The 70,059-nt window shown below is 51.0% G+C and overlaps 3 protein-coding genes across 3 annotated transcripts; 2 read left to right on the top strand and 1 right to left on the bottom strand.

Annotated features, from left to right (window-relative positions):
- Positions 1 to 12,212: 12,212 nt before the first annotated feature.
- On the top strand, positions 12,213 to 14,008 carry CLDN4 (claudin 4). The gene has a single exon (XM_049904803.1). It carries the CDS (start codon positions 12,435 to 12,437, stop codon positions 13,062 to 13,064), a length of 630 nt encoding a protein of 209 aa, XP_049760760.1. The 5' UTR covers positions 12,213 to 12,434; the 3' UTR covers positions 13,065 to 14,008.
- Positions 14,009 to 14,197: 189 nt separating this feature from the next.
- On the bottom strand, positions 14,198 to 18,921 carry METTL27 (methyltransferase like 27). Its single transcript, XM_049904801.1, is given in 6 exon segments — positions 14,198 to 15,187; positions 15,189 to 15,309; positions 17,005 to 17,097; positions 17,452 to 17,587; positions 17,853 to 17,981; positions 18,501 to 18,921. Coding segments are annotated over 6 exon segments (729 nt in total). The 5' UTR covers positions 18,624 to 18,921; the 3' UTR covers positions 14,198 to 15,060.
- Positions 18,922 to 32,941: 14,020 nt separating this feature from the next.
- Positions 32,942 to 42,145, top strand: TMEM270 (transmembrane protein 270; the record flags this gene model as incomplete). The annotated part of the gene is made up of 3 exons (XM_049905074.1): positions 32,942 to 33,379; positions 41,126 to 41,536; positions 41,685 to 42,145. Coding segments are annotated over 3 exons (1,140 nt in total), but the record flags the coding sequence as incomplete, so codon positions are not given.
- Between the last annotated feature and the right edge of the window lie 27,914 nt (positions 42,146 to 70,059).

The following is a 70,059-nucleotide window of genomic DNA, read 5'->3' as shown; positions in this document are numbered from 1 at the left end:
AATTCTGAGTTTCTCCCCAGCATGAGTGAGCTTGGGGCTCAGTTCTGTCCTGGAAACAAACTTGCATAGACCTGATGCTTATTATTGTAGTTAGACACATTGGCTTTGGTTTAGAGATACTCTCGGTTCAAATCCTGGCTCAATTAGCTGTGTGACCCGGGCTAAGTCACTTAAATGTTCTGAGCCTCAGTTTCTCTGTTTGTAGAATGGGGGTAATGTTATAGACCATGGTATCCCTGAGGATTAACAGAGGCATTCAAGAAGTCCTGGTCGTTATTATTATGTTGCTGGCCTTGTTCTCCAAGACACAGAGGACTGAGCTCCACAGTCCACTCAGAGTACAGAGAAGGGAGAAAGTTGGGAGGGTCTTTTTACACCAGACTCGGCCCAAAGTAAAGCCTAAGCCTCAAGTAAGGTGGGACAGGGGAAACGTTTCCCTATAGGGCCGGGGCGGCCAGGTGCTGGGGAGAGACCAGGAAGCCAAGGCTTCGGTGGTTTCGGGACTGGAGATGCGGGATCCGGGAGAGGAGCCCTTGTGTGTGTGTTTGTAGAGAAAGGTGGCCAGTTTTGTGCACCCCAGTCCTGGATGGCTCTGGGGCCTGGCCAGGGACAGGATGGCCTGCAGGGTGGTGGGATGGGCTGGGTGAGGAAGCCATAGCCGAGGAGCTTCTGCCCTGCTTCGATGATTACCCGCTTGTCCGTCACTGTCCCCAGCTGGCTCAGCAGCACTTCAGCTCTCCTCAGCATCTCACCCCAACCTGCCAGGCTAGGGGATTCTTGTCTCACCGTCCCCACGCTTCCCTGGTGTCTCCCTGCCCAAGCTCCTCCAGGCCCCATGGCCTTTGCAAGTTGGTTTCCCCCACTGAGAAGGCAGGTTCTTCCTGCCCCATCACCTGGCTGGTCCTTTCTTGATTTCTCTCCCAACTTTTTATTTTAAAAATCTTTGAACTTACGCTCATGTACCCGTCCCCTAGATTCACCAAATGTTAACATTTTGCCACATTTGCACTTTCTCTCCTCTCCCTATACACACACACGTACACATGTACACACACACATACATACACACATACACACACATACACGTCTGTTTTTTTTCCCCTGAATCATTCAGTTAGATGAGGACATCATGGCAGTTGACTGCTTGATACGTCAGCACGCATCTTCTCAAACAAGGACATTTTCCACCGGAGGTGCTGGAAGGAGCAGGGCTGAGTTCGGAGTCCTGGCTGCCGGCCCCTCAGTGCTCTAGCGCCCCCCCTCTTCAAGGCCTAAGACAGTGGGCAGCAGAAACTGGGCAGGCTCTCTGGAGGAGCTGGGACTTAGGCTCAACTTTCTTTCTTTCCTTCTTTTTTTAATGGACTTTATTTTTTAGAACAGTTTTAGATTTACAGAAAAACTGAGTCGATAGTACAGAGAGTTCCCACATACTGGCACCCAGCTTTCCCTGTGAGTAACAGCTTACGTTAGTACGGCACATTATTATAGTTACTGAACCAACAGTGAAAGTCCATACTTCATTTGTATTCCCACAGTTTTTAGCTAATGTCATTTTCTCTGTTCCAGAATCCCACATTACATCTGTCATCAAGTCTCCTCCAGCCTGTATTGGCTGTGGCACTTTCTCGTGGTTAGACTGGGGTTCTGGGTTGTTGGGAGGACGATCACAGAAGTGAAGTCTGTTTTCATCACATCTTCTCAAGCGTTCACAGTATCCACGTGACTCATTGTGGATGGCGACCGTGGCCACTTGGCTGATGTGTGTCGGATCTCTCCACTGCAAAGTCACTCTTTCTTTGCCCCCTTCCCATCCTTTGGCAGGAAGTCCCTGTGCACAGCTCATACTTAAAGGGTGAGGGGCTGTGAGCCCCCTCTTTGAGAGCAGAGTATCTACATAAATTATCTTGCATGGTGATTTGTCTCTTTGTCTCCATTTACTTATTTATTCAATCATTTATTTATATCGGCACCAGCTTTCTTCTTACTCTTGTTCAGTAATGATAATAATTCAGGAAACCAAGTTCAGTAGCTGGTTGTTGATGCAGACTCTGTGAGCCACGCAGGCTATTCACAGGGCAGTCAGAGAAAAATCGCTGTTGGTGCGCCTTTGAGGTGGAGTCCCTGGGGGGTGCAAACAGTTAATCGGTTCACTCAATCGGCTGCTAACTGAAAGGTTGGTAGTTCAAGTTCACCCAGAGGCACCTCAGAAGAAAGGCCTGGCACTCTACCCCTGAAAAATGAACATTTGAAAATCCTGTGAGTTTCTACTCTGACACGCCTGGGGGCTGTCATGAGTCTGAGTTGACCCGATGGTGACTAGATTAGTTGTTTTTCTGTTTTTGCCCTTGAGGAAGTCCCAGCCTAGTTGGGGCGCTGATCACACCCCTACTCACACACAGTGCTCTGGGAAGGGTGACCACAGCATTTGGGAGAGCCCAGAGGCAGTTCCCCACAGCCTTGGAGCTGGGCTGTGAAGGATGGGTGTGTCATGTGGCAAGATGAGGCACGGGCATGCCGGGCAGAGGCCTCAGCAGGTGTAAAGACTGTAGAGGCCTTGAGAGAGCCCAGCGTGTGCTCGGAGGTTGGTGATAAGGGGCCGGAGACAGGAGGACGCAGAGTCCAGACAGGACTTCCAGGTGTGAGGCAGGACAGGAAAGCAGAGCCAGACTCCAGGTCCTGACATCCATGCCTGGAGGTCAGGCTTCCCCTTGCACATTTGGGGAGCCTGTGAAGTCTCTTTCTGTGGGTGAGTGGTGAGGCAAGTGCTGTGTTAGAAGGTTACTGTGGCTTCAGACTGGCAGGTGTGAGGCTGTGGTGGGCGGCCGGCCAGGAGGCAGTGACGGGAGAGTCACTGCAAAGCCAGTTCGTGTTGTTCTCTCTCACTTCTCCCCCATTCGAGCAGGTAGTGGCCAGGCTTTGGGTTGGGATGGGGTGGAAAGAGAGGCAGGACTGAGGAAAAAACTCCCTCAGCTTTGTTTCTGTCGTTCTTAGCTGCCATAGCGTCAGCCCTGACTCACAGGGGTCCCACGCACTGTCACCCTCCGCAGGGTTTCCACTGGCTGGTTTTCAGTCGTAGATCTCCAGGCCTTTTTTCCTACTCCGTCTTAGTCTGGAAGCTCTGCTGAAACCTGTTCAGCATCATAGCAACATGCAAGCCTCCGAGGACGGATGGATGATGGCTGCATTTGAGATACAGTGGCTGGGAACTGAACCCTGGTTTCCCACAGGGAAGCAAGAGTTCTACCACTGAACTAGCACTGTCCTCTCCCTAGAGATGAAAGGCCAGATGGGGCTGGGTGTTCCAGAGCGAGGAGAGAGAGAGGCTGGGGGAGGAGGCTCCTTCAGCAGGGGCAGATGACTGCGGGTTGCTTGAGAGCTTGAGCTTTCAGGGAAAGCTCCTCCTGTAAGCTTGTCTACGTGCCAGGCACCGTTCACATTAACAAAACAAAGATTCCTGCCCTCGTGAGCTTACCTTCTGTCAGAGCAAGACAGTGGACAACTAACTACTAAATAGATGAATTACATAGTGTGTTAGGAGGTGGTATCTCTTAGTCATGACTGCATGGCTCCTAGCCCGGGTTGGGGCCCTACCAGTGAGTTCCCCGCCAATGAGGCTGGGAGGCCCTAGAGGCCATGCAGACCCCAGCCTGGAAGTTTCCACGGTAACCTGGGCATGGCAGTGGCTGATGGGACAAGGGAGGGGCTTCTCAGCATCTCATCAGAGAGCTAACAGCGGGAAGGACTGGGGTGGATTCCCTGACAGCCTGCTGAGAGGGCACAGAATTACAGTTAGATTGAGAAAAAGTAAAGATTGAGACGAAGTAAAGGAGCAGGGGACCGTTCTGGCTCATCCAGGTGTGTGGCGGGGGCATCAGACAGACCATGGGGCCTATGGGATGGAGAGGTGGGAAGTGGTGCTGAGGGATAGTGAGGCCAGCCCTGTGGCAGCAGCCAAGCCCTCTGGGTCCCCACAGGCCCAGCTGGAAGGAGCATGTGAAGGGAGAAGGGGTGAGTACCCAGCACGCTTGAGAAGTTCACTCCACGTAAATCAAATCCTAATATAAAAACAGCTTTGGAAAATGCAAGTGTTCAAACCTGACCACAGCGTGGCTGTTCCCGCCCCGCCCTGGCCCCTGCTCCCTGGTGGATGGGGAGGGCGGGTACAATGCGCTCTCCCCTGGGGCTCAGCTGACAGCCCAGGGAGCCAGCAGGGGAGGAGGGCGGGGGGGGGGGCGGGGTGCTGGGCGGGTCAGTAGGTGCACATGGGCCCTGAGAAGGTAGGCAGTCAGGATTGAGGTTTGCCTGTGGAGGGAGCGGATGGGTGGTGTCCACGCATCCACACTGCGAGGCTGGGAGAGGTAGAGAGGGTGGGGGTGGGAGCCTGGAGCAGGACAGAGGCTGGAGGGGCTGAGGAAGGCCAGGCCCGGGGGGCCTCTGAACTGGAGGGAGGTGTAGTTCCATCTCTGAGTCACCTGGGGCGGGGGTGAGATGGCGATTATGACAACTGGAGTCCTGGGTTCTGCTCTGGCCCTGTCACGGCTGAGTCACTGGCTGCCTGCCTGGGAGTCCCCTGGTTGGCCTCTTGGTTTCTCTCTTTCTCTCGGTGTGTGTGTCACAGAAGCAGAAGCAACTTCTCTGTGAACCTTCATCACCGGGTGTGTGCCCTGCCCAGGCTTTCTGGAAGGAAAGATGCTGCATCCCAGGATCCTCACGGCCTCCTCCCATGGGGTCTGTGATACCCCCCCCATTGAATTCCTGCCTCCCCCATCCTGAGGCTCCACCCTCCATCCTGGAGCGGGGCTGCCCCTCCTGCTTCTCTCCCATCAATTAACCCACCATGCTGGTCCAGTTACCCTCCCCCCCCCCAAAAAAAACACCCTTTGCCTTCGAGTTGATTCTGACTCATAGCGACCCTATAGGACAGAGTAAAACTGCTCCATACAGTTTCCAAGGAGCGCCTGGTGGATTCGAACTGCCAACCTTTTGGTTAGCAGCCCTAGCCCTTAACCACTGCACTGCCAGGGTTTCCCTGGTCCAGTTACTTCCCCACAAATCATAGCTAGCCAGGGATGCCCCTGCTCAAAATCCATCTATGGCTCCCCTGTGCCCTCAGGTGGAAGCTGATCTCCCGGGCTGGGCAGCTCAGGCCCTTCATGATGTGCCCAACTTGCCTTCCAGCCCCAGCTCCATTATCCTCCTGGCTCGAGACTCCTCAAGCCCGCTTGTTCTCCCTCCACCTGCCCCTGGTCTCTGCACCTCACAGGTCTCTGAGCACCTAATCACCTTTCAGGTCTGCGCCTCACCTGCCACCTCGGCTGGAAGCCCACCCTGTGGCCCAGGTGGGGTGACTGTTTCTCCCCAAGTTCACGCTGAGCTGCTTTCTCCTGTGCAGGGGACTGCCTGTTTAGACTGTGGGCCTTGAGCACAGGCTCCACCGTTCCCTCGGGTTCTCTGCAGTGCTCCATGCCAACTGGGGTCTGGCCCAGGCAGGTGCTCATTGCATCCTTCATGAAAGAATAAAAGGATAAACAAACACATAAGTAATAGAGGACAGCGGGTGTCGAGGATAAGACCTGGAACCAGACAGGGCTGGGGGTGAACCCTGGCCTCTTCATCACCCCTGGGATGTCAGTGCCCAGCTTGTCCGGCATCGAGAAGAGTCTCAGTGGGCGAGCAGACCCAGCGCCTGGGGCGTCCGCCCCTTTCCCAGCTGAGAAAGTCAGTTTAGAGTTTACTCCGACTGCCCAGTGTCACAGAGCTGGTAGTGACAAAGCGTGGACTCAACCCCAGGTAGGCTGGGTCATTTCAGATGCGAGCCACTTCTGAGCCGCCAGATTCTGAAAGTCTCTGGCCTGGGGCTCAGCCTTCCAGCCTGCACTGGCTCCACCCTGGGCAAATCCCCAGCACAGGCCTTGGAGCTTTGCAGGACAATGGAGAGAGACCTGGAGGCGCAGCCTTTATACCCCCGGAGGAGGCACCTTGCAGGCTTCCTGTGCTCTCCCTGCAGAGCCTTAACAGGTAAAAAAAAAAAAGTACCTCTGGTTAAAAAAGCAACAGGATTTTAACTCCTGTCTGGTGGCTGAGTGTTTGTGCACCGGGAGGCTAGCGCACTTCTGCAAAAGTGAATAGTTTTGAACCAACTTCCAGCTAGACTAGTTTCTGAGCTGGGAATGAAGCTACTTCCTCTTTTTTTTTGGTCAGAAAAGTGACTTGATTTTACAGGGACCAGACATTGTGTTTGGAGGGGAGGGATAGTTTTAAGCAGACACGGCCTTGCCTGGCCTCCGCCTTCCTGTTCCCCTGCAGCAAGGTGGCTGGGGGGGCGGGGCTGGCGCACAGGGCAAGCAGCCCGTGTGTCTGCGTGAGGACCTGGCTGAGCCCCTGTGGCTCTGGAACGGGCTCTGAGGAGGCCCCCTCCTGTCTGGTGTGAGTGGGGCCAGAGCTGGGCGGTGAGCAGTTGGTGCCAGTGAGTGGGACCAGAGCTGGGCAGTGAGCAGTTGGTGCCAGGAACTTTGCTCCCTTCTCCGCTTGGGCTGACAGGTGCTTCTGAGGCGACTCTGACTCGTGGGGACCCCATGTGTGTCAGAGTAGAACTGTGCTCTAGAGGGTTAACGTGCTGGCTGCTAACTGAAAGGTTGGAAGTTTGAGTCTATCCAGAGGCACCTTGGAAGAAAGGCTTGTGATCTACTTCTGAAAAGGCACCCACCGAAAACCCTTTGGGGCACAGTTCTACTCGACATATGGGGTCTACTCAAGGGCAGCTGGTTCCTCACAGGTACTAGACTTTCCAGTTCAGGGGTGTTGCCACACTTCCATTTCCTGTCACACCTCTTTTGGAAAGGGAGGGGTGCTAACGTTCCCTTTTTACAAAGAAGGAAGTTGAGGCTCAGAGACTGTCTGCCTGAGGCCACAGGCCCGTAAGGTGGTTTATGGGGGTGTGCAGGGACGGATGAACTGATCTGGGGTTGGGGAGGGGAGCCGTCGTCAATAAAAATCACCAGGCATGATATAATTCTGTTGGCATAAAATTATACAGCGTATGCTGGGAAAAAGAAAAAGGAAATAAATACCAATCATGCGCAACAACAAGGGTGGTGCATGGCAGACACACGGTGAGGCGGCAGAGGGAAAGCTTGGCTAAGCTTTTGGGAGAAGGCCAGGCTCAGGGCTGGAGGTGACTTTCCTTGTCTTCCTCCCATCTTAGGGCTTAGAGAGCCAGACTGGGGGGCGGGGCAGAAAAAGTATCTTGGCTTTTCGGGTGTTTTTTTTGCGGCAGTGGGTGGGGATGAGCCTGGTGTGAAATCCAGCATCGAATGTCTGCTCATGTGCCAAGCTGCTCTATGCTCCTTCAGGACACCTGCCCTTCTTCACACCTGGGTCCCCCCAGCCCCACCTGAGCTCCCTGTTGGCCTCCCCTGCCTGCCTGGTCCTCTTCCCTCCCCTCCCTCCAGCCCTCAGCCCCTACCCTCTGCTCCTGATACTCTCAGCTGGGTGGGGTAGGGCCTGCAGGAAGGCAAGATTCTTAGTCATTCTGTTGGGCCACAGGTGGAAAATTCTAGGGCTTGCTGTGTTCCCCCCTCCCAGTTGACTGTGTCCCAGGAGAACAAAGGTTGGAAGTGGGGGTGGGCTCTGGCCAAATGACTTCTGTGCCCAGGAAGCTTGGGGCGGGGACTACAGGTGGGTAAGGGGCTCTGATGCTGGAGTGCCTGCCCAGTCCTGGGCTAGTCCTTGGCCCTCTTGGGGCCTCAGTTTACTCGTCTGAGTAAAAGTATTGAGAGTCCCCTGCCCCGTTGCTGACGGGGAGGCCACAGTGAGGTCATCTGCAGGAAAGCGCTTGTCAATCATGGAGGGAAGTTAGTTATCTCTGTTGTTGTTCAGCCCACAGGCCTGTGTGTGCCTGTTCCTCAGAGCCTTGTAAGGAAAGCCCCAGGGAGGTGTGGTCCCGGCAGAAACCATCCGTTTGTGCTAGGGTGTGTGTGTATGGGGGTGGAGGAGAGGACGGCTGGGAACTGGGAACCGGAGCTCTCTGGAATGCCTTCCGTGGTTCCATTAATCAGCATGTGTCACTGTGCTGGGCTCTGAGGTTGAAGAAGGTAAGGGGCCCCCAGCCTAGGAGAGGAGACAGATGTGTTTATAGTTAGCTACAATATAAAGCCTTAATTTCCCCATTTGTAAGATGGATGTTGTTGTCAGGTGCTGTTGAGTCAGTTCCGACTCATAGTAAGCTTAGTACAACAGAATGTTAACAGTGCCCAGTCCTGTGCCACCTTCACAATTGTTGCTATGTTTGAGCCCATTGTTGCAGCCACTGTGTCAATCCATCTCGTCAAAGGTCTTCCTCTTTTTCGCCGACCCTCTAATTTATCAAGCATGATGTCCTTCTTCAGAGACTGGTCCCTCTGGATAATATGTCCAAAGTATGTAAGAAGTCTTGCCGTCTTTGCTTCTAAGGAACATTCTGGCTGTACTTCTCTCAAGACAGATTTGTTCGTTCTTCTGGCAGTCCGTGGTATAGTCAACATTCTTTGTCAACGCCGTAATTCAAATGTATCAGTTCTTCAGTCTTCTTTATTCATTGTCCAGCTTTTGCATACATATGAGGTGATTGAAAATACTGACTTGGGTCAGGTGAACCTTAGTCCTCGAGGTGACATCTTTGCTTTTTAACACTTTAAAGAGGTCTTTAGCAGCAGATTTGCCCAATGCAATACGTCATTTGATTTCTTGACTGCTGTTTCCATAGGCGTTGATTATGGATCCAAGTAAAATGAAATCCTTGACAACTTCAATATTTTCTCTGTTTATGGTGATGTTGCTCATTGGTCCAGTTGTGAGGATTTTTGTTTTCTTTATGTTGAGGTGCAATCCACACTGCAGGCTGTGGTCTTTGATCTTCATCAGTAAGTGCTTCAAGTCCTCTTCACTTTCAGCAAGCAAGGCTGTGTCATCTGCATAACGCAGGTTATTAATGAGTCTTCCTCCAATCCTGATGCCATATTTTTCTTCATATGCAGGCAGTCCCTGGATTACGAACAAGTTCCCTTCTTAAGCTTGTCTTTAAGTTGAATTTGTACATAAATATGGAGAGTTAGGTGTGGTTTGTATCTAAAGTCAGTTAGTCAAATGTTTATCTTGATTATAGTGTACTTCTCTATGCATAAAAAAATTAAAGAAACACGTCCAGATACACTGAAACATCTTTAACGTAAAGTACAGTAATAATAATGTTTTTGTTGCAGAGTAGCACCCATTTGTTATTATGAACCATTGTATGTACCTTGAATTTCCAATATAATAGGCTTTACAAAAAAAAAAAAAATTTTTTTTTTTTTTTTCCACAGGGGGGATGGGTAGTGTGATGTGATGAATCACTTTTGTGTGGCCTTTCTTTCTAGCCATGGTCTTGTAACTCATCCAAGTTTATTGGGTGGGTCTGTGCAGATATGGTAATTGTAGCCCACCAAAGGGATTGGTCAGTTTTGCTATCCCGCTGGGCTTGAAATGAGCCACCCCAGAGGTGGGAAAGAGAGGATCCCACCATCACCAAGGAAGAACAGCCAGGAGCCAGCATGTGCTTTGGACCCAGAATCCCTGTGCTGAGGAGCTCCTGGAAGCAGAAAATCAAGAGAGAGAGAGACAGAGACAGAGAGAGACAGAGGGAGACAAGAAGATACAGAGACAAAGAGAGCTGTAACCTTGAAGATGGCGACAAGCAGTGGCAGGAGAGACCTGGCAGCATGACCTGACAGCAGGGGACAGTGTGGTGGGTTTCTCAGCCATGGAGAGAGAAAGCTGAGTGCCTCTGAGCAGAGCCTGAGGGCCAGGGAGAGGCGTGCCTGTGAGCACGGCTGGGGAGAGGCTGTCCTGATGGAAGAACTGTATCCTGAGTGTTCCTGAGCCTGAACTGTAACCTGCTACTTCCCTAATAAACCCCATAACTGAGAGTGTGGTCTGCGAGTTGTGTGTGGCCGTTGCAATGAATTATCGAACCCAGCAGAGAAGTAGAGAGTGCTGTGGGAGGGATGGTTGGAGTCAGAGTTGCTAAAGATGGCGGAGAGAGGGGGCGTGTTTGACTTCCTCCTCTTAGGAATCAGCCTTGGGCTGTTGGTCTTTTTTTGTTGTTGTTGATTTTTTTTTTTATTAACTTTTATTGAGCATCAAGTGAACGTTTACAAATCAAGTCAGACTGTCACATATCAGTTTATATACACCTTACTCCGTACTCCCACTTGCTCTCCCCCTAATGAGTCAGCCCTTCCAGTCTCTCCTTTTGTGACAATTTTGCCAGCTTCCAACTCTCTCTATCCTCCCATCCCCCCTGGGCTGTTGGTCTTGATTCTCCGTCCCCCTTGTGAGGTTAGAGGAGGTCAGTCATTGCGCCCACACCGTTTTCACAGTTAGTAACCACCGGTTGTACATAAATTGGACGTTAGTAACCTGGGGACTACTTGTAGTCCAGCTTCTTGGATTCTGTGCTCAGCATACAGATTGAATAGATATGGTGAAAGGATACAACCCTGAGGCACACCTTTCCTGACTTTAAACCAGGCAGTATCCGCTCGTTCTGCTGAAAATCTGCCTCTTGGTCTATGTATAGTTTCCAGCATGCTCAGGGCTCACAGACAGCTTCACCCCAAATCACAGCACCCTTAATGATTCTCCCTCAGGAAGCTCAGAGATAGCATATCTGGGCCAGAACTGGACACACAGCCACCCAAAGGTAACAGGTGCTGTGGTGGACAATGCTGGGAACACAAGGACATATCAGAGCCTTGGCCCCTGAGGTGCCTCCCCAACCTGGTGGGGAAGAGACAAAAAAATGGCCATGTAGGGGTGAGAGACCCCTCGATCTGGCTCTGATGAGCACAGTCGTACTCTCTTACCCACAAGGACCCTCAGACCCCCGCCCTGGACCAGGCCCTTCCTGATCTGGGATCCCCGCCCTTTCTTCACTTCTATCCTGTTTCTAGAGACACCTCCTTGAAAGGCGTGTGGACACCTCTCAGCCTGGACCCAGGGCCCTTGCCCATCTGCATGGCCTGGGGACAGCCGGGGCAGGACCAGGCACAGTTGGCTTGGTGACGTTGGGGCCTGAGTGAATCTTGGAGCAGAGGCTTCTGACCTTTCCCCTCCTGCCTCTAGCCCACATGCACCAGTCTCTGGTCAGGCTGGATTCCTCACTGTTTCCAGCACTGCCTGCGGTTCCCACCGTGCTCCCTGCCTCTCTGAATGCCTTTTCTCAACCAAGGGAGACTTCTGTCTTATTTGCTGCCCTCTGCAACATGGTCTCAGAATACAAGGTGCTCAGCAGCCCCTAGAGCTGTGCCTTGCAGGACCCCTCTGTTGTCAAGCCTCCCCACCCCCATCCCTGTCTGAGTCCTCCCTCCCCTTTGAAGTCTCAGGGGACTTTGTACCTGTCCTGGCTTTATCAGATGGCTATGTGTGTCCTTACAGAGTAAACATCTGTTTGCTGGGCTGATGTCCCCAGGGTCTGGCCCCTGGTTTGCTCTTTATGACATCCCCCCCCCCCCGCCACGGTTCTGGCTAAGCCTGCTTGGCCCAGGAAGGGGCAGAGCCCAGTGGTGGCCCAGGAAGGGGCAGAGCCCAGTGGCCTAAACTTCCGTGGAGGAGGCAGGCTTCCTGCTCTTTGCCCTCCTCTTCATTCCCCAGAACCAGACCTTATCTGGCCAATGCCAAGAAGACTGCCAGTGTACTGACAATAATCACTACCATCATCATTGTAATTGTAATAGTAGAGACACCACCCATGGTGGAGACAATAAAGGACAGGACAACAGTAATCAAGGTTGGCCTGTCTTTGACATTCCCTGAGGGTCTCCACCTCAGTCCACCCACCCAAGCCTCAAATGAGGGTACAGCGGGCTGGGGACCCTGGTCTTTAGGTCCCAAACCTGGCTGGGCCTGTGGCCCCTGCCCTGCTCTGTGGAGGTCCTGGTGCCCATGGGCTGTGACTCAGTGTCTGTCTCCCAGCTGACCTCAGCATGGGCCTGGGGGTAGGGGAGGGGGCAGTTTCCTCTGAAACTGGCTCTCCAGGATAGTGACTCAGGGGCCCAGGATTGGGGCCTTAAAGTGCTTTGTTGGCTTCAGCTCAGGAATCCGGGGAAACTGGTCAGGGGGAGGCCCCAGTGACCGAAACCCCTCCCTCTGTCCCCACCTGCTCTGCCGGAGCCATATAACTACTCCGACCTGCAGCTCAAGAGCGCAGTAGCGGCTGTTGGCAGGCAGGAACTGGTCTGGTCACCCTCTGGCTGGCTTGTGCACCTGACTCGGGAGATCCTCAGCCACAGGGCGACTGCTCTGACTGGCTTTGTCTGGGGACTCCCAGTGAGAGGCTTCCTGCCCCTTCAAACACCGAGTGGCCTTCCTCAGCGCTCAGAGCCTTCTTGGTCCTAGACTCCAGCAGACGCCAAGCCATGGCCTCCATGGGGCTGCAGGTGATGGGCATCGCGCTGGCCGTGCTGGGCTGGCTGGGCGCCATCGTGTGCTGTGCTCTGCCCATGTGGCGCGTGACGGCCTTCATCGGCAGCAATATCCTCACGGCGCAGACCATCTGGGAGGGCCTGTGGATGAACTGCGTGGTGCAGAGCACCGGCCAGCTGCAGTGCAAGGTGTACGACTCGCTGCTGGCGCTGCCGCAGGACCTGCAGGCGGCCCGCGCGCTCATCGTCATCTGCATCGTCGTGGCTGCGCTGGGCGTGCTGCTGTCGGTGGTGGGCGGCAAGTGTACCAACTGCGTGGAGGATGAGAGCGCCAAGGCCAAGACCATGATTGTGGCGGGCGTGGTGTTCTTGCTGGCCGGCCTGCTGGTGATGGTGCCTGTGTCCTGGACAGCCAACAACGTCATCCGCGACTTCTACAACCCGCTGGTGGCCTCCTCGCAGAAGCGGGAGATGGGTGCCGCGCTCTACATCGGCTGGGCCGCCTCGGGCTTGCTGCTGCTCGGTGGTGGCCTGCTCTGCTGCAACTGCCCGCCTCGCACTGAGAAGCCCTACTCGGCCAAGTATTCCACCGCCCGCTCCGTGCCGGCCAGCAACTACGTGTAAGCTGCCACCGCTCAGCTCCGTCCCTTCCAGCTTTGTTCTTCCTGGATCCAGCCTGTGACCCCAGGATGGCCCTGCCACGGGCTGCTGACTTCTGGGGGCTGGGCACACCGGGACTGAGTCAGACCACAGGCCAGCAGCCCTCAGTTGTCAGGCCCTCTTGGACACCCTCCTGAGGTCTCCTCTACGTTAGCGAGCATGGAAGGAAAGACCCCCCTGCCACCCTGTGACTGGTCCTCGGATACAGGGAAGGGGGCAGAAGCAGCAGGGTGTGGCGGCGGTGGGGTGAGCTGGTTCCTGCTGGCCAGGATAGCTTAGCCTTGACCCTGGGCCCTGTCTCTGAGCACACATGCTGATGCCCTGTCCATGCCTGCGTTGGGAACTGTGACCTGCTTTGATCTTCCCCATGCCCCCTGCCCGCATCTCTGTGGCTCCCTCCAATGGCTCTTCTTGCCGTCAGCTCCCGGTCCAGCAGTACCCCTGGCCTTGCCCCTGCTTCGGTGTGCTGGCGGGCAGCTGAGTGGGTCTGGGAGTGAGTGGGCTGTACCTGGCCATTGAAACCTGAGGCCTCGCCCACTTACCTGCTGAGGAGCACGGAGTGGGACAGGAGGGATGAAGCTGCTACAACTGGTTTGGGTGGTGGTGGGGGAGAGGGCCATGGCGCAGCTGTGGGCCCAGGCTGCTCCTGCTCTTCAGACTTAGGATTCTCTCTGCCTTCCTGGACCCCTTGAACCCCGCCACTTCCGAACCCTCTGACCTTGTCAAGGACACTGGCCAGCCTGGGGAGGGCCCAGGAGCGGCCTTTCTCTGGCTGCAACCCAGGAAGCCCTGGGGCTCCCTGCCTCCTATGCGTTTTCTGTATGTTTTTGTGTAGTAATTTAAGGAGATCCATTCACTACTGTAATTATTATTATTTTCTACAATAAATGGGACCTGTGCATGGAGGACTCGGGTATTTGTTGTCTCTGATTTCAGTGGTGGAGGTGGGTGGGAGGAGGGCTAGAGCCTGGGGAAGGGCAGGGGCCAGTGAGAGGCACAACCATTGTCTTGTGGCCACGACTTGAACACTTAAAAAATTGGTTTTTATGGCATTAGGAAAAATCGGAACTGGTCCCGATTTCTGCAGTCACCTTGTTCAAGCGCTTTATTATTTGTAGGGTAAACTCCGTGTGCAGGAAACCCAAGTGTTTGCCCAGGACTTGGTGAGGCGCCAGATGACCCCAGGGGAGGACAGATGGAGACACACAGGCTGTGGCCCTCTCTTCCTCCTCACCCATCTTTGTCTGGGCAGCCAGGCTGGTTCGCCCTCCCTTTCTGGGTCACCCTACAGGTCCCACCCAGGCTGTCCTTGCCCTGGGCCTGCAATGTCTTTTTTCTTTCTCTAGCCTTCTGACTCCTGCTTGTCCTGAAGGCCCAGCTTCACGCCTCTCCCCATGACGCCGTCCCACAGCTCCCAGATGCAGGACTCCTCCTTAGTCCTGTCCTGTCCCGTCCCCTCTCCTGATGGTCACCAAGCCCTTTCACCTGCTCCCACGCAGTCCAGCCTCACTTTCCAGATGATGAAGCCGAGTCTGGGACGTGTGGAAATGTTTGACCAACGCCTGACCTACAGCTGGGCCCTGGGGTTGTCTGGGACAGGACCTGGGTCTCAGTAGTCACCCGGCCCTGGACTTGACCCTCCTCTGCCCGTGTTAGTGTGTGCATGTCCCCACGCTGCCCAGGCTCAGTGTCCTCATCTGTGAGTTAGAGGTAATGTGCCCACCACCCTGGGAGGAGTTTTAAAGTCACATCTGTGAGTGTGCCCGGCTTGCCACTCCTTCCTGGGACAAGAGTAACAGAGTCATCAGTCTTTTCCTCCCTCCTGGGGGCTCATTTAATAGCCAGAGCATTCATGAGGAGCAGGAAGAGCTGGCAACATTTTACAGGTGAAGCAGGGCAGGCCCCGAAGACAGGCCTGACACCAAGGGTCAGAGGTCCAGGAGGGGCTGGGGGCTGGGCCTCACCCCCTTGGCCTGGGCCACCTTCTGCTTTCGGTATAGGTAGACGATGCCGGAGATGAAGCCGTCATTGGCAGAGGTGCTGGGCACCACCTCGAGCTCAGAGGTGGCCAGCTCCCACCGGTCCACAGGCCAGGCCACTAGGCATTCCCATGCCCCAGCCTGCTCCAGCTGGTCCAGGGTGGCCTCCAGTGCCTCCTTAAACCGAAGGTTGGAAGGGTTGGTCCTGGTGGTCAGACACACCAGCCCACCTGGGGAGGGGGAGAGTAGGTGAGCTGGGTGAGGGGCAGGAGCTGCAGCCCCAGGCCTGTCCGTGCCTGGGAAGGTTGTTCCCTTCCTGCTTATGTCTTCAAGACCATTTAAGTTCTTCCAGCTTCATCCCCAGGCCAGCCTTTTCCCACCTTCATAACTGTGGTGCTCACTGTCCCCTTTCCCAGAAGTGCAGCCTCCTATGCACCTCCCCCCCCACCCGGCAAAGCCCAGGTGTTTTTTTCACTGGTGGTTCTTGGCTGAGGTTCCTTTCTCCCTGATCCCCCTGCCCCTCGGCTCCAGCTTGTCTGCATGAGAAGGGGGAAGGAGGCACTTGGGCTTTGATCTGGGGCAGTCCCTTCACTGCTCTGAGCCTATTCCCAGTTTGCAGAGGTTGACTGCCCTGTTTCACAGGAAGTCTGCTGTGTATGGAATGCCTGGCACATTCTGAAAGTGCCGGACTGAGTGGATGGCCTCATCACTCAGGTCTTATGCAGGCACACCGTTTACCCAGTGAAGTCTCAGATACTCTGAAGGAGGGCGGGGAACACCAGTGACTGGTGTCTGGGAAGGCTTCCTGGAGGAAGGGGTGAGAAAAAGGGCACTCCTGGAGAAGTGGACACAGTGAGGACAGGCTCCCCAGCAGGGCGTCTGTGGCAGGGTTGGTGGGGCGGACAGGGCTCTGGCTGTGTGTGTGGTGTGTGGGGGGGGGGGGCGGTGGCAAGCACGGCTGGGCAGAGGAGGCCCAGATGTTGCTGGTTCATGTTTTTGGGCCCAACCTCTAACGCTCCTGCTGACCCCGCCAATGTCCTTCTTTGTACTCCAAGCCTGCCCGGAACTTGCCCAGGCTTAGCCACAACTCCTGCCGGGCTGGGGGCTGGAGGGGCTGGGGAGAAAGCGATCTACTGAGGCAGCGATAAGGACAACCCTCTGACTTCCTGTTTGCTGTGGCCAGCCAGTGTTTCTTGGTCCTCATGCCCTGCCGTTCTCCTTTGTGCCTGTGGCTTGGCTAAGCCGGATGGGCTGTCCTCACTCCTCATCCCAGCTCTGGAAGGCTGCTCTCCTCTGAATTCTCAGAGCGATGAGCACTCACAGCCCTGCTGGCCCTGGGTCCTCCAGCCCCTTCCTGGACCCCAGGGGGCTGGTGAGGGAGGCCCAGAGAGCAGAGCTGTATCTTCTCCCCAGGGCACCGGGCAAAGTGCACAGTAGGAGCACAGTAAACACAGTCTGTGCCTACACATCAGCCCAAATGTAGTTTATAAACTGTGCTCACCTGAGCAGCCCACTTCACAGATGAGGAAACCGAGACCGTGAAGTGAAAGAGACCCGCTTAAGGGCAGCCCAGAGTTAGTGAGGAAGCTGGAAGGTGAAGGAGCTGAACTGAGCGTCTGCTCTGTACCAGGACTGAAGCACAGCCCTATGGGAAGGGTTAGGACTGCCCTGTTCATACTAAGGGAACAGGCTGGTGAGCAGACTGGAGCTGCTCCTGGATGCTCAAAGGATAAGAGGTGAGCTGGGTGCCTGACTGCTTGGCTCTGCCCACGGTGGCTGCTGAACCAAGCCCTCGGCTGGTGGCTGATGGCTGGGATGCCAGGTTCCACTGTGACTCTGGGCAGAGCCTTGGCCCTGGCTTGGCCTGAGGGGTTCTGAAGCCTGTGTGGAGGGAGAAGGTGTGTGTGTAGGGGACCGTGCCTCACCTGGCTTGGTGACACGTAGGAGCTCAGGTACTGCACTGTAGGGCACCTGGCCGTCGCTGAGGGCACCCACCATTAGCACTGCATCAAAAGTCCCTGCAGTGGGGTGTGAGGATGTGGTGGGGTGGTTTGTCTGCAGAGGGAGAAAGCCTGCCACCAGTGTCTGCAGGACCTGGATCCTATGGGGGAAATGGCAGGTATGGGCCAGGCCGGGGCTGAGGTCAGATCAGGAGGTGGAGGGCTCAATGGGGGCTCCTGGGAGCTCCGAGAGGATCTCAATGAGGAGGCGGGGAGCTCAGGAAGGTGAATGGGGGTTCAGTGTTGGGGGGCTCATGGAGGATCAGCAAGGCGGATGAGACTTAGAGAGGTGAAGGGGAGCTTAGTGAGGGCAAGCAGCATGAGAAGGGGGCTTGGTGCAGATGGGCCTTTGGATGTCGGGTGGGGAAGTACCTTCAGGGCTGGGCAGGGGCTCCTGGCCCAGGGTGCAGAGACTGAGGCGCTGGTAGAGGCCGCGAGCCCGAGCCTGTTCCAGCATCTCTGGGCTCCCGTCCACCCCATGCAGCTGGAGAAAGCCCCGAGCCTGCAGCTGGGTAGTGGTGGTGGGGGTCCCAGTCACTGTTCACACCCTGCCACTTCCCAGCTGGATCCCCATACCTGAGGAGGAGAAAGGGCCCCGCAGCACACCCTGCCACTTCCCAGCTGGATCCCCATACCTGAGGAGGGGAAAGGGCCCCCCAGTGGATATGGCTCATGTGTTTGGGACCGGTGAGTCTGAGCAGGGACGTAGTCTGCTGGGGCCAGGCTGAGAAGTGGGGGCCTAGCAGGGGGCAGGGAGTCTGGGGAGGTCTCACCTCAGCAGCCACTAGACCGGTGCCACAAGCCACATCCAGGATCAGGGCGGTGTGGGGCAGGCCTGGAGATGCTTGGGTGAGGCAGTCCACTGCGAGGCGTGGGGCGCGGTACTGCAGAGCAGCCACATCCTGGGGACAGAGCACTGAGCCTAAGACCACACCATGTCCTAGGGTCTGGGGGACTTCCCCCATGGGTGGTCTGAGAGTGGGCCAGGCCAAGCTGTGTGTGCATGTGTTGGAGACCCAGACCCCGCTGGGGCTACAGTGAGGGGAGACCTGGAGGGAGAGGTAAGCCCTCAGCCCTCAGCTCTCGGGGGCCTTCTCTGCTGACCAAGGCAGCTCTCTCTACTAAGTTCAGAGTGACCCTCAATGGCACCTCCTCCAGGGTGCCCTCTGGCTGGGCTGCTGCCCCAGGGTGGGGAGGTCTTGGTTCCTGCTCTCTGGGGGTGGGGCTGGTCAGAAGGCAGGGCTGCTGTGTGTGAACAGGGGAGGGGTCGGTTCCTTAGGAGGCAGGACTGCAGGGTCCTCACCCAGGTCTCCCTTCGTTCTCATAGACGTCCTTGGACCCAAGGCTAACTCATTATTTCCACTTTACAGACAGGAAAACGGGCTGGGTGAGCGAGGGAGGCGAGGACCCTGGTGGGGTACCTGGTCGTAGTCTGGAGCCCAGCAGTCGTAGAAGTGGAGCTTGCGGGCCAGGTCGGTGATGCAGTGCAAGGCCCCGACCCGCGCCCGCACCTCGGGCAGGCTCCTGTCCTCCCCCTGCGCCATCCTGTGCGACCACGGCCCCTTCCCCGGCCCCGGCCCCTCGATGTCCCGCCTGCCCCGGGCCCAGCAGACCAGGCTGTCAGGGCCTCCTCGCCAGGCTACCGGCGCCAGCCCCCATGTCACAGGCAGGGTCCCCGAGCACAGGGAGGGCGGGACACCCCGGGACGGCTGCCCTTGGAGAGGGGCGCTCCTGCGGCCGAGGGGCTCCGAGAGGGGCGGGGTCAGGACCCTCCGCCGAGCTGGCCCTCCGGGGGCGGCGGGAGCTCGGGCGGGGCCTGCGCGCCGACCCCGGCCCCGCCCCTCCACCGCCCTCGGTGATTGGCTTTCAGCGGAGAGAAAATACCCAATCAAAGCAAAGCAAGCTGCCCCCGCCGCGGCCCCGCCCCGCCGTCACGTGTCAGCTCTCCGCCCGCCTCCCGCCAGCGGCCCCGCCCCCGCTGTCACGTGTCATTGGCCCCGCCCCACCATCACGTGTCAGCGGCCCCCCCCCACCGTCACGTGTCAGCTCTCCGTTCGCCTCCCGCCAGCGGCCCCGTCCCCGCCGTCACGTGTCGGCCCCGCCCCACCGTCACTTGTCAGCGGCCCCGCCCCCATCGTCACGTGTCATCCGCCCCGCCCCATCACGTGTCAGCTCTCCGCCCGCCTCCCTCCAGAGGCCCCGCCCCCGCCGTCACGTGTCGGCCCCGCCCTGCCATCACATGTCAGCTGAGGCCCCGCCCCTCCATCGTCACGTGTCATTGCCCCCGCCCCACCGTCACGTGTCAGCTCTCCGCCCGCCTCCCGCAGGCCCACGTGCCTCAGGTGTCTTAAGAGCCAGCTTCCTGGCAGCCGGGGCCTCCGCGCTCTTCGGGCGAGGGGGCTCCTCGAGGTCTGCGGTGGTCGCCACCGCCTCGTGTGGCTGCTGAGCGCCTGGCTGCGGAGCCGAAATGTAAATTTATTTCCTTTTAGTAATTCAGTAAGAGCTGGGCGCTAACCAAAAGGCGGGCAGTTCTAATCCGCCAGCGGCTCCTTGGAAATCTCTGGGGCGGTTCTGCTCTGCCCTGCAGGGTCGCTGGGAGCCGGGATCCACTGGGCAGCCCGGTCTGCGTTTGCGCCGTGTACCGTTCACCGTGGTCTGCATCCGCTCGGGTTGCTCCCGGGATATCCCTGGGGGAGCTTATAGAAATACAGATTGATTCGGGTTTCACCCTGGATCTGCTGGACCAGAATCAGTCCTGTGGCCCAGAAATCCCTGTTTTAACCAGCTCTCCATGCGATTTCTGGCTGCCAAGTTTGAGCCCCCCGCGCCTCTGTCAGTTTGTTGTACTGTGGTGGCTTGTGTGTAGCTGTGATGCTGGAAGCTGTGCTATCTATATTTCAAATACCAGCAGGGTCCCTCTTGGTGGACAGGTTTCAGCAGAGCTTCCAGACTAAGACTAGGAAGAAAGGCCTGACGACCTACTTCTGATAATTAGCCAATAAGAACTCTATGGATCACAAGAGAACATTGTCTAACTTGTTTGGATGTGTCGTTAGGAAAGATGTGTTGCTAGGGGAGAGCTCGTGTTTGGTGAAGCAGAGGGCCAGTGAAGAGATGGATTGGCACAATAGCCACAGTGATGACCTAAACATGCCGGTGATTGTGAGAAGGACGCAGGACTGGGCAACGTTTCACTCTTTTGTACGTTGAGTCATCATGAGCTGGAGTCAACTTGAGGGCAACTAACAACAACAACAAAGTCTGAGAAGCTTTGGCTTCCAGGACCGGAGTTGGGGATTAAGGTTTGGGCCGGCAGAGGGCTTGGGAGGCTGTTGCAGCTGTCCAGGAGGGACATGAACTTGGAGAGAGGTCATGGCCATAGAGAGGATGGGGTAGATTTTGAAGATACACAAGAGGTAGAAGCAATAGGGCTTTGATTACTGACAGAACGTGTGGGGTGGGAAAGCAAGGTGTCAGAATGATGCCCAGGTTTCTGGCTTGAGCCTTTGTGTGGATGGTGGTGCCATTCACAGCAGGGGAGGTCCAGGAGGAGGGCAGGTTTGGGGGAGAAGAGGATGTTAACAATTTTGGGCACGTTGAGCTTGAGGTGCCTCTGATATGTCTAGGTGAAAATGTCAACTTACCTGGCTGTTTGATGCCAGAGTCTTGAGCTCAGGAGAGAAGTGGGGTCTGGAGATGCATTCAGGGGCACGAGTGTGATTGGTGGTGGCTGAGGCAGCTGGTAAGAGTGAGAGTGTGCAGGGCGAGAAGAGGGGAAGAAATGAGAGGGCTCAGCACCCAGTTTGAGGATGCCAACACTTCAGGGCAGTAGAGGAGAATGAGTGGCCAGGGGTGTAGGAGAAAACCCAGAAAAAGGAAGTAAGGAAGGAAGCCAAAAACGGAGAATATTTAAAAAAGATGGGATGGCCAACAGTGACCAATGTTGCTGAGAAGCGAGGCAGGCCTAAGAAGTGAGCACTGCTTACAGGGGCAAAGAGGTCTTTGGTGGTGGAGATAGACGCTGCTGGTGCGCACCATTTGCCAAATTTGCCCCTTCTTCTTGAGCTAGATACGTGTTCCAGCTTCCTTTGCATGTACTGTGACCGTGTGTCTGACTTCTGGCCAGTAGAATGTGGATGAAAGTGAAGTGCTCCCTTTCCGACCTGGACCATAAAGACCTCCTCTGTGATCCTCTCTGCAGAGGGCTCCAAGGACGCAGACGAGAGTGGGGCTACAAGACGAAGGAGCCGGAGGCCCTAAATGACTGCATGGAGCAGAGCCCTTTCCACCAGCCTGCCTTGGACGTTAACATGAACCAGAAATAAACTTTCATTGTGTTAAGCCACTGAGACTTGCCTGTTACAACTCTCATCATTTATCTTAATGCGGTGGCCTCGACAAAAGCAGTTCTGGGGGAGCGGCGGCAGTGGGGGAAGCCCAGGTTTCAGGGGTCACAGCTGACTGTGAAGGTCGTAGGGCGCCTCTGCCCTCTCGGGTGCGGCTGCAGATAACAACCCCTGCGTGCTGGTGTTGCGTTAGTTGCTGTCGAGGTGGCTCCGACTCATGGTGACTGTTACAGATTGAATTCTGTCCCCCCCCAAAATGCGTACCAGCTTGACTAGGCCATGATTCCAGTATTGTGTGACTGTCCACCATTTTGTCACCTGACTTGATTTTTCCGTGTGTTGTAAATTCTATCTCTATGATGTTAACAAGGCAGGATTAGAGGTAGTCACGTAAAAGAGACAGGACTCTAAAGGATTGGGTTGTATTTTGAGTCAATCTCTTTTGAGATATAAAAGAGAGAAGTCAGTGGAGAGACAGGGGGACCTCCTACCACCGAGAATGAGGAACCAGGAGGGGAAGGGATCCTTTGCAGCTGGGATCCCTGTGCTGAGAAGCTCCTAAACCAGGGAAGGTTGGATACGAGGACCTTTCCCAGAGCTGACAGAGAAAAAGCCCTCCCCTAGAGCTGCCCTCCTGAATTTGGACTTGTAGCCTGCTGAACTGTGAGAGAATAAACTTCTGTTTGTTAAAGCCCCCCACTCGTGATGTTTCTGTTATAGCAGCACTAGATGACCAGACAGCGACCTCATGTATAACAGAACAAAACGTTGCCTGGTCCTGCGCCATCTTCATGATCATTGGTATGTTTGTGTCCATTGCCGAGGCTACTGTGTCAATCCGTCTGTCCTATGGAGGGTTTTCCTCATTTTCACTGACCCTCTACTTTACCACACATGATGTCCTTTTCTAGCGATTGTTCTTTTCTGATGTCCGAGATAAGTGAGTGGAATCCAAAACCCTGTGGATCACAACGGAAACCCCATGGAACCCTATAGCTGTGGCTTAAAAAGAGAGATTCACATTTCTACCATAAGCTTTGTGTGAGGCCCCAACCCATGGCTTCTGCTTTGTCCTCTTGGCCGGACTGGCTCCCATGGCAGCTGCTGACTTGTCACTGGGTAGGGAATAGGGGCGAGGTGGAGGCTGGCGATGGGGCTCAGGCCAGCCAACCTTTAGTGTTGCCTCTATCTGATGCCTCGGACTGGGTTTAGGTCAATACGTATTTACTGTGCACCTCAGCTACTGCTTGCCAGGCACTGGTCAGGACACTGGAGTCACAGCCATGAGTCAGAAACAGCCGCCACCCCTGTCCATTTCTAGTTGGGGAGCTGGAGGTGGGTGGGGGTGTCTTCCTCTGTCCAGGCTCTGCTCACTATCGCCTGAATATAGACGTGCAGGCTTTTCCCTCTAACCACCCCCCCACCCCCGCAGGGTGTCCAGGACCACTCCTTTGTCTTGAGGGTGGGATGGGCATGATGTTGAGGGATGTTGGGAGGATACTTACTTATAGGCCAGTGTGCCCACGGCGGTTCTGGGGCCAGACGGGGGGTGGGGGGCAGTCTGCTAGAGCATCCGAGGGAGGCTTGTGCTGCTCCAGGGAAGACCCTCCACGGGGCCCACATAGCCACCTGTCCAAGTAGCAGTGGGGTCACTAGGGTTGGTATCACCCCCATGGACCTTCTCCCGTACCAGACCATACAGAATTCGTTAGCTATGTTTATTACCAATTTTAATCATAGAATAATATGTGATAAATATAGTTGTAACTTGATTAAACATAATATTTCTTAGATTATATGAACACTAACAAAAATTGCTTTGTACAATCTTTCTTAGTTTCAACATTATTAGTAACTAAGTGGAAACCTTTTCTGATTTTTCTCTTCCTTTGCTTACTACTTCATTCTCAAAAAAGTTACTAATTACCACAATATTGTAGCTAAAACACCAGAAAATTTGACAGAATCAGTGGGTATAAGAACACCCAGTGGGGGTACTTGTATCCAGTGCAGATGAAAGTATGTCATTGGAGCGTCATTGTAACAGGTTTTTTTTGTTTAGGTCTAGTGATACTCGTAAGCTGGGCTTCTGAAAAGTATTTTTGTTGTTATTACTAACTACAGGGATATTTTATGAAAAATTATAAATTTCTGCTAAAACACTACACAAAAATTTTATAGACACTCATTTTGGTGTCCCCCGCCCCGGCATTGTTCCCCCGTGGGGTCTGCACCCCCCCGCACCCGTGTAGTGATGCCACTGCCAGGCAGCCCTCAGTGCCTCTCCTCAGTGGGGTGCTGACTGACTGAATGGGGGCTGCAAGGTTTGTGGCACCAACCTGACTCCTACAGGAGCAGTTCCTGGGTACTGGTGGAGGAAGCAACCTGCTGAGGGGACACTGGTGGATGGAGGCTGGTGGGCTCCAGGCCTGCCCTGCTCCTTTCAGATGTGGGCGCCAGGCCCCACAGATTTCTCTCTCCACAGTCTGCTCCATTTCTCCCCCACCCCACCCCCAGCCAGGAACCTTGGGGCCAGGAGATTTTTCTCTGAGTCATCCAGTTTGTTTTTCCTAATCCTGCTGTCCCCTCAAGCCCTAAGGTTTTGGAACTCAAAAGGCTTTTCGGTGTCTTTTGGTGGAAATGACCCTCCCCCAGGACAATGGACACCATCTGGCCCAGCCACTCCCAAAATGGGGGGAGGGTGAAGGATTGGGTAACAGGAAATAGCTTGGGGGTGGGGAAGAGCAGAAAAGCCTCAGCTCTTGTTTCAGGACTGTCATCTGGCTCTGCAGGTGTTCCAGCCAAGGGCTGCAGGAAGCCCTGGGAGAAGAGGCAGGTGTCGCCGAATGGCCCAAGCAGAGCGAGTGGACCAGGGGGCCCGACGACAGCATGATGAGGCATGCAAATGCCAAAGGGCTTGAGTTGGGAGGGTGGAAGGCAGGCCTTTCAGCGGGTCAGAAATGGGAGGGTGGGGGTGTCCCTGAGGATGTGCGGGTCAGTGGAATGCCCTGAATGCAGGTGTCCAAACCCAGCCCAGAGTGGTTTAAACAGTAGGGCTTTGCTCTCCCTCTTACGACACACTGCCTTCACCAAGGACCAAAGCTTCTGCCGCTCTCCTAATTCACCAGCCTGTGTGTGTGCCATTGTCTCCTCTGGGTACAGGATGGTGGGATGGCTCAGGCACTCTTGGGTCCTCACATACAATGGCCCAAGGTGGGGGGGGGGATGGGTGGAGCGTCTCCTTGGGTTGCTCCGTTTGTGTCTAAAACCAAAAACCAAACCACTTGCCATGGATTTGATTCCCAGTCATGCCAATTCAAACTGCTCCATAGGGTTTCATGGCTGCGACCCTTCAGAAGCAGATTGCCAGGCCTTTTTTCTGAGACAGCTCTGGGTGGTTCGGGTCACCAACCTTTTGGCTAGTAGTTGAGTGCCTAGCTGTTTGCCCCATCCGTATTTCCCAGAAGCCCCCAGCAGACTCCGCCTGAGCTCCTTTTGTCCAGGACTGGCTCCACCGCCCAAGCCCGAGCTGCAAAGGGTCTGGCTCTTTCTGGTTTTGTGTGGGAAGTGAGCACTGCCTCCAGGGAAAAGGGAGAGGAGATGGCTGTTGGTGAGGTCTCCAGTGCCTGGTCCTCTGTGTGTGTGCACATGTGTGTTTATATGCGTGTCTGCGGCCACAGACATAGCTGTTGGCAAGTGGAGGCCCAGGCCACGGGGAGCATGCACGTATGTCTAGTTCTGGATGAACTACGGGGCGTTCTGGTGTCAGCTTTGTGTTTTGCAAAAATGGCTCCAGAAGGCAGTGTGGAGAGTGGACTGGGTGGACTGCCAGTTCTGAGACTGTTGAAGGATGTGGGGGAGAGCTGGCATCCCGAGCCGAGGCAGGGGCTGCCGGCAATCACTTTAGTAGCCAGTCAGAGCTGGTGCTGATAGGTGGTCGTGGATGAGAGTGCAATTTCCCATTCTTCTGATTTTTCTGTCCCAGAAGCTGCTCCTTCTCAGTCTCCCCTGTACTGCTCCCGTTGCCCTCAAGTCCATCCTGACCCACAGTGACCCTATAGGACAGAGCAGAACTGCCCCACAGGGTTTCCAAGGCTGTTATATTCATGGAAGCAGACCGCCACATCTTTTTCGAGGGGGGCAGCTGGTAGGTTTGAACTGCCAACCTTTTGGCTCGCACCCGAGTGCTTAAACCACGGTGCCACCAGGGCTTCTTCCTTTCCTCTACCCACCTCTAAACATAGGAGTGCCTCCAGACTCAGTCCTGGGACCTCTTTCCTTCTTTCACTACACCCACTGTCTAAGTGATCTCATCTGGTCCTGTGGCTTTAAACACTGTTTGTATGCTGATGACTTCTAGCCCTGACTGTCCCCTGAACTCTGGACTTGTCTGTCCAACTGTGCAGTGACATCTCCCCTGGAGGCCACAGGCCTCTCGCTGGCCCCATGCCCACACCCGCCTCTTGTTCTCCCTGCTCCCAAGCCTGCTTCTCTGATGTCCACCTCACCAAATGCCCCCACACCCCATGCACCCAGGGCTCAGTTCAAGTCATTGTTCTCCCATCCCAGCTTCTGTCCATCAGCAAATCCTGTGGACTCAGCCACCCTCCTCTCTTGCCCAGACCCCTGCAGCCGCCCCCGCCCCGTTGGCCCCCACACAGTAGCCAGTGGTAGCATTGATAATTATTTTTCAACCGTTAATGAAAAATTTCAAACCTACACAAAAGAAGAGATTAGCTAACAAAACATGCCCAATCAGAATGACGTTTTTATAGCATAAATCTGAGTTTACTCCCCTGCTAAAATCCAAACTCCTCCCCAACCTCATCCTAAGCTCTCTGCCCCTGGAACATACCAAGGTTACCTCAGGGCCTTTGCACGGCTATTCCTTGGCCTGGATCACTCTTCCTTTAGATTTTTGCTCGACTGGTTCTTTCTCAACCTTCGGGCATCACCACCCAGAGTGAACAAATGCTAACATTTTGTCATTATGCCTTCAGAACGTTTGAGTACAGAAAAAGAAGAGAACATTCTAGATGAAGCTCACATTCCCCTTGAGTTCCTTTCTGCCTCATCTGCTTCCCCAGAAACATGGTTCTCCAGGGACGGTGAATGGGTGGCGACCCTCTAGGTCTTGTTTTTATATTTTTGCTACATGTGTTGTATGCCCGGAACAGCATATACGATTGCTTTACTAGTTAGGAAAAATTATGTAAATACTATTATGCTCTAGCTATCATTCTGTAGTTTTTGTTTTTCATGTAACATCATGTTTTTGAGACCTTTCCACACTGATGCGTATAGATCTCATTCATTTTAACCACTGCCTAGCCGTCCCTCACGTGGGTACAGCTGGCTTATGTATCCATTTCCCTACTGATGGCAAAAAATGCTGCCATGAATAAAAGTGGCTGTTTCTCGAAGGAAATGCTTTTCAGATTGGAGTTTGCATCTATTGGAGGATAGTGAAGACAATTGTCGGCTGTGAAATAGAATAGAAAACAAAAGAATACAGTGCACTTAGTAAGGTTTATTATTATTTTGTTAAGCTCGTATTTCAGTTTCAGGCACGTGTAATGGGCGGCTTTGTGAATTATATTTCTTACTGTGGGTGGGGCAATCCAAGTTTGAAACCCAGCATGGAACTGCTGCATCAGGGTGTGGGCGGTCTGGGTGCTCTGTTGTCAGATTTTTGTTTTTGCAAATGAGTGTGAGATGGTATCTCATTGTAGTTTTAATTTGCATTTCCCCATCACTAATGAGGCTGAATATCTTTCCATAAGTTTATCTGCTGCTTGGGTTTCCTCTTCTACAAATGAACTGCTTTTGCCCATTTGTTCTGTATTAGGTCATTTCATTTTTCTTACTGATCTGTGTTATTGTTCCATGCTGTTGAGTTGATTCCAACTCACAGTGACCCTATGTAAAAAAGAACGAAACACTGCTCAGTCCTGCATTGTCCTCACAATCATTGTTATGCTTGAGCTCATTGTTTCAGCCACTGTGTCAATCCATCTCATTGAGGGTCTTCCTCTTTTTTGCTGACCCTCTACTTTACCAAGCATGACGTCCTTCTCCAGGGCCTGGTCCCTCCTGAAACATGTCCAAAATACGTGAGACGAAGTCTCACCATCCTTACTTCCAAGGAGCATTCTGACTGTACTTTTTCCAGGACAGATTTGTTTGTTCTTCTGGCAATCTATGGTATATTCAATATTCTTCACCAACACCACAATTTAAATCTGTCAATTCTTTTCCTGTCTTCCTTTTTCATAGTTCAGCTTTCACATGCATATGAAGTGATTGAAAATACCATGGCTTGGGTTTTTTTTGTTTTTTTTGGGGGGTTAGGCGCACCTTAGTCTTCAAGGTGACATCTTTGGTTTTTAACATTTTAAAGAGGTCTTTTGCAGCAGGATGCAATGTGTCATTTGATTTCTTGACTGCTGCTTTCATGGGCATTGATGTGAATTCAAGTAAAATGAAGTCCTTGATAACTTCGATTTTTTCTCTGTTTATCATGATGTTGCTTATTGGTACAATTGTGAGGATTTTTGATTTCTTTATGTTGAGGTATAATCTATACGAAGGCTGTGGTCTTTGATCTTCATCAGTAAGGGCTTCAAGTCCTCTTCACTTTCAGCAAGTAAGGTTGTGTTATCTGCATAATGAGTCTTCCTCCAATCCTGGTGCCCCATTCTTCTTCATATGGTCCAGTTTCTTGGATTATTTGCTCAGTATACAGATTGAATAGGTATGGTGAAAGATACAACCCTGACACACACCTTTCCTGACTTTAAACCACTCAGTCTCCCCTTGTTCTGTCTGAACGACTGCTGCTTGGTCTATGTACAGGTTCTGCACGAGCACAATTAAGTGTTCTGGAATTCCCATTCTTTGCAGTGTTACCTGTAATTTGTTATGATCCACACAGTCGAATGCCTTTGCATAGTCAATAAAACACAGGTAAACATCCTTCTGGAATTCTCTGCTTTCAGCCGTGATCCCCCTGACATCAGCAATGATATCCCTGGTTCCATGTCTTCTCTTAAATCTGGCCGGAATTTCTGGCGGTTCCCTGTCTATGTACTGCTGCAATTGCTTTTGAACGATTTTCAGCAAAATTTTACTTGAATGTGACACTAATGATATTGTTCAACAATTTCTGCAATCCTGTTGGATCACCTTTCTTTAGAATGGGCATAAATGCGGATCTCTTCCAATCAGTTGGCCAGGAAGCTGTCCTCCAGCACTGTATCCGTTTGTTGAAACGTCTCAGTTGGTACCCTGTCAACTCCTGGAGCCTCGTGTTTCACCAATGTCTTCAGTGCAGCTTAGACTCTTCCTTCAGTACCATCAGTTCATATGCTACCTCCTGAAGTGATTGAACGTAAATCAATGCTTTTTGGTACGGTGACTCTGCGTATTCCATCCATCTTTTTTTGGTGTTTCCTGTGTAGAATCCTTCAATATTGCAACTTCAGGTTTGAATATTTTCTTCAGTTCTTTCAGCTAGAGAAATGCCAAGTGTATTCTACACTTTTGGTTTTCCAGCTCCGGGTCTTTGCACATTTCATTATAATACTTTGCTTTGTCTTCTTGAGCCGCCCTTGGAAGAAAATTATTTCTTCCTTTTACTGTAGTTATATAGTTACTTTACATTCAAGAACAAGTTTTAGAGTCTCTTCTGACATCCATTTTGGTCTTTTCCTTCTTTCATGTCTTTTTAATGATCTCTTGCTTTCTCCATGATGTCATTCCACAACTCGTCTGGTCTTCAGTAACTAGTATTCAATGCTTCACATCTATTCTTGAGGTGGTCTCTAAATTCAGGTGGGATATACTCAAGGTTGTATTTTGACTCATTTGTGTTTCAACTCTAATTTTCTTCAGCTTTAACTTGAATTTGCGTATGAATAATTGATGATCTCTTCCGCAGTTGGCCCCTGGCCTTGTTCTGACTGATGATATTGAGCTTCTCCATAGTCTCTTTCCACAGATGTAGTTGATTTGATTCCTGTTTGTCCCATCTTTTGAGATCCACGTTTATAGTTGCCATTTATGTTGTTGAAAAAAGGTATTTGCAATGAAGAAGTCGTTGGTCTTGCAAAATTCTATCATGCGATCTCTAGCCTCGTTTGTATCACCAAGACCATATTTTCCAACTACTGAGCCTTCTTCTATAGGAGTTCCATATATATATACAACCAAACCCACTGCTGTAGAGTCGATTCTGACTTATAGTGACCCTATAGGACAGAGTAGAACTGTCCCATAGAGTTTCCAAGGAGTGTCTGGTGGATTCGAACTGCCGACCTTCTGTTGAGCAGCTGTCGCACTTAACCACTACGCCACCAGGGTTTCCAAATAAATATATATATACGATAATTTCCTTATATATTATATAACCAATATTCCTTATGTATTGATCCTTGGGCTGTTTCATAGGTGGCTAACATCTTGTCCCAGACTGTCACTTTTGGCTTAGCTCATGGTATCTCTACACCAGGTTCAGAAACAAGGAGGTTATCGTTGGCTTGGGCTAGGGCCAAATGGCAGTGGAGAGGTGGGGTGAAAGTTAGATGGCCCCAATGACTGGTGGAGACGAGAAGGTGACTGGTTTAAATGGTGAGGTGGGGGAACTAAGGAACATTTTCTCTAGGACAAAGGCGGTCTAGTGGAGAAAAGAGTAAACATGGAGGGGGGCGTTGAGGGTGGGGTATGGGTGGGAGAACATTCCACAGAGGTCCAGGTGATTTGGCAGAACAAAGGTGAGTGAAAAACATTGGTCCTGAACAAAGTGATCAATAAATGAGTTGGTGAAAATTACAAATGTTTCCCGTTGCTGTGTTCTTAGGTATTGATAATTTTTGTACCATACAGATGCGCTTTTGTAAACTGTTACTTGCATTTATGCACTTTTGTCCATTTATCAGAACGTTTCTTTTGTGAGTGAATAATGTTTTTGAACAATGGGGTGGTTTGGCAACTCTATATCTTTAGAAAAAATTAAAAAGCTTTTCCATTCATTTTTATGCTAAAAAACATTTTAAAATTACCTTTAAGGCAGCAATGACCCTTCTTTATTCTTGGCAGTGTTTGGAATTTCAAAATCTAGTCTTGAGCTCCAAGTGAATGGCCTGAAAACAGATTGGTTAAAAACAAATATTTCTACAGATTGGTTCATGAGTTAATAAAATTCGTGCACCCTGAGGTGATTTCTTTTTATAAATTTGCGCATATTTTAAAGCAATTTTGCCCAATTACTAACTTATTTTGTTTAAAAAAATTTTTTTTGAATTTCTTTTCATCCACAGATGCCAACTTCACCCACCGACCAGGTGACCCCTCCTCCCCCAGCAAGATCATTTAAAAAAAAAAACACAAAAAAACCCCGTTGCTATCAAGTTGGTTCCAACTCATAGCGACCCTACAGGACAGAGTAGAATTGTCCCATAGAGTTCCCAAGGAGTGCCTGGTGGAGTTGAACTGCTGGCCTTTTGGTTAGCAGCTGTAACAATTAACCACTATGCCACCAGGGTTCCCCACCACCAAGGTTTCGGGGACCCTTTTTTTTTTTTTAAATAATATTTTGTTTTTTCAGTGAAAGTTTACACAGCAAATGAAGTTCCCATTTGCCAATTTCTACACAAATTTTTCAATGACAGTAGTTATACTTTTTACAATGCATCAAGATTCTCTTTAATTGCATCTGGTTGTTCTAGTTTCCCTGATCCCTTATCTTCTTATCTTTGCTTCAGAGTAATTGTTGACCTTTTGGTCTCATATACATATTTTAAATTTCTCATTCAAAAACTTATGCACATATTGTTTTATGACATTGGTTGCAGTCCTCACAGTGCTACAGCACACTCCGCCTTTCCACCCCAGGTTCCCTATGTCCATTTGTCCAGTTCCTGTCCCTTCCTGGCTTCTCATGCCACTGTGGGACAGGAGCTGCCCATTTGAAGCATGTTCCTGATGTATGTTATCTTTTGTAGGTCTGTCTAATCTTTGTCTGAAAAGTGGGCTTCGGGAATGCTTTCAGTTCTGGGGTAACAGAGCATCTGGGGGCCATAGTTTCGGGGGTTCCTCCAGTCTTTGTCAGACCATTAAGTCTGGTCTTTTTACATGACTTTGAATTCATTCTGCAATTTTCTCCCACTCTGTCAAGGACTCTGCTGTGTTCCCTGTCAGGGCAGCCACTGGTGGTAGCCGGACACCATCTACTTCTTCTGGTCTCAGGCTTGCTGTGTTGCAGGTTAAGATTTCCCAGTTCAAAACTAAGTTCTGCCTAGGTTCCTGCCTTTTCTTGACGAATAATGACCAGGACAGGCTCAGAAGTTCCACGAGAAAAAAGGTTTATTTTTATTAGTAGCAGAGAGACAAGGCAGAGGCTCAGGAGGGAGAGATGGAGAGGGGCTCCCTTCCTTTCCCCGAACAAAGGAACTCCCAGTGTTTATAAAGTTTATTTTTTTCGGAGGGGGGGGCGTTATCTTTATTCATGAAATGGGTGGAGACTTCGGAGAGAATGGGGGGGGATTATGAATATCAGATGCCCTTGCAGCTGGATCTCAAGATGGACCCTCCCCCCCACCAAGGGCTGTGGAAACAAAGTTGGAGTTCGTCGCGAGGCCTGCTGGAGTGTTAAACAGGACCCACTCTCAGCGGGGAACCTGAAAAACAACTTTGAGGAAGTTGCCATTTACCTGCTGCAGACAAAATGTAAGAAAAGGTTATTTACTCAGAAGGGAATACATTCTAATAACCCATGGGGGGGGGGGCAGTGAAGCTTGTGCGTAGGCTTCGATTAGGAGCATTGTGCCAGTCCCATGCCCTGTCTGTCTCAGTGGAGTCTGGTTCATTTGGTCCTTTAGTCCTTTGAGCTGGCATATTCCTTGTCTTTGGTTTTCTTCATTCTCCTTTGATCCTAGTGGGATGGGACCAATTGGTGTATCTTAGATGGCCGCTCGCGTGCTTTTAAGACCCCAGATGCTACTCACCAAAGTGGGATGTAGGACATTTTCTTTATGAACTATGTTATGACAATTGAGCTAGATGTGCGTTGGGGACCCTATTTCACTGACTCCTCCCCACTATGGCATCTGACAGCTCCTACTGAAGGTATCCGTTTTACGGATAAGAAAACTTGGGCCAGGAGCTTGTCCAAGGTCATAGACTTTTAAAAGGTCGTTTCAAACCCAAGTCAGTCTGATTCCAAACCTTTTCCCTAAACCAGGTTACGACCCTCATGTTTTCATCAGTTTTTACTCATTATTTTTGCACTTAAGTGGCTTCGACAAAGCCATCTTTAGAACGAAAAAATACAAGTTCCAACAAGTATTTATTTGTGTACAGTACTTCAGTGAGTGCGAGTTTGAGATGAAATAACGTGAAGCTTTAACATTGGAACGTGAAGGAAAGAGGAGAGAATATCGGCCGATTATTTCCCAGTGGTTTCGCCTCCAGCAATCCGGGCATGACTGGACCTGCCCTGGGGGAGCTGCTCAGGTTGACGCAACGTTGTCCTTACAGGGGAACCAGCCTCGCAGGCTGAGAAGGCCCAAAACAAAGACCTGGAAACTTTCCACGGTCTACGCCCAGCGCCCAGGTGCGCGCCCCGCCGCTGCCGGCGTCTGCTGCCCCCTCGCGGCCGCGCCGGACTCGGGCGCCAGGCTGGAGGGAACGTTGGAGGCCGCCTTCCTGTCCCTCCTCGGCCCGGGCGCCAGGCTGGAGGGAACGTTGGAGGCCGCCTTCCTGTCGCTCCTCGGCCCGGGCGCCAGGCTGGAGGGAACGTTGGAGGCCGCCTTCCTGTCCCTCCTCGGCCCGGGCGCCAGGCTGGAGGGAACGTTGGAGGCCGCCTTCCTGTCCCTCCTCGGCCCTGGGAGGCTCCGCCGAGCTGGCAGGGGCGGAGAAATGGCGCCCCCTGGCGTGGCGCGAGGCAGCGGCCACCGGTAACGGGGTTCTCCCACCTGCTTCTCCCCATCTCTCTGCTTGTGAGAACAGGGCCACCAGCGGAGGTGTTGCCCAAAGCAGCACTTAGGTGGCCTTGAACCGTGTTGACTAGACGGAGGGAGGCCCCCCGCAGGGTGGTGGGCTCCCAGTGGACGATCTGAGTTGAGGGTTCCTTCTGCACACAGCTTCCGCTGCCCTCATGGCCAGCCCGCAGGTAGGGATTTCTAAGGCCATTATCATCCCTTCATTGATTAATTCGACCAGTATTTATGGAGCTCCTACTGTGGACCAGGCACTGTGCTGGGTATGGGACACAGTAGTGAACGAGACTCGTGGTCCTTGCCTTCAGAGACGGCTTGGGATGACTCTGGGGCTTCTGGCTTGTGGGACTGGGTGGGTGGCTGGAGGTGGTGTCCCCTGAAGTAGGCTGGGGAGAGGTCATGAGTTAGCTTTGCCCTTCAGGGGAGGTCCCTGATGTTTGTCACTGGATCTCCAGGCTCCATGGACCTCTTAGGCCCCTTCCCTCCTGTAAACTGGGCAGCCACAGAACACTTGCTGAAATCTAGCTTGGGGACCAAGATGAGGGCTCTGGAGGGGGAGGTGGCTGACTGGAGCTGGGACTGGAACCTGGGCCTGCCATCTTAACGGGGTTGAGGTATATCCTGAGGGGCCATCCTTAGGGGCAGTGGGGTAGAACAAGGTGTCTGTGTCTCTAGTCCTGCCCTGACCACATGGTCCTGGGAGTTTGGCCAATATGAGGTCAAGGACCATCAACTCAACATTAGTGACAGTGGAATTCTGGGTATCAGCAGTGCAGGGGTAGTGGTGGGGGAGCAAGCCAAAGAGGGCATGAGAGAGAGGGGGAAAAGTAAGTTGCAAATCCTAGGTTCACCCACCGTTATCTGACTCCCAGCAGCCTCTCAGTCCCTCTCCCCTGTGCCCTAGGCTTGACTCAATAAGTCTGACCTGAGCTTTTCACTTCCTCCCCCTAAACCTGCTCCTCCTCCCTGGCCCCCACCTCAGTGGGCAACACCCCTATCCATCCTTCGCCAAACCTGACCGCTGCCTCTCTTTACTTCTCTTCCTAATTAGTCCTCTCTTGGGAGACAGCTCTCCATGGGCCTCAGGTTTCTGTGTGTCTTGTGATGAGAGGCCCTGAAGGTTGCCCTTTGTTCTGGACAGTCTTCAAGGATGTTGGTATATCAAACAACCTTGAAAGGCAGACATAGCGTCTCCTTATGGAGCGAAGGGCAGGGACACGCCACTCTAATAAAGGTAGTGTCTCTCTCAGGAGCAAAGGGCAGACATGCTTACTGCCCACTGTAAAAGGTGTGAGTTCCCTAAGCTCAGGGCTCTTCTGTAACAGCCCACTGCGTGTGCACGTGTCGTCTGCCCTTCTTCATGTCACCTTGTGGGATTTGGGGCTCAAGAAACCAATGGGAATGCTCATACTCTAGCTGACTGCTATTGCTGTGAGTAATAAATTGTCCTTGGTCTCTGACCCGGGAGTCCTGTGTCTTCTGTCAGCATCCATGAAAGTACGGTGGGCTAACTCGTTAGCTTGTAAGTAGGCTACAATCTCAGACCCTTCACAGATCTTGATATGCTCAAATCCTGTCAGTGCCGTCTTCTCCGTGTTTCTGGCATCTGTCCACTTCTCTCCACTCCTAGTACCACAGCCCTGGTCCAGGCTTCTACCAACTCATGCCTGGAGGATTTCTTGCCGTTGGTTTCTACCTGGTCTGTCTCCCCCAGACCCCTTCTCTACCCTAGTCTAGCTTCCTGATGCAGATGGAGGGGCCATTCTACAGCCCATAGTTGTTCCCAGCTGCCTTGCTGCCTAGGCTCTTCTATGTCTCCTATCATTTAATAGAATATTCGTGACCCACGTGACCCTCGCTGACTTTGCCCCTCACCTCCTGCTGCTCCCCACATCATACTTTATGCTCTGAAAAGCAGTTGATTCCAGCTTATGGCAACTCTGTGTAGAACTGTGCTTCATAGAGTTTTGTGCTTCATAGATTGCCAGGCCTTTCTTCTGACGCACCTCCGGGTGGAATCAAACCTCCAACCTTTTGGTTTAGCAGCTGTGGTGAAATGAGTTCCTTTATGGGCCTTTTACCTTGGTTCTTTGGAAAAACAGCTTGAGAGATTAACCCCCTACACCCTGAGGAGTTACTTTTGCCCTAGTTTTCTACTCCAGAGGTTTTATTACTTTTGTCCAGGTTGACTGACATTTTCTGGCTAAGCTATAAATAACTTGATACTTTTTGTCTGGTCCTGGGCTGCAGCCTACCCTGTGATTGGTCTATTTAATTTACCTTGCAGGGATTGGTCAATATACTATGGGCTATGCAAATGAACAATGGGCTCAAGGATCACAACAATTGTGAGGATGGCGCAGGACCTGGTAGTGTTTTGTTCTGTTGTACATAGGGTTGTTATATGTCAGAGCCCACTCGACAGCGCTTAATGACAACACCACCACCACCATGCGAATGAAGTGACTACAGAATATGCGAATGAAGTGACTACAGAATATGCAAATGAAGTGACTATGGCCCACCAAGGGGATTGGTCAATTTGTGGCCCTGCTGAGAGGGCCATGCCTTGAAATCGACAAGGAGTTTTCTTATATATGCAGCCAACCCCATAGAGGTTTCAGAAAGAAGGAAGGGAAACAAACAAGAGAGGCGAGAAGAGAGAAGCAGCAAAGAGGAGGCAAGGAATCTCCTAAGAGAGCTGAATACGGCTCAAGGGCTGTAACACTGAAGATGGTGAGTAGCCTGGAAGGGGCCCTGTAACAGAGCTGGCAGCGACAGGCCCGAACGGGGTCCTGTGGCAGAGTCAGTGGTGATGGCAGAAACCTGCTGCTAGAATGTAGCTAAGAGAGCTGAATACAGCTGCTACACTGGCTGTTTGTGGTGGAAAGGCAGATGGCAGGGAGGCAGAAGACAAAGAGGCTTGCACAACTGAGATGGGGCGTGCACGGCCGAGCGGGGGGCGCGTGCACGGCAGGAAGAAGGGCCTGCTTGCTTGTAGGGCCAAGAGGAGCTGAGAGCTGTCCTGGGCTGAAGAAGGGAGGGTTGTGCTCTCTTCACTTTCAGGGAGCCTTCCAGACTTAGCCTGCGTGCTTCCTGATCCTGACCCCTAGTTGTGCCCTGTTACTTCCTTAATATACCACTTAACTGTAGGTATGGTCTGTGCTCTGTGTGGCCATTGCATTGGATTATTGACCCCAGCAGAGAAGTAGAGAGTGCTGTAGGAGGGACAGCTGGTGTCAGAACTGGTAAGAAGGTCGGAGAGTGGAGTGTGCTGACCTCCACCTCATAGGGACCAGGTTTGGGCTGACCCTGGTTCACGTCCCTAAGGAATCCTGACAAGCCCTGAGGCTACTGCCAGTGGAACGTTACAGCAGCCGAGTGCGCTAACCGCCTCTGCTACCCAGGGACCCCCCTCACGCTCCAGGAATTCTGAATTGTTTGAATCACGCTGTTCTTCCTGCCTGGACCACCCGTCCCACTTTCTTCTCTGTCCAGCTCCTACTCATCCTTCAAACTCAGCTCAAGGAGGCCTTTCTGAAGCCCCAGTGACCCTCAGTGCCATAGTGTTGGAGACATAGAGGGTGAGTAGGGGAGGGGCAGGGACAGAGGACAAAATGGAGGGACTTTGCCACCCTTCACCCTCCAGACCCCAGCCCTCTTCCCAGGGAGGAAATGAGTGGGTGAACAGGACTGGCCTGGGCAAAGGTCATGGCTGACATTTCTGGGAACTCATCAGGGCAGGGTGCCATGTACAGTTGGGCAGGTTGTGTACTGCACAAGTGTACCTGGCTGAAGGGGCGTGTAGGGGCTGAAATCACACTGTGGCACTCACTCTTGCAATCTGCGCAGAGGGGTCCTGTCCTCACCAAGCTCTGTACTCACAGTGCCCAGTCATTCAGAGGGCACACATATTAATACAGTTCTAAAAGACACTCCACAGGGTGGCACCCGGACCTGTAGCCTCCTGGGGCCAACTGCTGGCCCAGCTAGTGTCCCATCGTCTTGCCCAGTCTGCTCTTCTTCTTCTCATCACTCTTCTTTTTGAGGTCCTCCCCCTTCCTCTCTGCCCCTGGAACAAGTCCATGGACCGTTTCTCTTTAAAGGTCTCCCTGTGGGACCCAGACAAGATAGCAGTATAAAAAACTCATGGTTATGGATTGAATTGTGTCCCTGCAAAATATGTGTTGTAAATCCTAACCCCTATACCTGTGGATGTAATTCCATTTGAGAATAGAATTTTCTTTGTTATGTTAATGAGGGAGTATCAATGTAGGGTGTGTCCCAAACCTAATAACTTTTGAAATATAAAAGTTGCAAATTAGGCACAGAGACAAGCAAGCAGGACTAGGGGAAAGACAGATACCACAGGGAGATCTCCAAGGAACGCTGAGAAGAAGCTAGAGAAGCTGAGACAAGAATTTCCCCCAGGGCGGACAGAGGGAGCCTTCCCCTAGAGCTGGTGCCCTGAATTTGGACTTCTAGTCTCCTAATTGTGAGAAAACAAATTTCTGTTCATTAAAGCTACCCAACATGTGGTATTTCTGTTACAGCAGCGCTCAGAACCTAAGACAAGCATTGTGATCAAGGCTATGGAATCTCCCAGAATTCTATGCCAGTGACCCTAGTCCACAGCTCCATTAACTTCTCTGGGCTGCTCCGAGGCAGTCTGTGGCCTCCTGGCTGCCTCTCTCACCCCTAAGGGAGGTGGCCCAACAAAATGCCCCCTTTCCCTCAGTACCTGACCCCTCCTGGACACCCTGAGGCCATTCTTCAGTGCTCTTCTCTCTTCCCCTGACCTGTTCTTAGAGCCCACTGAAGTGTCTTTGACCAAGAGCTTGGAGAAGAAATGCCACAATCTCATCCCTCCACCTTGTAACTGGGAAGAGGCCTTTAGCAAAATGCAAGAAGAACTAATGGGGACTGCTTAGCCAGGGGCCTTCAGAGGAAGAAGGCCTTGTCTGGGCAGCTGAGGCTTCTGTCTGCTGCCAAATGTTTTGTCACCTGTGGCCCTGGGCACCGAGATTTCTATCCCCGAGGCCTTTGAAAATTCAGGATTTGGAAGGATGAGAGAGTATAGCACCCACCGGCCCTCAGCCTCAGTTTCTATACGTATCGATGGCTTCAGCTGCCTATTACTGAGGGCTTTCCCCAGCACGAGTCTCTGAGTTCAGGCTTGTGCTGGGCAGGCCAGAGGTTTGGGGGCTTAATGCCCCTAGGACCACTCCTCAACCAGCACAGGGCAGGGAGTGGAAGACAAATGCCTCAGCGTTTGTGCTCCTCGGGAGGGACGGCCCGGAGGTCCCCAGTGAGATGCCCAGCAGCCTGAGTCATAACCTGCTGGTTAGCACACCCACTAGCTATGAGCTTCCTTCCCTCGTCTCCTTCTTACTCCCTCACTGATGCTTCTACTGCTTGCACTTGAATTCTTTTCTCAGAATTTACTTCTGGGGAATCTAACCTGAAGGAATCTTTGCCCAAAGAGGCCAGAAAATCCCAGGCCATGACGTGGCTGGGCTTGGACTGAGGTCTTGGAGGGAGCAGTGAGGGGACAGGAAGCAGGTTAGGGGTCTCCTGTGGCAACTGAGTCCCCATGGCAACTTGGCCCCCACCCTGCTTTACCTGTGAGGTCACCTGTCTCCCAGTGGTGGAGGGAGGGAGGGCCAGATATGGAGGCCGTTCCTCCAGCCAGACCGCGTCTCTTGGGGATCCTGCCGCAGGTTGTGAGGCTGTCAGTTCTGGTGAGCGGAGGCTTGGGGGTTGGGGCCGGTGGGCAGGGCTGAGAGGACAGCCAGGGCTGCATACCTGGTCTTTCACTGCCACCCAGAGCTGCAGAATGCAAACCCCGCCTGTCCCAGCCACTGGGAGGAGGTCCCCTGGAGTAACTGGACAGCTCCCAGAAGCCCTGTCCCCAACCACAGAGCCCGGACTCTCTGTTTGGAGGTCACTGCTGTGGAGTAATCATTGCCCTTCCCACTCATCTTTTTCAAGTATGCAAATGCTCGTGGCTGGGGCTGCACAACTAAATCACAACCCTTCAGCAGACTGAGTTGTCAGAAAAGGGTCCCCGGGTCCGCCGCCGCTGTGTCGCTGAAAGGGGAGTAGCAGGAGACAACTACAGGTGGATTTGAACCACTGGCCCGTGTTCCCCTCTATAGCTGTGTGACTTTGGGCAAATTACTTCACCTCTCTGAGCCTCTGTTTCCTATAAAACCCATCCTGTAGGGTTCTGTGGCACAGGATCTCTCTCCCTCTGGTCTCACCATTATGGTTTGGGAGATTGGCTTCCCCCTCCTACCTCCATCCTAATTCCTCTCTAAGCTTGGTTCCCTTCCTTTCCCAGCAGAGCCGCATCCCCTGGGCATCTGCGGAGCCCACCCCCTCTTGCTGGCTGCCTCGGTCAGGTGCTTTCCGCATTTGTGGTGTCTCAGAATGGCGTTCTGTGCCTTGTTGGGTGTACCCTTGGACTTGCACTTGGAGGCAAGTGGCCCCTGTGCCCACCCCTCTCCCCCGCGTAGGCCTCTGCAGGTGGATTGGTGTCCCTCAGGGGCTGGAGGCTTTAGGGCTCTGATGAGGGGCCTTTCAGCTCCAGGACTCTAGTCAAGCTTTCTGACTTACGGCTCCTTCCCCCCACCTAACCCCTCTCTTGTGTACTTTCTCTAAATGAATGAGAGGCATCTGTAACCCAGGTCAGAAATCTGAAGTCTTCTGGGTTCTTCCCACTTCTTCACCCCTTTCATCAGGTCAATCATTAATTCTGGGCCCTCCCAGTTTTTTTTCACATCTCTCTACCCCTAATGGCACTGCCCTTTGCCCCAGCTACCCTCGTGACACCATGAGGCACCTGGTGTGAGGGCAAGCCCAGGTGCTCAGGAGAAGACAACTGTCTCAGTCACCTAGTGCTGCTGTAACGGAAATACCGCAAGTGGATGGCTTTGACAAAGAGAAGTTTATTGTCTCACAGTAAAGTAGGCTAAAAGTCCAAATTCAGGGTGTTGGCTCCAGGGGAAAGCTTTCTCTCTCTGTCAGCCTTCTCGTCAATCTTTCCCCGGACTAGGAGCTTCTCCACGCAGGGACTCCGGGTACAAAAGACGCGCTCTGCTCCTGGCACTGCTTTCTTGGTAGTATGAGGTCCCCACTCTGTGCTAGCTTCCCTTTCCTTTTATCTCTTGTAAGATAAAAGGTGGTGCAGGCCACACCCCGGGGAAGCTCCCTTTACATTGGATCAGGGTGTGACCTGAACAGGGGTGTTACGTCCCACCCTAACCCTCTTTAACCACAGGCAGAGATAATGATTTACAACACATAGAAAATCACAAAATGGAGGACAACCACACGATACTGGGAACTAGGTTGACACATATTTTTGGGGGACACAATTCACTCCAGGATGACAACTGACCTGGCTTCAAACCCTGCAGGGTTAGAGCAGTGGGGGGACTGTCACCCCTTAAACAACAATAATACTAAAGCAACCTCCTTCAGTCTGGAGAACATATATAATCATTTAAATCCAACAGAAATAAAACTAGAAATAACGCAAAATATCTTCTAAAGCTCCCTCTGAGCATGGAACCCTTGGAAGTAGACAATGATCACCCTTGCGTAGGGGGGAAACCGAGGCCTCAGGAGCCTGGCCCAAGGTCAGGTCCCTGCCCCAGGTGGGTGACAGTGGGTGACGATCGTCTGTCTCTCCTCCTGCAGCTGATCCAGAACCGGGCCCACCTCTACAACCTCCTGCTGCTCAAGATCGTCCTTTTCAACCACTGGGTCTCAGGGCTGGCGCAGGAGGCCCACCCACCCCCGGGGGCTGCAGTCTGCCCTGTGGGCCGGGCTCTACGTGCTGGACTGGCACTGATAGAGATACCTGTGTGGCTGGTGCTGTGGGTACCAAGGCTGGTGTGGGGCAGTGTGCTGGGCTGTGCCCGGGCCTTGGGCCTGTCCCCGTGGTGTCTAGATGCCTGGGAGCAGCTGGGCCTGTCTGTGGCCACCTGGATGGACCTGCTTATGTCGTGTCTGCACAGCCTGATGTTGGTGGCCTTGTTGGTGCTGCTGCTGGTCTGGAGACTCTGCCGGGTCGCCCACCGATTCAGCCTGAGCCAGCTGCGTAGCAAGGTGGGTCGGCTGGGGAACGGGCTGGGGTTGCAGAAGGCAGGTCTGGGGCAGTGGGCATGGCCAGGGCTGGGCTGGGGGGCTAGCAGCCAGGCAGTGCAGACAAGGTGAGCTCCTGGTGGCCACCTGCCTGTCCACCTGCCCGCTCCAGGCCCTGCTGGAGAACCACATGGTGCTGGAGCTCCTGGCACCGCTGAAGCTTCTGTACTGGTGGGTGGAGAGCACCGCAGGGCTCGCCTCCTGGTACCTGGCCTACTCTGTCACCTGGACCACCTGCCTGGCCTCCCACTTACTACAGGGTGCCTTTGAGCACACGGCCCAGTTGGCCCAGGAGGCTGAACCCCAGGAGGCCTCATGGATCTTGCCTGAGTCCCCACTCCCTGACTCGCTGACCCCTGAGGCTGGGCCAGCCCTGCCAGAGCCTGAAAGCCCTGGAGAATAAACGTGCCCCTACCTGCCTCTCCTGGTGTGGCCTGGCCTCGGGTCTCACTGTCCTTCTTCCCTGCTGGCTGGAGGCATGTTGTGTGTGTGTACGTACTAGGGCTGCCAGCCCCTGGAAAGGAAGCCACATTCCATGAGCACCTGCTATGTACCAGAAACCGTCTCAGACATTTTACACGTTTTTTTTTTTTTTTGTTGTTTAAACAGCGCAGCAACCCAGGCATCAAATTTGATTGGCTCCATTTTCCAGATGAAAAAATTGAGTCTCAAAAGGCTGTGACATTCCCAAGGTCACAAAATAAGTTAGGGGCAGAGCCACCTTTAGGGGCAGACCCAGAAGTTTTTGTTTCCCAGAACCCCTAACTTTTTCTAGGTCTACATCCCTGGTTCTCAGGAATTTTGGTGCCCAGAGCTTTGGGGGTGCTGGACAGACTCTGGCCTCTGGGGGGCACCAGTGCCTCGCATTTTAGAGACTTAAAAAATTCCTTTGAGATGTAGTTACTCTTGAGCCAGTCTACAACTGGTCCATCCTTTTCTTCACACACTTAGCCACTCACCTTCCCACTCACCCATCCACCCACACACAAATCCATCCATCCATCCATCCATCCATCCATCCATCCATCCATCCATCCATCCATCCATCCATCCATCCATCCATCCATCCATCCATCCATCCATCCATCCATCCATCCATCCATCCATCCATCCATCCATCCATCCATCCATCCATCCATCCATCCATCCATCCATCCATCCATCCATCCATCCATCCATCCATCCATCCATCCATCCATCCATCCATCCATCCATCCATCCACCCACCCTTCAGTCTGTTCACCCACCCACCCATCCATCTACGCATTCACCAACCTATTCACCAATCCATTTACCAATCTACCTACTAGCTCATCCGTCCACCCACTCATCCACCATTTGTCCTTCCATTCATCTCTTCCAGGGATGGGGAAACATATCCAATATCTCAGCACTTACCACCCCCCCACCCCTGCTCAGGGTCCTATTGGTGTAACTTTGCAAGCTGAGGTTCAGTGGGTCAGGTCCTCCAGACACAGCCCTTAGGGAAGCTGAGAGGAGGGGAAGGGATGGTTTTGCGGGAGCTAGCCATCACCCCTCACCATTTTCCAAGCCAGAGGGTAGTGTGAGTGTGGGGAGAGGCTCCAGAGAGCTATGCCCACTTTCCTCTTTGCCATTTGGCTCTCAGGGAGTTGGGGCTAGATTCCTGTCTGCCTCTCAGATGGGGCTGCAGATGGCCCATAGTGGACGTGAGGTGAACTTCCAGGCCCATACCTTGAGTGTGAGGGACAGGACCCTACTGCCCAGAGGGAGGCATCTGAAAGGCTCCCATCTGGCCAAGAAGGCAGTGCACATGCTGGGGAGGGACCTACCAGCTCTTGCAAAAGGGCAAAAATAACTGGGATTCCAGAACATGCGTACAGCTCACAGTGAAACCGGCAAGGTTCTTCTGAAAGGGCAGAGGTGTGTGAAGTCAGCCTGCCACTGAAGGTAGGGGCTGGAGGAGTGGAGGAGGCCCCACAGCAGGCATGACGAGTTTAACGGGGGCTTGGCTGCTTGCTGGGTAGGGATGGGACCTGGGCTTCTGGGGTGGAGGGGGAAAAAGGGAGGGGACAGGTGAGGAGGGGCTGCAAAGGCCAAGAGGAGGAGGAAGGCTGGTGGGATGTGCCTGAGCAGAGGGATGGGAGAGAGAGGACGGAGCCACTGTGGGGTAAGGGGATGGACTGGAGTCTGGGGACATGGAGCCTGACACTAGCGCTGGGCAGTGGGCAAGAGGCAGGACTGTAGATTGAGGCTGGTCTTTTTATCTTCTATTAAATTTTTGAAAAATGAAAAGTCCAGAGGTGTGAAGGTCAAAAACTTTCCCACTTCTCTGGTTCTAACCTTTGAGAGAAACGGTGTCAACTGTGATCTTTCAAGAAATAATTCTTTGCAAATATGCAGACTTGTGTGTAAATCTACACAGTAAGAGTGTAGATTGTGTGGATGAAAATCCGATCATGCTATATGTGGCGGGTCAACTGCTCTTTTGCATTTAACTCACTCATCCATTTCCAAGTCAGATCATCTCATTCTTTCTAATGGGTGCAGTGAAACCATTCAGGTTAGCCCCCCTTTCCCTGCTTCACCCAGTGTAGCTCTGAAGCCCACCATCCAGTGGGGGCTTGCGTATTGCTATGATTCTGGAGGCTACGCCACCAATATTTCAAATACCAGCAGTCACCCATGGTGACTGGTGCCGTAGAGTTTCCAGACTAAGACTAGGAAGAAAGGCTTGGCAATCTACTTCCAAACATAGCCAACGAAACCCTTATGGATCACAACAGAATATTGTCCCATATAACGCTGGAAGCTGAACTACCTGTCTTGGAAGGCACTACACAGCAGCCACAGCAACGGACTCAAACATAGCAACGATCACGAGGACGGTGCAGGACTGGGCAACGTTTCCTTCTGTTGTGCATAAGGTCATCAGCTCTGAAACGGCACAAAGCAGGCTTTAGAGGAACTGCCTGGGGAGATGGGTGCCAGGGGCACAGGTCGGGAGGTGGTCTCTGCCCCGGGGAACTCCAAATGCTGTGCTGCTCCCCCCACCCGACACTCTTGGGCTCTGGGTCTGAGACCTCACGCTGCTGGAGTGAGCCCGGCAGGGGGAACCAGGCTGTGAGGCAAAAAAAGAGGGGCTGGGGGAAAAGAGGTCACTGGTCCAGCCAGCCAGAGGGAGAGGGCCTAGCCTGGGCCCTGGTCCTGGGGGATGGTCAGACCCAGGAGACCAGCCTGGGTCCTGGGGCTTAACCCCTGCCACCCTGAAAGTGCCAACCTGCATACTAGCCCCCTCAGACAGTTGGCTGTGTAAAGGCCCAGCCCCACTTTCCACACTTGGCTTGGCAGGGGACGCTGCGGTGTGGCTGGCTTTGGGCTAAGGGCACACTTCCATGACAATGGCAGGAGACTTCCATGGCTGGAAGACAGAGTCATGTTGCTTTCATGGCTACTCAGGGCTGGGGCACCTCGGAGCGGGGGGCTTCTCAGGGCTTCCTTAGGGCTGGGGGCTGGAAAGACCTCCTGGGGTCAGGGAGGGAGGGGACATGGACTGAGCCTGAAGAGAGCAGTGGACTGCCGAGGAGAACCTGGGTTCTGCCCAGACCTGACCTTTGATGTGTGAGGTTTGTCTCTGGACCTTGGCCATTGTGTTGGTCTGTGCCCTGGGCAGGCTCTGGTACACAGGCCAACCGACCAGAAGCCCACCTCGGGAAGCCCCCAGGTGGGGCGATGGGGTGGCACTGGGCAAGGGGAGGCTTATGTGAGGAGATGGCCCTTCTCTGCCTGAACCCAAGCCTGGAGGAGGGCCCTGGGTAGGGGAAGATGCTTGGATTCCAGGCTCTGCCGCTGCCTCCCTGTGTGACCTTGGAGAAGGCACCACCCCCTCTGTCCCTCAGTTTCCATGTCTATGCAATGCCCTGATGTGAGGGTCATCATCTGATGGACCTCAGTGTCCCGGCCCCGCTCCTGGACACCCCAGGTGGGAGGCGGGTGCAGCTCCAGGGGACAGAGTCTGTTACACAACTAAACTCCGGCTCCCCAAGCCCCCTGCACAGATGGTGTTGCTGCTTGTTCTTCCAGGCGGTGAAAATAAGTCTGCTGGGCCTTGCAAGGGCCCGCATCCTGGGGCTGCGGCTTGGGAGAAAGGAGGGTGAGCCAGAAGCTACCCTTGGCTGGCCCTCACCAACAGTGGGGCAGGACAGAGGCCTTGCGGTGGGAAAGCTTTGGGTTTGAATCCTGGGCCACAGCCTCCTGGCTGTGTGACTTTGGACAAGTTACTAAGCCCATGAGCCTCCGTTTCCACACTATGACGGGGCACAGTCACAGCACCCCAGACCCTCACAGGGATGCTGCCCATTCGTGTGAAGTCCCTGCTCCAGGCATGGCACAGAGGCTGTCAGGAAGCCCCGGCTCCCTCTCCCAGGCCTGCCCCTTCTCAGGGGCTTCAGGGACCCAGTTCTGAGGCCCGGTGTGAGGGTGGGCTGTCCATTACCTTAGGCCTGTGAGTGTGGAGGGGCCCTGGCCTGCTAGAAGAAAACAAGCGGGGGACAGTAGAGGGGCTGTGGGCAGGGTGGGGGGAGCTGGCTGAAGGGCTGGCCAGCAGCTCCACGCAATCTGTCTGCTATGCAGTCCGGGCCTGGCCTGTATTTATTTATGCTGAGCGTGTATTTATATCAGCCCCTTTCTCATTAGTAGGGCAGGAAATGGCTGGAATTGTTACATACCTGGCGGCTCAGGGGTCCCGCTCAGCCAAGACACACAGGTCCCTGGCTGCCCCAGCACGTTTGAGGGCCCCCTCCTCAGTCTGCCCTCAGGCCCAGGCTGAAGTCCCTGGTCCCTGGTCCCTCAGTGAGCCCCTTTCGCTGAGCCCCTTCGGCCTCCTTGAGCTGCCAGCCACCCCCTGAGCCCAAAGTCGTGGGAGACCGGCTCATTTCAGGGCTCCCCCTCTTCCCCTAACTCCTGATCCCATCCCAGACCCAAGGAAAGCAGTAGGGTTAGCTGCATGGAGGTGCGGAGTGGAGGGTGGGGGAAGGGCCTGTGGCGCCCAGACAAGGCGAGGGTGGGAGGGAGGAATAGGGGCCCCGGGTTTAGCCACAGTATCTTGTGGGTGGGGCTTGCATGGGTGGAAGGGAAGGGAGTGAGGGGGTGGTCCTGAGGATGAGACGTCCCTGTGCTGTGCTCCCTCTTCTGCTCCCCCCAAGCCCAATCACTTGGGCAGAGTCTGCGGCTTCTCCCCCATGGGACCCTCCAGCCCATGGAAGAGGTCTCTTTGTTTACCCCCTCCCCCCAATAACTCCCCCTCGCTGCCCTAGGCCCCAGCCCTGGGGGCTCGTCCCTGTCCTTCCTTCCTGGCCACTGTGGCCAGATGAGGGTTCCATGCTGGGCTGGCAGTCCCCTCTCCAGCCCTCATGCTGCGCTCAGACCCAAGCCAGAGTCTCTCTACGCCCCAGCTCTTGGGCCTGGACCCCAGTTGCGACTGCCAGAACTGACAGGTGTGGCCCCCTCCCCAGAGTGCTCGCCTGACATAACCTATTAGAGATTCTTGCCTCTGCCTGGACCCCCAGCTAGCCTTCCCACCCAGGCCGGACTGTGGCTCCTGAGGTCCCCTCTGGGTGGCTGGGCCAAGCAGCATTGGAAGGGGCCTGTAGGACCCCCTACATCCCAGGGCTAGCTGTGCCTGCTCACCCCTCCCTTCAGTTGGGGCTCAGGGGCTGCTGTCTACCCAGAGGTCTCTGCCCGGCTGGGCCTGTTGGCAGCTGCCAGGGTTGTTGGGCTTGACTTCTGCTTTCTACCTGCTGTGGCCAAGCCGTCCTTGCTCTGAGTCCAGAGCTGGGGCCACGGTAGAGACCTGCAGACTGTGGCTCAGAGGACAGAGGGTGAGGGGCTTTCCTGAAGTCCTGCCCTTTGCCCTCTCCCTGGCTCTCTCAGCTGGCCTTCCATGTCCAGGCTGGCCCCTCACTGGTCTTGGGCAGCTCCTGATGCTGAGGAGGGGGGCTGCTGGGAGGCTTCCAATTCTCTAGGCTGGAGACCCTCTGGGTGGTGGGAGGGGGCTGGTGTGGTGTCTGAGGCCTCTGCCTGGGACTAGTGCAGGGCCTGGGACAGCAGTGTGGTGGTGGAGAGGAGGCCAGGCACCAGAAGGCACTTCCTTGGGGCTCCCTTGTGAGTGCTTTCCCCAGACCCCGGAGGACCACCACCCTTCAGTGACCTCAGTTTGAGACAAGCCTGGGCAGAGCAGGAAGCCTATCACCCCTCCAGCCTGGAACCACTCTTGGAGCCGTAGGATGGGGGCAGTCACGGTCCATACAGGAGCCATGGGGAACAGCTGCGGTGGGAAGGGGCTTACCCAGGTCCTGGCATACAGTGGGTGCTCAATAAATGGGACAGTTTTCCCTTCATCTCCTCCTCATTGCCCTCTTTGACCTCAGCAGTAGCTGAGCCCCCAGCTCTGGGGCTTAGTAGTCAGCTCCAGGTCCTCGGCTCACCTGGGCTCCTGCCCCTCCCTTTCCTAGATGGAAAAGTGCTCTCTGCTCAAGACAGGGGGCCAGGGCCCCTCTCAGGGCCAGGCTGGTCCTCTGAGACCCCCTGAGTCAGGGCTGTGCCCCCTCACACTGCTAGTCCCCGGATGGTGTGTGTTCTGTTCCTTTTGGGGAGGTGAGGGGCCCTGGTCCTGCCTGTCCCTGGCTTGTGTGACCCTGGACAGTCCCTTGGACTCTGCCCGCCTCTGAGTTTTTGTGAACCCTGAATCCTTCTTGGCTGAGAGGCCAGTGGGCTGAGGTTGGGGTTGCTGGTGGGTGTGAGCGGAGATCTCTGGGCCAGTTCCCTGGGGCCCGGCTGCAGCTGGGGACCGCAGTTACTCTTTTGCCTTCAACACACATCTGGAGCCTCGTTCCACACCCATCCAGGACTCCACATCTGAGTCCAAAGCTGGCTTGCCAGCTAAACATGGAGCACCTGGGCCCCGTAGATCCTGTTCCCAGGTTAAGTCGGCCCACGTGGGCCCCTTGCTGCTCCGCCCTGTCTTTTGCAGTGGAATGCTGGCCACACATTTGCAGGGCTGGAGCCCTGGGTCTCCACCTAGGTCCCGCAAGGCTAGGCCAGAGTTGGCGCTGCCAGGGCTCCTTGTCCTGAGGCAGGGGTCCTGTGGACAGAGTCTCACCCGCTTCTGATGACACAGCTCACAGACCTTCTCCTTGGGGCTGCCTTGGGAATAGCTTCGTTTTGACATCAACTGGACACATGTCCCCTGCCAGGAGTGAGGACAGTTGTCACACCGCACCAACCCACCCAGCAGCCTCTTGGCACTGTTTGAAAGAGCTACTGGGCCCCTGGATGGCCTGTCTGCCCAGCATCCTGGAGTGCCTTGGGTGCTACAGGGGTGCACAGGTGTGGGAGGTACTGCACTGGGACCCCCTTACGGAGCCCACCTCACACAACCAGCCCCACTGTCACTTCCCTAGAGCCCTCCTTTGTCTGCTCCACTTCCCTGCCAATACCTATGCTTGGCAGGAAGGGGGGAGGGTCTCTTTTCGAGGCCCCCAACTCAGAGAAGACAGCCTGGGAAAGCAGGCCACCCAAAGGAACCAGGACTGGCATCTCAGGGCCCAGGTGCCATCCTGGCAGAGACGTAGCCCTGGGGCAGCCAGGGGAGGGGGACAGGTCAGGGCGTGGTTGGAGGAAACTTTCTGGCCTTGGAAATAGCCCAGCGGTGGCCTAGGCTGCTTCCACTTCAGTGGGGTTTTAGACTCTGCTCTTCTGACTTCACTGTGGACATGTGACCCTAACAAGCTAAAGCACATGGGGGTCTTAAGTCACTGTCACTATGGTAGTGAGCTCCCCGCCACAGAGGGATCCAAGCGATTGGGTCTGCTCTCCCTCAGTGATACAGCAGAGGCTACTCTCACCAGGAACGCAAGGCTTACTGGACTGCCTAGCACGTCACTGCTGTTGTGTGCTGTCAAGTCAATTCTGACTCAGTGGCCCCATATGACACCGTAGAACCAACCGCCAGATAGGGTTTCCCAGGCTGCAGTCTTTATGAGAGCAGACAGCCAGATCTTCCACCCAAGGAGCCACTGGGTGGGCTCAAACCACCACCTTTTTGGTTGGCAGCCTAGTGCTTAACCGTTGCACCACCAGGCTCCTTAGCACTACACTGTTGTGGTTGTTAGGTGCCATCGAGTCAGTTCCGACTCACAGCAACCCTATATACAGCAGAACGAAACACTGCCTTGTCCTGCGCCATCCTCAAAATCATCGTTATATTTGAGCCCATTGATGCGGCCACTGTGTCAATCCATCTCGTTGAGGGTCTTCCTCTTTTTTGCTGACCCTCTACCAGGCGTGATGTCCTTCTCCAGCGACTGATCCCTCCTGATAACATGTTACAAAGTACATGAGACAAAGTCTCACCATCCTTGCTTCTAAGGAGCATTCTAGTTATACTTCTTCCAAGACAGGTTTGTTCATTCTTCTGGCAAAGTCCATGGTATATTCAATATTCTCTGCCAACACTAATTCAAAGGCATCTATTCTTCTTCAGTCCCCCTTATTCATTGTCCAGCTTTTGCATGCATATGAGGCGATTGAAAATACCATTGCTTGGGTCAGGCACACCTTAGTCCTCAAAGTGACATCTTTGCTTTTTAATACTTTAATGAGGTTTTTTTTTTTGTTGTTGTTGCAGCAGATTTGCCCAGTGCAATACATCATTTGATTTCTTGACTGCTGCTTCCATGAGTGTTGATTGTAGATCCAAGTAAAATAAAATCTTTGACAACTTCGGTCTTTTCTCTGTTTATCATGATGTTGCTTACTGGTCCAGTTGTGAGGATTTTTGTTTTCCTTGTGTTGAAGTGTAATTCATACTGAAGGCTGTGGTCTTTGATCTTCATCAGCAAGTGCTTCAAGTCCTCTTCACTTTCAGCAAGGAAGGCTGTGTCATCTGCATATCACAGGTTGTTAATGACTCTTCCTCCAATCCTGATGCCATATTCTTTTTCATATAGTCCAGTTTCTCAGATTATTTGCCCAGCGTACAGACTGAATAAATATGGTGAAAGGATACAACCCTGACACACACTTTTCCTGATTTTAAACCTTGCAGCAACCCCTTGTCTGTTCAAATGATTGCCTCCTGGTCTATGTATAGGTTCCTTACGGGCACAATTAAGTGTTCAGGAATTCCCATTCTTCCCAATGTTATCCATAACATTGTTATAATCCACACAGTCGAATGCCTTAGCATAGTCAATAAAACACAGGTAAACATCTTCCTGGTATTCTCTGCTTTTAGCCATGATCCATCTGCTATCAGCATTGATATTCCTCATTCCATGTCCTCTTCTGAATCCAGCTTGAATTTCTGGCAGTTCCCTGTTGATGTACTGCTGCAACTGTTTTCGAATTATCTTCAGCAAAATTTTACTTGCAGGTGATATTAATGATACTGTTCGATAATTTCCACATCCTGTTGGATCACCTTTCTTTGGAATGGGCACGGATATGGATCTCTTCCAGTCGGTTGGCCAGGTAGCTGTCTTCCAGTGTTGCAGTCATTTGTTGAAGCATCTCAGTTGGTCTTCTGTCAACTCCGGGAGCCTTGTTTTTCGGCAATGCCTTCAGTGCATCTTGGACTTCTTCCTTCAATACCATCGGTACTTGACCATATGCTACCTCCTGAAATGGTTGAACACGGACCAATTCTCTTTGGTACAGTGATTCCGTGTATTCCTTCCGTCTTCTTTTGACGCTTCCTGCATCGTTCAGCATTTTGCCCATAGAATCCTCTGGTATTGCAACTTGAGGCTTGAATTTGTTTTTCCGTTCTTTCAGCTTGAGAAATACCTTTTGGTTTTCCACCTCCAGGTCCTTGCACGTTTCATTATAATGTGCGTTATAACTTTGTCTTCTTGAGCCACCCTTCGAAATCTTCTGTTCAGTTCTTTTACTTCGTCATTTCTTCCTTTTGCTTTAGCTACTCTACATTCAAGAGCAAGTTTTAGAGTCTCTTCTGACGTCCATTTTGGTCTTTTCTTTCCTGTCTTTTTAATGACCTTTTGCTTTCTTCATGTATGATGTCCTTGATGTCATCCCATAACTTGTCTGTTTTTTTGTGTTCAATGTGTCAAATTTATTCTTGAGATGGTCTCTAAATTCAGGTGGGATATACTCAAGGTCATACTTTGGCTTTCATAGACTTGTTTTAATTTTCTTCAGCTTCAACTTGAACTTGCATATGAGCAATTGATGGTCTCATTTCTATCACCGAGGCCATATTTTTCAGGTACAGATCCTTCTTTTTTGCTTCCTATCACCAGTAATTATCAATGCATCCTGACTGCATGTTTGATCAATTTCAGATTGCAGAAGTTGGTAAAAATCTTCAATTTCTTCATCTTTGGCCTTAGAGGTTAGTGCGTAAATTTGAATAATAGTGGAGTTAACTGGTCTTCCTTGTAGGCTGTTATCCTGTCACTGACAGCACTGTACTTCAGGATAGATTTTTTTTGCAGACTGCCCATTTAACATTTCCTAGCCCCACAGAATAGTAGAATTGGAAGGGCATTTAGAACTCAGCTAGTCTCAATCCTTTCACAGAAAAACTTGCAAGAGCTGGAAACTGTGTAAGGCAGAAACCTGTCAGAGAAGGAAAATGGAAATATTTTCCACTAAACCAAGTGATAGAAAAGCCGGAAAACTTGTGAGACCCAGAAAACAAGGCAGTCGCATTGAGTTCGGGCTCTCACAGGTTTCACTGTATTTAACAGATGATGAAACCGAGGCTCAGAAAAAGGAAGTGACCAGGCAGAGGTCAAAGAGAAGTAAGTAATAGCAACAAAATTTCTGCCTGGTCCAAGATGCATCCTGTAGTACCGCCCTGTCTCATTTTACAACCGTAAATCTCCTTTCATTGCAGCATTTCCCTTTGTGCCTGAACCTGACAAGAGAGTGAAAGAGGAGGGTAATCTCGGTTTGATCAGGTGACCGCCTGGGAGAAGGTGTCCTTTGCCCTCCAGCAATCAGTACTGGCACAGGATCGTGGTTTTGCATTTTTGAGAAGGGTTTTAGGAACCCTAGTGGTTAAGTGCTACAGCTGTTAACCAAAGGGTCAGCAGTTCGAATCCACCAGGCGCTCCTTGGAAACCCTGTGGGGCAGTTCTACCCTGTCCTATAGGGTCTCTTTGAGTCCGAATCGACTCGACAGCACTGGGTTTTATGCTGTGACAGTTTTTGGTATTTTCTTTTTTTAATTGAGCTTTAGATGAACGTTTACAGCTCAAGTTACTTTCTCATACAAAAATTTATACACACACTGTTATGGGACCCCAGTTGCTCTGCCTAAATGTGACAGCACGCTCCTCCTTTCCAGCACGGATTTCTTGTGTCCATTCAACCAGCTTCTATCCCTTTCTGCCTTCTCTTCTGGCTTCCAGGCAGGAGTTACCCATTTAGTCTTACGTACCTACTTGAGCTAAGAAGCACTGTATTCATGAGTACCATTTTATGTCTTATAAACCCCAGCCCAGTGCTGTTGAGTCGATTCCGACTCATAGCGACCCTATAGGACAGAGTAGAACTGCCCCATAGAGTTTCCAAGGAGCAGCTGGTAGATTCAAACTGCCAGCCCTTTGTTTAGCAGCCGTAGCACTTAACCACTATGCCACCAGGGTTTCCTTGTTATAGTCCAGTGTAATCATTTTCTGAAGAGTTGACATTGGGAATGGTTTCAGTTCTGGGCTCACAGAGAGCCCAGGGTCCATGTCTTCTGAGGTCCCTCCAGTCTCAGTCAGACCGTTAAATCTGGTCTTTTTATGAGAATTTGAGTTCTGCACCCCACTTTTCTCTTGCTCCATCAGGGACTCTCTGTTGTGTTCCCTGTCAGGGCGGTCATTGGTGGTAGCACCAACTAGTTCTTCTGGTCTCAGGCTGAGGGAGTCTCTGGTTTATGTGGCCCCTTTTGTCTCTTGGGCTAATATATTCCTTGTGTCCTTGGTGTTCTTCATTTTCCTTTGTTCCAGCTGGGTTGGGACCACTTGATCCATCTTAGATGGCTGCTTGCTAGCTTTCAAGACCCTAGACACCACTCACCAAAGTGGGATGCAGAACATTTTCTTAATAAACTTTGTTATGCCAATTGACCTAGATGTCCCCTGAAACCGTGGTCCTCAGATCCCTGCCCCTGCTATACTGTCCCTAGAAGTGTTTGGTTGTGTTCAAGAAACTTCTTAGCTTTCGGTTTAGTTCAGTTGTGCTGACTTCCCCTGTATTGTGTGTTGTCCTTCCCTTCACCTAAGATAATTCTTGCCTACAATCTAGTTAGTGAATTTCCCTCTTCCTCCCTCTCCACTCCTGTAACCATCAAAGAATGTTTTTTTTCTGTGTTTAAACCTTTTCTTGAGTTCTTATAATACTGGTCTCATACAATATTTGTCCTTTTGCCCCCAACTAATTTCACTCAGCAAAATGCCTTCCAGATTCATCCATGTTGTGAGATGTTTTGCAGATTCATCATTGTTCTTTATCATTGCATAGTATTCCATTGTGTGCCTATACCATAATTTGCTTATCCAGTCGTCCATTGATGGGCACCTAGGTTGTTTCCATCTTTTTGCTATTGTGAACAGTGATGCAATGAACATGGGTGTGCATGTGTCTATTTGTGTGATTCTTATTTCTCTAGGATATATTCCAAGGAGTGGGATTGCTGGATGGTATGGTACTTCTATTTCTAGCTTTTTAAGGAAGTGCCAAATCAATTTCCAAAGTGGTTGTACCATTTTACATTCCCACCAGCAGTGTATAAGTGTTCCAGTCTCTCCACAACCTTGGAGAGGAACGTTTGGGATTAATGTTAGCCTGTTGGGGTGAGAAGGTATCTAATTTTAGTTTTGATTTGCATTTCTCTAAAGGCTAATGATCGTGACCATTTCCTCGTTTACCTGTTAGCCGCCTGAATGTCTTCTTTGGTGATGTGTCTGTTCATACCCTTTGCCCATTTTTTAACCAGGTTATTTGTCTTTTTGTTGTTGAGGTTTTGCAGTATCTTGTAGATTTTAGAGATTAGACCCTGGTCAGATATGTCGTAGCCAAAAATTTTTTCCAGTCTATAGATTGTCTTTTTACTCTTTGTGAAGTCTTTTGATGAGTGCGTTTGATTTTTAGGAGCTCCCTGTTATCTAGTTTCTCTTCTGGTGTTTGGGCATTATATTTTGTGTTCTGTTTATGCCATGTATTAGGGCTTCTAGTGTTGTCCCTATTTTTTCTTCCATGATTTTTATCATTTTAGATTTTATATTTAGGTCTTTGATCCATTTTGAGTTAGTTTTTGTGCATAGTGTGAGGTATGGGTCTTGTTTTTTTTTTTTTTTTTCGCAGTTTAATATCCAGTTATGCCAGCACCATTTGTTAAAAAGACTGTCTTTTCCCCATTTGATGGACTTTGGGCCTTTGTCAAGTATCAGCTGCTCATAGGTGGGTGAATTTACATCTGGATTCTCAATTCTGTTCCATTGGTCTACGTATCTGTTGTTGTACCAGTGTCAAGCTGTTTTGACTACTGTGGTGGTGTGATAGTTTCTAAAATCAGGTGGTGTGAGGCATCCCACTTTATTCTTCTTTTTCAGTAATACTTTACTTATCTGGGGCCTCTTCCCTTTCCATATGAAGTTGGTAATTTGTTTTCCCATCTCATTAAAAAATGCCATTGGAATTTGAATTGGGATTGCATTGTATCTGTAGATCGCTTTGGGTAGAATTGACATTTTCACAATGTTGAGTCTTCCTGTCCATGAGCCAGGTATGTTTTACCATTTATGTAGGTCTCTTGGTTTCTTGGAGTAGTGTCTTGTAGTTTTCTTTGTATAGGTCCTTTACATCTCTGGCTAGATTTATTCCTAAGTATTTTATCTTCTTGGGGGCTATTGTAAGTGGTATTGATTTGGTAATTTCCTCCTTGAAGTTCTCTTTGTTAGTGTAGAGGAATCCAACTGACTTTTGTATATATGTCTTGTATCCTGATGCTTTGCTGAAATCTTCTATTAGTTCCAGTAGTTTTTCTGTGGATTCTTTAGAGTTTTCTGTTTATAGGAAACCCTGGTGACATAGTCGTTAAGTGTAATGGCTGCTAACCAAGAGGTCAGCAGTTGAATCTGCCAGGGCTCCTTGGAAACTTTATGGGGCAGTTCTACTCTGTCCTATAGGGTTGCCTTGAGTTGTAATCGACTCGAAGGCAGTGGGTTTTGGTTTGCTTTTTCTGTATATAAGATCATATTATCTGCAAAAAGGGATATTTTTACTTCTTCCTTACCAATCTGGATGCCCTTTATTTCTTTTTCTAGCCTAATAGCTCTGGCTAGGGCCTCCAGCACAATGTTGAATAAGAGGTGATAAAGGACATCCTTGTCTGATTCTCGTTCTCAAGGGGAATGCTTTCAGACTCTCTCCATTTAGGATGATGTTGGCTGTTACCTTTGTATAAATGCCCTTTATTATGCTGAGGAATTTCCCTTCTATTCCTGTTTTGCTGAGAGTTTTTATCATGAATGGGTGTTGTACTTTGTCAAATGTCTTTTCTGCCTCAATCCATAAGATCATGTGGTTCTTGTCTTTGTTTTATTTATGTGGTGGATTACATTGGTTGTTTTTCTAATGTTGAAACATCCCTGGATGCCTGGTATGAATCCCACTTGCGCATGGTGAATTATTTTTTTGATATGTTGTTGAATTTTATTGGCTAGAATTTTTTTTTTAATTTTTATTCTGCTTTAAGTGAAAGTTTACAAATCAAGTCAGACTCTCATACAAAAATTTATAAACACCTTGCTACATACTCCTAACTGCTCTCCCCCTAATGAGACAGCACACTCCTTCCCTCCTCTGTTTCATTTTGTGTCCTTTTGGCCATCTTCTGACCCTCTCTGCCCTCTCATCTCCCCTCCAGACAGGAGATATTGGCTAGAATTTTGTTGAGGATTTTTGCGTCTATGTTTACGAGAAATATGGGTCTGTAATTTTCTTTTTTTTTGTGGTGTCTTTACCTGGTTTTTGTATCAGGGTTATGCTGGCTTCATAGAATTAATTTGGGAGTATTCCATCCTTTTCTAATGCTCTGAAATACCTTTAGTGGTAGTGGTGTTAACTCTTCTCTGAAAGTTTGGTAGAACTCTCCAGTGAAACTGTCAGGGCCAGGGTTTTTTTCTTGTTGGGAGTTTTTAAATTACCTTTTCAGTCTTTTCTTTTGTTATAGGTTTATTTAGTTGTTCTACCTCTGTGTTGGTTTAGGTAGGTAGCGTGTTTCTAGAAATTTGTCCATTTCCTCTAGGTTTTCAAATTTATTGGAGTACAATTTTTTGTAGTATTCTGTTATGATTCTTTTAATTTTAGGTCTGTTGTGGTATCACCTGTCACATTTCTTATCCATGTTATTTGCTTCCTCTCAAGTTTTTCTTTTGTCCATTTTGCCAGTGGTTTATTGATTTTGTTGATGTTTTCAAATAACTAGCTTTTGGTCTTTTTAACTCTTTTGATTGTTTTTCTATTCTCTATTTCATTTAATTCTGCTCTAATTTTTTATTGTTTCCTTTCTTCTGGCTTCTTTTGATGCTCTTTTTCTACTTGTTTGAGTTGTAGGGTTAATGTTTTGGTTTTGGCTCTTTCTTCTTTTTGGATATGTGCATTTATTGATATAAATTGACTTCTGAGCACCACTTTTGCTGTGTCTCAAACGTTCTGGTAGGAAGTTTTCATTTAATTCTGTGAATTTCTTTTATTCATTCCATCTTTAATTTCTTCTATAACCCAGTAGTTTTTGAGCAAGGTGTTGTTCAGTTTCCATGTATTTGATTTTTTTTTCCCTCACTTTTTCTGTCATTGATTTCTATTTTTTGGCTTTATGGTCAGAAAAGATGCTTTGTAATATTTCGATGTTTTGGATTCTGTTAAGGTTTCCTTTGTGGCCTAATATGTTCCATGTGGGTTGGAAAAGAACGTATACTTGGCTGCTGTTGGGTGGAGTGTTCTGTATATGTCTATGAGGTCAGGTTGGTATTTTGTGGCATTTAGATCTTCAGTGTCTTTATTGAGCTTCTTTCTGGATGTTCTGTCCTTCACTGAAAGCAGCGTGTTGAAGTCTCCTACTATTACTGTGGCACTATGTCTTTTTTCAATGTTGTTAGAGTTTGTTTTATGTATTTTGGAGCCCTGTCCTTGGGTGAGTAAATATTATGGTTATGTCCTCCTGGTGTATTGACCCTGTAATCATTACACAGTGTCCTTCCTTATCCTTTGTGGTGCATTCTTCTTTAAAGTCTATTTTGTCAGAGATTAATATTGCTGCTCCTGCTCTTTTTTGATTGTTGTTTGCTTGATATATATTTTTTCCATCCTTTGACTTTTAGTTTGTTTTTGTCTTTAGGTCTAAGATATGTCTCTTGTAGGCAGCATGTAGACGGATCGCGGTTTTTTTTTCCATTCTGCCATTCTCTGTCTCTTTATCGGTGCATTTAGTCCCTTTACATTCAGCATAATTATTGATAGGTATGAGTTTAGTTCTGTCATTCTGATGTATTTTTTTGTGTATATTGTTGACAGTTTCTTTGTTCCACTTAATTTTCTGTGCTGAATTGTTTTTCCTTATGTATTCTCTTTCTGTCTTTTTCATTGTTTTGATTATGTATTTACTTAGTCTTTCTGTTTTTCTCCTTTTTTATTTTGTAGGATTGTTAGTTTGCTTTGTGGTTACCTTAAAATTCACCTCTATTTTTTTAAGTTTAAACCCATCTTTTATTTCTTTATGTCACCCTGACTCACTCTCCATATGAAAGACTTATGACTACATTTTTTAGTTTCTCTTTTTTGTTTTAATGTTGTCATCTTTCATATATTGACATCTCTGTTTGTCCCTATTTTCAATGTTTTAGCTTTGATTTATTTTTGTGACTTCCCTATCTGGGTTGATACCTGGTTGCTCTGTCCTGCATTCTAGTCTTGGGTTGTTATCTGATGCTATTGATTTTCTAACCGGTGGACTCCCTTTAGTATTTCTTGTAATTTTTGTTTGGTTTTTACAAATTCCCTAAACTTCTGTTTCTCGGGAAATGCCCTAATTTCGTCATCATATTTCATAATTCTTGGCTGGCAATTTTTTTCCTTCAAGGCTTTATATATGTTGTCCCATTGCCATCTTGTCTGCATGGTTTCTGCTGAGTAGTCTCAGCTTAGTCTTACTGACTCTCCTTTGTAGATGATTTTTCATTTATCCCTAGCCACTTTTAAAATTCTCTCTTTGTCTTTGGTTTTGGCATGCTCTATTGTAATATGTCTTGGTGACATTCTTTTGGAATCTACCTTGTGTGGGGTTCAATGAGCTTCTTGAATAGATATCTGCTCATCTTTCATGATATCAGGGAAGTTTTCTGCCAAGAAGTCTTCAACAATTCTCTCTGTATTCTCTGTTATCCCCGCCGCCCCCCCCGCCACATTCCGGTACTCCAGTCACTCGTAGGTTATTCCTCTTGATAGAGTCCCACATAATTCTTAGGGTTTGTTCATTAAAATAATTATTTTATCTGATTTTTCCTCAAATAAGTTGGTGTCAAGTGCTTATCTTCAGTCTTAATAATTCTGACTTCCATGTCCTCAATTCTGCTCCTATGACTTTCTATTGAGGTGTCTAATTCTAAAATCTTATCGTTAATCTTTTGGATTTCTGTTTGCTGTCTCTCTATAGATTCTTGCAGCCTGTTAAATTTGTCATTATGCTCTTCTATAATCTACTTAAGTTCCTCTATTGCTTTATCTGTGTGTTCCTTGGCTTGTTCTGCATTTTGCCTGATCTCCTTCCTGATCTCTTGAAGAGTTCTGTATACTAGTCTTTTGAATTCTACCACTGGTAATACCAAGAAATTACCTTCCTCTGGAAGGTTTCTTGAGTCTTTGTTTTGGTGGCTTGCTGAAGCTACCATGGTCTGCCTGTTTATGTGATTTGATATTGACTGTTGTCTTCGAGCCATCAGTAAGTTATTATATTTATTTATTTATTTTATTTTTGCTTACTGTGTCCTAGCTTCTTGTTTTGTTTTGATATGCCCAGATAGGCTGGTTGTGTGAGCTAGTTTGATTATTGGTGTCTTTGAAGTTCTCATGTCCTGTCTCCAGGTGGCTAGAGCTGTTACTAGGTACGTGAGCCCAGGGCTCTGTTTACTTTTCTTGTGTGGATTCAGCTAAGGTGTCCAGGTTGTCAGTCACCAAATGTGTGGTGCAGGCTCTCACCTACAGTCGTAGACAGGCAGAGTTGATTGGAGTAGGCACAGGATCTGGCTGCAGTAGAGGGTCATGCACTGATTAAGGCAGAGGGCTGATGGCTGCCCCTGAGTGCCTGGGTTGAAGGCATGTCCATGTTCCCTAGAGTGCTTAGGTAGGTGGGTTTTGTAGCCAGACTAGGGGCACCCAGTGCTGTTGGCCGTAAGGACTGGGAATCACCACTTATTCTTGGACCCTTGTCGCAGGTGGCAGGGTGGAGTGGGTGGAGCCACCAGTCCTCAGGCCCCTGATGTGGGTAGGTGAGGACCCTGCTTAATGGGCAGTGTGGCGTCAACTGTCACAAATCTGCCACTCCTCTTTATAGCAGATAAAGATGAAAATAAGCTTAAGGTATATACCCTGTTATACTGTGCTAGTGAGGGCCTATGCTGTTGAGATGGGCCCACACAGGTCTGTGCAGTGGTGAAAGGCATCCAAAGTCCATGGACCTCTTATACCTGTGCCTAGGAAAAGGGGCTGTGCCTGCCCTGAGTTCCTGACTTAGGGGAGCTGGCAGATTGTTTTTTCCTGTTTGTTAATTTGTTCTCTCTCCCAAGCGGGGAGAATGGCTTAGGATATGAAACAGGTCCTAGTTTCTTCCCGGGGAGTGCAGCAATCGCTGAAGCTGAACCAGGACAGGAGCAGAGTGGGGAAGAATCAGGTAAATGGGCGAGAGGTACTTCCCCAAAAGGTTTTTTTTTTGATCCGCGCAGTAGGTTAGACACTTGTACTTACCTTTTGCCAATTGAGCACCATTTCTCACTGGCTCTGGAGGCTTGAACATACTCTCTGCCACTTGGTCTCTTCCGATGTGGAAAACACACCCAGAGCACCACTGCTTGCCTCACCGGACACCAGCCAATCTAGCCTACAGGGTGCTGGTGCCAGCCAAGTCAGGTCTGGCAAATCCTTGCTGCTTCTGAACTGTCTCTCCCTCCCACTGACACTCAGTCTGATTCCTCAACCTTGTCTTTGATGTTCAGGGAATGTAGATTGTCATATATAATCAATTCACTTGTTTTTTGGGGTCTTTGTTGTAAGAGGGACCACAGGAAGTGTCTGACTACTCCGCCATCTCGGCCCCACCTCCCTCAGGATGGATGTTGAAATGTTGTTTTTGACAATGACTGAGACACCGTTCTTCTTCAGTTTGTCATTCCTGGAATAGTAGACCGTATGGTCGTCTGATTCAAAATGGCCAGTACCAGTCCATTTCAGTTCACTAATGCCTAGGATATCGATGTTTATGCGTTCCATTTCATTTTTGACAACTTTCCTAAACTTATGTTCTGATTATTAATGTATGCTTGCAGCTGTTTCTTCTCATTTTGAGTCATGCCACATCAGCAAATGAAGATCCCAAAAGCTTGACTCCATCCATGTCATTGAGGTCAACTCTACTTTGAGGAGGCAGCTCCTCCCCAGTCATATTTTGAGTGTCTTCTGAGGGGCTCGTCTTTTGACGCTATATCAGATCACGTTCCACTGCTATTCAGAAGGTTTTCACTGGCTAATTTTTTAAGAAGTATATCTAGGTCCTTCTTCCCAGTCTGTCTTAGCCTGGAAGCTTCAGTGAAACCTGTCCACCATGAGTGACCCTGCTGGTGTTTGAAACACCCATAGCAGAGCTTCCAGCATCACGGTGACACACAAGCCACCACAGTACAACAAACTGACAGGTGCGTGGTGGTGCACCACACTAAATTCCCGTAGTCCCAAGATTCTAAGATTCTTCAATGCTATCTTTTCAGATTCTGAGCTTGCTGTGATAGGTATGAGTAGCCATGGCGTGCAGGCCAGATATTTAGTGTGTGTGTGGTGCAAGTGAAGAAATGGGCTGGGGACGCTGAGAGTAGACACCAGCCTGTGGCTGGGGCCCAAGGGCCTCACCTCCTTCCTGCCTGGAATGGCCTCAGTCTTCATCCCAGCCAGGCCTCCGAGGACTGCGGCGCCTGTGCAATGCCTTGGCGGGTCTGCATCCTGAGGTCTGGCTTTATTGGAGCAACTCTGGCTCCGATTCAAAGGAATCCTTCTTTGCCGTAGCCTCTAGCCCAGGGCCCCTGGGGCAGCAGGCATTGAAACCACAGAATCTCATGCCTTGTCCTGCACCACCTTACCAATGGAAAATCTGAGTCAGCAAACATATAAGGAGGAGACACAAATAAAAAATGAGGGTAAGTGTTTATTGAGTATTCACAACAGGCCAGACATCATTCTGAGGGCCATACTTGAATTAACTCATTTCAGCTCCCTTGGAGGGCAGTCCCCTGGTTATCATTAAACCCATTTTATAGACGGGGTATTGTTGTTGTTAGGTGCCGTCAAGTCAGTTCCGACTCATAGCGACCCTATGCACAACAGAACAAAACACTGCCCGGTCCTGAGCTATCCTTACAACTGTTGTTATGCTTGAGCTCACTGTTGCAGCCACTGTGTCAATCCACTTTGTCGAGGGTCTTCCTCTTTTCCGCTGACCCTGTACTCTGCCAAGCATGATGTCCTTCTCCAGAGACTGATCCCTCCTGACAACATGTCCAAAGTATGTAAGACGCAGTCTCGCCATCCTTGCCTCTAAGGAGCATTCTGGTTGTACTTCTTCTAAGACAGATTTGTTTGTTCTTTTGGCAGTCCGTGGTATATTCAATATTCTTCACCAACACCACAATTCAAAGGTGTCAACTCTCCTTCGGTCTTCCTTATTCATTGTCCAGCTTTCACATGCATATGATGCGATTGAAAATACCATGGCTTGGATCAGGCGCACCTGAGTCTTCAAGGTAACATCTTTGCTCTTTGACACTTTAAAGAGGCCCTTTGCAGCGGATTTACATAATGCAATGCATCTTTTGATTTCTTGACTGCTGCTTCCATGGCTGTTGATTGTGGATCCAAGTAAAATGAAATCCTTGAGAACTTCAATCTTTTCTCCGTTTATCATGATGTTGCTCATTGGTCCAGTTGTGAGGATTTTTGTTTTCTTTATGTTGAGGTGTAATCCACACTGAAGGCTGTGGTCTTTGATCTTCATTAGTAAGTGCTTCAAGTTCTCTTTACTTCCAGCAAGCAAGGTAGTGTCATCTGCGTAACGCAGGTTGTTAATGAGCCTTCCTCCAATCCTGATGCCCCGTTCTTCTTCATATAGTCCAGCTTCTCGTACTATTTGCTCAGTGTACAGACTGAATAGGTATGGTGAAAGAATACAACACTGACGCACACCTTTCCTGCCTTTAAACCACTCAGTATCCCCTTGTTCTGTCCGAACAACTGTCTCTTGATCTACGTAAAAGTTCCTCATAAGCACAGTGAAGTGTTCTGGAATTCCCATTCTTCGCAACGTTATCCATAATTTGTTATGATCCACATAGTTGAATGCCTTTGCATAGTCAATAAAACAAAGGTAAACATCCTTCTGGTATTCTCTGCTTTCAGCCAGGATCCATCTGACATCAGCAATGATATCTCAGGTTCCATGACCTCTTCTGAAACTGGCTTGAATTTCTGGCAGTTCCCTGTCGATATACTGCTGCAGCCGTTTTTGAATGATCTTCAGCAAAATTTTGCTTACATGTGATATTAATGATATTGTTCTATAATTTCCACATTCAGTTGGATCACCTTTCTTGGGAATAGACATAAATATGAATCTTTTCTAGTTGGTTGGCCAGGAAGCTGTCTACCAGATTTCTTGGGATAGACGAGTGAGCACCTCCAGCGCTGCATCTGTGTGTTGAAACATCTCAACTGATATTCCATCGATTCCTGGAGCCTTGTTTTTTGCCAATGCCTTCAGAGCAGCTTGGACTTCTTCCTTCAGTACCATTGGTTCCTGATCATATGCCACCTCTTTAAATGGTTGAACATTGACTAGTTCTTTTTGGTATAATGACTCTGTGTATTCCTTCCATCTTCTTCTGATGCTTCCTGAGTCGTTTAATATTTTCCCTGTAGAATCCTTCACTATTGCAACTTGAGGCTTGAATTTTTTCTTCAGTTCTTTCAGCTTGAGAGACGCCAAGCATGTTCTTCCGTTTTGGTTTTCCATCTCCAGCTCTTTGCACATGTCATTATAATACTTTACTTTGTCTTCTCAAGCTGCCCTTTGAAATCTTCTGTTTGGTTCTTTCACTTCATTAATTCTTCCCTTTGCTTTAGCTGCTCGATGTTCGAGAGCAAGTTTCAGAGTCTCCTCTGACATCCATCTTGGTCTTTTCTTTCTTTCCTGTCTTTTCAATGACCTCTCGCTTTTTTCATGGACGATGTCCTTGATGTCATTCCACAACTCATCTGGTCTTCGGTCACTAGTGTTAAATGCATCAAATCTATTCTTCAGATGGTCTCTAAATTCAGGTGGGATATACTCAAGGTCATATTTTGGCTCCCGTGGACTTGCTCTGATTTTCTTCAGTTTCAGCTTGAACTTGCATATGAGCAATTGATGGTCTGTTCCACAGTTGGCCCCTGGCCTTGTTCTGACTGATGATATTGAGCTTTTTCATCGTCTCTTTCCACAGATGTAGTCAATTTGATTTCTGCATATTCCATCTGGCGAGGTCCATATGTATAGTTGCCGTTTATGTTGGTGAAAGAAGGTATTTGCACTGAAGAAGTAGTTGGTCTTGCAAAATTCTATCACTCGATCTCTGGCATTGTTTCTATCACCAAGGCCATATTTTCTAACTACTGATCCCTCTTTGTTTCCAACTTTCGCATTCCAATCGCCAGTAACTATCTATGCATCTTGATTGCATATTCGATCAATTTCAGACTGCAGCAGCTGATAAAAATCTTCATATTTGGCCCTAGTTGTTGGTGCGTAAATTTGAATAATAGTCTTATTAACTGGTCTTCTTTGTAGGCATATGGCTATTATCCTATCACTGACAGTGTTGTACTTCAGGACAGACCTTGAAACGTTCTTTTTGACAATGAATGCAACACCATTCCTCTTCAAGTTGTCGTTCCCAGCAAAGTAGACTGTATGATTGTCCGATTCAAAGTGGCCAATACCAGTCCATTTCAGCTCACTAATGCCTAGGATATTGATGTTTATGCGCTCTGTTTCATTTTTGACAATTTCCAATTTTCCTAAATTCATACTTGTACATTCTAGGTTCTGATTATTAATGGATGTTTACAGCTGTTTCTTCTCATTTTGAGTCACACCACATCAGCAAATGAAGGTCCCAAAAGCTTTACTCCATCCACTTCATTAAGGTCAACTCTACTTTGAGGAGGCAGCTCTTCCCCAGTCATCTTTTGAGTGCCTTCCAACCTGGGGGGCTCATTTTCCAGCACTATATCAGACAGTGTTCCGCTGGTATTCATGAGGTTTTCAGTGACTAACGCTTTTCAGAAGTAGACTGCCGGGTCCTTCTTCCTAGTCTGTCTTAGTCTGGAAGCTCAGCTGAGACCTGTCCTCCATGGGTGACCCTGCTGGTGTCTGAACACCAGTGGCATACCTTCCAGCATCACAGCAACACCCAAGCCCCCACAGCACGACAAACTGACAGACACGTGGGGGATAGATGAGGTACCTGAGGCTTAAGGTCCACTTGGCTACGGGGTGGCAGAGCTGGGATTCAAACAAGGTAGTCCGGCTCCAAAGTCTGTGTTTTAAAGCACTGCTCCATGTTGCCTCTCTGCAAGTTGGAGTGTTGGGGACAGAGGGCAGAGCAGAGGTGGACATAGCCAGACAAAGGATTGGCTGTGAGGCCTGGGCTCTGGGTCTATCTGAGAGGTGATGCTCCTGTCCCCAGCCCAGGAGGAGAAGCAAAATGGACTGAGTTACAGGGGTAGCACCCTGGCCTGTGTCCCCCAGGCCTTCAGGGTGAGGTGTGTGAATATCAAAGAGCAGTCCTCCACTTCGTCAAGTCTTCCAAAAGCAGACAGAGATAGGCTTCGCATGATCCAAGTTCCTTTGGCCAGATATGGACCTGGGCTACACTGCCAGCCTTGGGCCTTTGGCCTAGTCTCCTGGGTGACCACTCAGCCTTGAGGTGGGGATGCTGGGGCTTCCACTGGTGTGTGTGAGTGTGTGTTTTCTCTCTGTCTGCTTCTGCTGCCCTTTAACCTGCCAGAGGAACTAAGCGGAGGGTGTTCTGGAGCCAGTGGCATCATTTTTGGCCCACTCTGACTGACCTTCCCTGTCCCACAGGCACCATCTAACAATCTCTCCTGCCACCCAGAGCCCCTCCCCTTCCGGTGCTAACATGACAGCCACTCTTTACTGGGATTTCCTGCTGGGCACCGTGGTGAGAAGGTCTCATATAATAGCTCATATAATCCCCACAATGACCTTGACAGGAAGGTCTCATATCACCTCCATTATATGGATGAGGAAACTGAGGATCAGAGACAGAAAATTACTGACAAGTGGCAAAGCACCAGTTCAAATCCAGGTTCATCTGCCCCTGTCACCAAGCCCCTAATTCCCATCCCTGCGAAGAGGGCTAGGAAGAAAACTCCCCCTTCCTCCATTCACCAAACTCCTAGGGTAGGGCCAGGCTTCCCTGAGCCCCGGACTGGTGCCCCTGCACCCTAGCTGGGCCACTTCTTCTGGGCTCAGCCCATCTGCAGGGGGCTGGTCCAGGGCCAAGGTGGGAAAGTTGCTGAGGGAGCAGGCAGTGTGGGAGAACAATGGGGTGAAGGGAATGGAAATGCTCTTGGAAGTGAGAGGGGGAAACGGAGATCAGACCAGTAGGGGTTTCCAGACAGGTTGGGTGCTGGGGTCCATGGGGCAGAGGCTGGGGGAGGAGGTGCCCAAGCCAGGCTTTCTGTGTGCCTTTGAGGGGCTCTGGCTTGACCCTGCGTGGGAGACTGAGGCAGGAAGGACCGAAACTGGTCCTGTCCTGTGGTCCCAGGGGACTTGACCCTCCCCAGGGAGCCTGGATCTGAGGAGAAACTGGGAGGCTCCTGTGAAGACCTTGATGAACTTGACTCTATACTGCTGGAGTTTTTAGGAAGAAGTGGGCCGCAGCAGGCTTAGCCGTGATGGGCCTCTGCCTCTGTGCGGCTGGGAGTTCTAGGACAAGGGGTAGGGGGCTCAGTGCCCCTGCCTTGGGCTGCACAGAATTCCCTGGCTTCACACCAGGCAGCTTGCTACCCCACCAGGTGGACCTCCCGATGGCACCTCCTGGCTCCTCACCAGCCACCCCAGTGCTGTCCTTTGACATCCATTATGCTGTTTATGTTCTACAAAACACCCATGTTACGGATGGGAAAGTAGAGGCTCAGCTTGCAGCTGGTTGGGGAGCCAGGGTCAGTGTGGGTCCAGACGCCTCCTGCTGTCCCTGGCCAAGGCCCCAAAGCATTTGTCCAGCAGCTTGGATGGGCCTTGGTGTTCTGGTCAGCAACTCTGGGAGATGTCCCCTACCTGGTGCCTGGGACAGGAGACCATGGTTCTCAAAGTGGTCTCTGGACACCTGCTGCCTGCAGCCTCACCATCAAGGCTATAGCTCATGCTCTGACCCAGGGTGGCTGGTGCTGGCCCTTTTCTTGGCATCTCGCCAGGCCGAGGTTTCCAGATGTGACTCTGCACTGCTGGAGAGTGCCTCCTGTCAGCTGTCCTAGGGAGGCCTTGGCTGTGGGCTGGGCCTTCCTGCCCCTAGTCTCATCCCATCCTAACAGCAGGGCTTCACTGGGGCACATCTTTCCCTGTGGAAGCTATTCTCCTGGGCCTACAAGGGCACTGTTGGATCCCCAACCCCATCCCAACCCAGGAGGGCACCCTCAGGAGTGGCTACCACCACTTATACTTTGGGAAGGCAGTCAAGTATGGTTGCCTCTCTGTCTCATGAGTCTGTTTGGCGGCCCAGTTCCCGCTTTGTCTCCTTCCTCTGAGCTGAGGGTTAGGGTCAAAGGGCTTCGGCCATTCTCTCAGCCCCCAGACAGGTATGGAAGTCCCTCCATGCCAGGGGCTGTGCTGGGATGCAGGAGACCCGAGGTGGGTCCTAGCTCGCTGCTCACAGGTCCTGGTGCCTTGGGGCAATCATTTCCTCCCTATAGTCTCAGTTTCCCTCTCTGAGGAAAGGGGTTGGACTTGCAATTTTAGCAGCACACCCAGCTCTTGTTTTGGTGAAGCCTACCTCTTGCCTATAGCCCCCAGTGCCCATTAAGGCACGCCCATTCCCAAAGCCCTGGGGTCCCCCACCCAGATGGTGGTCCCAAAGCCCCGGGATCTCACACACTGACTGTGGCCGTGCCATCTTGCCTTGGTGGGACCCAGCCAGCCCAGCTCGGGCCTCTCCTCCAGGCCCAGGGGAAGGCCTACAATGTGAGAGAGGGTCTTCCTCCCCTGCCCCCTAACCCCCCGACTCTTGCCCAGCATTGAGGAGCTGTTAGGGAATGAGTCTCCCAGACAAACCTGGCCAGTCAACAAACAAGCGACCAAAACAACAAGGGAAGATTACGAAACCCAGATTCAGGGAAAGAGGCCACTCGGAGCCTCTCTCGGGGACAGAGGGTGGCGAAATTGGGCCAGGCCTGTGGGTCAGAGCCTGCCTGGCCTGGACTATTTTTGTACTGTCTAGGGGCTGGGGGTTGATGAAATCCCAGCTGCATTTCACCAAAACACTTTCCCCTTAAGCCCAGGCTCCATGTGGTTCAAATTCATTGTCACTTAACTCATCACTCAAGGCTTTGAGCCGAACCCCTCCCCCACAAAAAAAGACAAAAACACAATCTCTGGCACTTAAGCGAGGTGGGCGTGAGGGCTGGGACAGGCGGGCTGGCTGCTCGACCTTAGCTGCCCTGGTGCCGGCCCCTCCACCTTCCTGGCTCCTGCCCTCCTGCTTGGGTTCCTCAAAGGCAAGACGAAGGGACAGGCCACTGTCCAAGCCCCACTGAGGTTAGGCTGTGAGACTGGGGTCACTAACTCCCCCCTTCCCACTGCAGGGAACAGGAAGTGCACAGGAACTCTGGAGGTTGCTGTGGGAGTTTCAGGTGTGGGCATGTTTGTGCCAACAAGCAAGGAGAGGCCACCGACCCTTTTTCTTCTTGGTGCCTTTTGCCGAGTTAGTTGGCTTACACCTGGTGTTCATCACGTTGGGGTGGTGTGGAGGTTGGTGAGTGCAAAATCAGAGAGGGTGGAGGCTATGGGAGGGGCCTCCAGGGGACATTTCTGTCTTTGTCAGCCATTGGGCCTGGAACCCCTGATTGTACAAACTGTGCACTGACCCTGGGCTTCCTGAATGGGGGGTGGCCACATCTTTGGTGCATTTGGTGGTGGGCACCCCAGCCTGTTCCCACCCTCAAGCCTGTTGTTTAGCCAAGGGACTTGAGCTGGGGACAGAATTCCTATTCCATTCCGTGTCCTCTCTTCCAGCTAGACAGTAGGCCCCTCCAGGGCAGGGTGGGACTGCCCATTTCTGGATGGCACGGAACACAAGTGCAGCAAAGCCTTGTTGAATGAATTATACATTTTCCAGATCAAGTCACAGTGCTGAAGTGCTGTTTTCATTATCTTCAGGCCAGATTCACCCAGAGCGGCAGTTCTCCCAGATAAATATCGCAATGTAGAGGGTCGTTATGAGTTGGAATCAACTCGACCGCAGTGGTTTTGGTTTTGGCCTAGTTCACAGTCTAGAGCCCTGGTGGTGCAGTGGTTAAGAGATTGGCTGCTAACCAAAAGGCCAGCAGTTTAAATCCACCAGCCACTCCTTGGAAACCCTACGGGGCAGTTCTGCTCTGTACTATAGGGCCGCTCTTGGTTTTGGTTTTAGTTCACAGTCTGGGACATACCTCTTTTCTGAATTAGCCAGGAAGAACAGCCCAAGTTCTTAGAGAGGGGTGACCCCTGAGCTCCCCTCTCATCCACATCTGAGGTGTCCAGGGCCCTTTTTGCTGTGAGGACTGCTCGGTCCCCAGGCCGAGGGGCAGCAGGGTGGAGCTGCAGGAGTTTGCTTGCCTGGGCAGGGTCACACAGTTCCTGAGGCAGCAGAGCTGTTTGGGCGCCAACACTTCCCTGTATTGTCCCGCTTCAGAAGGCAGCCAAGAGTCTAAGCAGAAGGGAGGGCACTCTAGTGAAATTCTTCTCTCCGCAACCCCAAAGAGGATGGGAGCACATAGATGGGGACTGGGAGGTCGCCCCAGCCTTGGGGATGCAGGTTGCCCAGCCCTGGGAGAGAATGGAGTGGGGAGTCCAGCTGGGTGGGCTTGGGGAGTCAAGTGTCGATACCAATTGGTGTGAGAATTCATGTCCAGCCAAAGGA

The sequence above is a fragment of the Elephas maximus genome, chromosome 12 (genome assembly GCF_024166365.1).
Source record: "Elephas maximus indicus isolate mEleMax1 chromosome 12, mEleMax1 primary haplotype, whole genome shotgun sequence".
Classification (NCBI taxonomy): domain Eukaryota; kingdom Metazoa; phylum Chordata; class Mammalia; order Proboscidea; family Elephantidae; genus Elephas; species Elephas maximus.
The sequence above is the reverse complement of the archived record's forward strand: the minus strand, read 5'-3'. Positions and strand labels throughout refer to the sequence as shown.

Coding starts and splice junctions, on each gene's coding strand:
- CLDN4 (XM_049904803.1), top strand. CDS start 12,435: ATGGCCTCCATGGGGCTGCAGGTGATGGGCATCGCGCTGGCCGTGCTG.